At 32.5% G+C, this 72,089-nt stretch overlaps 3 protein-coding genes, 2 long non-coding RNA genes and 1 pseudogene across 9 annotated transcripts in view; 1 reads left to right on the top strand and 5 right to left on the bottom strand.

Moving 5' to 3' along the window:
• The window catches only part of LOC105326282 (zinc transporter ZIP3), a 3,045-nt gene extending 2,970 nt beyond the window's left edge, over nt 1-75 (bottom strand). For all 3 annotated transcript variants that reach the window (XR_010715032.1, XM_034467256.2, XM_011426222.4), the window contains exon 1: nt 1-75. This exon is cut by the window's left edge and continues 1,132 nt beyond it. The gene's annotated coding sequence lies outside the window, so the exon portion shown is untranslated.
• A 21,564-nt stretch (nt 76-21,639) lies between these two features.
• Nucleotides 21,640-24,860, bottom strand: LOC105326284 (zinc transporter ZIP1). 3 transcript variants are annotated; one of them, XM_034467259.2, is made up of 2 exons: nt 23,986-24,860; nt 21,640-23,292 (listed from the first exon to the last, which is right to left on the bottom strand). In XM_034467259.2, exon 2 carries the CDS (start codon nt 23,051-23,053, stop codon nt 21,866-21,868), a length of 1,188 nt encoding a protein of 395 aa, XP_034323150.2. In that variant the 5' UTR covers nt 23,054-23,292; nt 23,986-24,860; the 3' UTR covers nt 21,640-21,865. The 3 variants fall into 3 exon arrangements, with proteins under 3 accessions (XP_034323150.2, XP_034323151.2, XP_011424526.3); XM_034467260.2 differs by having other exon boundaries at nt 24,496-24,860; XM_011426224.4 differs by lacking the exon at nt 23,986-24,860 and adding an exon at nt 23,393-23,509.
• LOC136276297 (uncharacterized) lies at nt 23,572-58,167 on the top strand. The gene is made up of 4 exons (XR_010714783.1): nt 23,572-23,698; nt 23,781-23,884; nt 56,642-56,767; nt 57,712-58,167. It is a non-coding gene; the product is annotated as an uncharacterized lncRNA (long non-coding RNA).
• On the bottom strand, nt 34,109-36,116 carry LOC136276584 (zinc transporter ZIP1-like; annotated as a pseudogene).
• LOC105346440 (zinc transporter ZIP1) lies at nt 52,483-54,524 on the bottom strand. Its single transcript, XM_011454994.4, has 2 exons — nt 54,389-54,524; nt 52,483-53,651 (listed from the first exon to the last, which is right to left on the bottom strand). Exon 2 carries the CDS (start codon nt 53,620-53,622, stop codon nt 52,663-52,665), a length of 960 nt encoding a protein of 319 aa, XP_011453296.3. The 5' UTR covers nt 53,623-53,651; nt 54,389-54,524; the 3' UTR covers nt 52,483-52,662.
• A 3,433-nt stretch (nt 58,168-61,600) lies between the features above and the next one.
• Nucleotides 61,601-62,148, bottom strand: LOC136276665 (uncharacterized). The gene is made up of 2 exons (XR_010715227.1): nt 62,042-62,148; nt 61,601-61,757 (listed from the first exon to the last, which is right to left on the bottom strand). It is a non-coding gene; the product is annotated as an uncharacterized lncRNA (long non-coding RNA).
• Nucleotides 62,149-72,089: the final 9,941 nt, after the last annotated feature.

The raw sequence follows: 72,089 nt of genomic DNA, 5'->3' as shown, positions 1-72,089 counted from the left end.
ATACCCCTTGTTGCAGTTGTGTATGGTGGTGAATTCTCGTTATCTTTGACATGTCGATGGGTAAGTGCAACTAAGCGATAAGAACTGATATTTGTCACCGCAATAATAACACATGCATTCACTAAAGTGAAATAAAACTTCAATGCACGCTATCAGTTAACTTTTAACCTGGAGATTCAAATAAAAACCCAACGTTTGAGAGAGCTTTGCAGATTACCTGTCGTCCGTCATCCATTTAGTTATGGTGGATCTTGAACAATTTTCCCTAAACTTCTTTGAATGTGATTCCGAATATTCAAGTTAATTCAGTCTACAATATTACCGAAGGGTCAGTAGGAATCTTCAATCAAAATTCAAGGCTCATTAAAGAAATACATTTATTAGGGGAAAATAAAAAATAAAAAAATATAAAAAAAATTCTTTCAAAAGCTGGCAATATTATGGAAGTAAGCTTATTTGATGTGTGCCTCTTTTGACATGTTATACCATATGGGTCAGAAAAGAGACCTCATTTTAGAGAGGGGATTCATACTAAAAAATTATATATTGACTTCGACTCAAGAAAATGGCTGAATAGGAACAAGGAAGTGAAGAGCGTAGTAAGAGCAAAGAAAGTCAAATCTTCAGATATAATCACTTCTTGATAAAAATATGGATAACTTCATCTCTGCAATAACATTGAATTACCATGTATATTTCAATCAACAACAAAATTCCTCAAATCTACAAATGAATAACGAATACTAAATCATTCATAAAACCAGAAAGAATAGACCACGACACATCAAAGTAAAACAACAGTTTGAATCAAGCAAATGACGTAAACCCTTTTTTCCTGAAATATGTTTATTAATATTCAGACCAGATGTAAAATAATTGTATTTAAACCAGAATGGGTCCAAAATAGTTTAAGTAGGTCTACTGAAAGAGCCATACTACTGATGGCACTGCGGCTAGAGACTATCTAATATCACTTAAAATTTGAATGTTTTATCTTTGATCCTTTTTAGAAAAAATCATGGATAAGCAAAAGCATAAAATCTTAAATATCTCGGGTCGGAAGTGACGACCAAAAAAAGGTGATGTGTGATTTTCTTAAGGTACTTCACTACACTGAGACTTATACTTTTTAAGACACTACGTCACAAGATGGCGATTTAAATGTTTTGTTAAACTGTTTGTATCAATCGATTCAGATGTATATCGTCATAGCTCAGTGGTTAAAGTATCAGGCTTGTGAACCGCAGGTAATGAGTTCGAATCCACTTGGTGCTTTTGCTCATGTTTACTGAATGACATTTTTGAAAATATCATTTTTTATCTAAAATTGCACATTTTCTCGCCTCTTTGATATATATAATTCTTATCCATCATTCTTTCTTTTCTAATCAAGTAAATTTCTGCTGATTTGACAAACTATTTCAAGGTGTAGTGAGGTACCTTAAAACTTTCGTCTATAGTGAGATCTGAAAGTTTTATTGAAATTGCTTAAGCGTTTTTGCAAAAAGGGAAAGATGAAAAATTGATAATAGAGGGAAAGAAACAAAGCAATAACAATAAGTTTTCAAGAATACTTTAATATCAAAATCAAAAACTTTATTCTCTTTCTTATATATTTCAACATTTCTCGAATTTCTATACCCAGTTGTGATCCGTTTTACCCCTGAGAGTTATGGCATGGACTGACTTGAAACGTCCTCATGCTGGACAGCTTTTTAAAATTGTTTTCTATCTTGAACTTTGAACTCTATCTTGATCCTTTTCCTGTGCTATTAAGGGGATGGGGTCATGGTTTGAACATACATAAGTCTACTATCAACAAGAAAGCTTATGTCAGCGTTTTGATTACACTGACTTTCTTTCTTAACCTTTCTAAAACATTGTACAACTCGTACAGAAAGCCTGATAGATTTACTTTCAGCTCAAAGCATTTAAATGGAAATTCAAATTATATTCACTAAAATCATTTCTAGTTTTATATTATTTCTTGAATAAGGAGGAACGAATAAAAGTTTGATCAGTAACTTTATTTTTCAAAATCCGTTTATATAATAATCGATTTAAAAGTAGCACAGTTAAATATTGAACATTTTAAAATTCTTATTCTTCAATAAAAAAAATTTTAAAACAATTTTATATTAGTAAACATATTTACTCGGAAAACTCTAGGTGTTGTTTAAGGTGACACTCGATCGTTCCATTATCTTCCCGAACAGCGTGTAGCTACTAAAAATAGTAAGGACGTCTCCGTGCATGCATATGGGAGATAGCAAGGAGATAATGATAATTATATTGACATATGTGCATTTACATTTTCACAATGACCAAATGAAGAACGAAAGTTATCTAAATTGTAATATATACGAAATACTTAAGGACTTAAAAAGTTACATTTTTTGAGTTATTAGAAAACGAATAATCATATGCATATGTCCATGCAACAGGAATGGTTTCCTTACTACATGGGCCCCCTGAAATTAGAATGGAACACAAAATATTATTTTGAGGGAGAGAAAAAGATCATTGTAAATGCTTATGGAAAAATTTTTTAGTATATGCAGTGTGCAGATTAAAAGGAGTATATGCCATCAGCTATAGAGTACATATGTATGGCACGCCAAATTCACAAAAATGAGCTAAACATAGTTTCACAGTCGATAAACTAGGTTTATCAGCTGTTAACTATAGTTTACGGATCGTAAACTATAGTTACCGACGTTAATCTATATTTCACATCTGTGAAACCTAGTTGTAAAAAATACAATTCAAAACGCCAAAATATCTCATTTGCTTGTATTCCTTAATAAACCTAGTTTATCGACTGTGAGACTATGTTTAGCTCATTTTTGTGAATTTGGCGTGCCATACATATACTATATCAAATTACGACTACATCGTATTAAATTGGAAAAAATATGACAAAAAAAATAAATGGAATAAGGAAGTGGAATGGAAATAAGATTTAATTGTTTACAAGTTTCCGACCATGGTCAAGTTTTAGACATTATATATATATATATATATATATATATATATATATATATATATATATATATATATATATATATATATATATATATATATATATATATATATATATATATATATAAGGCAAATGCTGATTCCTCCTAACATGATAAACGCAGTCATAAAAAAGTAATGATATCAATCACTGCCAAACAGACCAATAAAATATCTTTGACCCAAATCCGTTTGGAAAAGCATAATATATTATATATACGTGAAAGCTTTGGCAGATGGAATGAACATTTTAATTTGTGAAATCAGGATAGAAATAAGATTAAAGTGTAGAGTTGCAACAAAAGAAAAAGAGAAATAGGATCACTTCTTCCAAATCAGAAAAAGAACTTCTCTATCAAAACATGGATAAATATAGTCTGTCCCAAGTTATTGCTTCCATCGCTTTTTGATGATTTTTAATAAAATTACACATACCTGTGGAAGAAGTACAGTTGAAATCGTTAAAAGGGAATATATCCAAGATATCTTCATTTAACAATTATCCCTTTCCACTCAGAAAAATCAACAGGAACGAAAACAGATTCCTTACGGAGATTTATAATGGGGAATGTTTACATCTTCTCTCCATTCGGAATACACTCGGAATACATCGCGCAATTATTTAACGTTATCATCCGGGCTTATTAATGGCTGTTGCAATGCAAAATCTCCGTAGACTTTCAATTTCGGGATGTGTATTGAAACCTGAGGCGGTAGAGGGGGCGTTTCAAAACAGATAATCTGGACATTTTTTATATTAGTGGATGAACGTAGTTTGAGCACAAAAGTATTTACTATTATTGAAATATCAAGCAAAAAGTGGTTGAAGCAAAAACTCGGAACAGAGTATAGTGTTTTATATATGTAACAACATTGAAATCCCATGACTGTATATTTTAACCAACAACTAAACAATCCCCAGATTTACAATTGGAAAACAATCATTTTTAAATAGTTAACCAAACACATCAACAGAACGAAAAAAAATTATTCATGCTCAATAATAAAAATAAATAGACGTCACACATTAACCGGAAATATTTTTGATAATTATGAGAAAATAAAAAAAAGTTTGAAATCAAGCAAATGATGAAATAGCTTCACAGTTTTGAATACGTTTATTGAAACTAAGACTAGATGTAAATTCTTTTTAATTAGACCAGAAAAGACAATGTGTCGATTTATGTCCACAGGATAGGAAAAAGCCCTTTGTTTACAGAGAAGAATATGTCCGCAAGAGGATATAAAGGATTGTACCCAAAGGAACAAGAGAAGTATCATATAATATGATCAGAAAGAGGAACATATCTAGAAGGACTGAACATTATTCATGTCAGTAGCCAGACCATTAAAGAGACTTGAACACGATTTGACTTAAAATTTTCAAATTTTAATTTTCCATTTTCAATGTTTATACTTATAAATTTTAAAGTTTTTAATGCTATGTCAAAATTTGAAAGTCGAATATCAAGTTATAAGCAAGATACAGAGTTCATAATTCTTTGTTTTGTAAACAAAGCTCGAATATTGTCATTTTTTACATACGTGTTGTATTGGTGTAAGTTTCAATCAAATGTATCTTTCTTTTGTTGATAATAGTATTTTTGAAGATATTGAATAAGTTTAAATTGTTTTTTACACGTCGTTTTGTCTAAGAAATTGTAATTCTCTACATTACAATTTTTGTAAACAACTATATCACACCTCACAGCCTACTCAATATTCAGGGTAATGAACCCTGGGGAGCATTCATTATTGACCCCAAGAGAGACAACTCTTGAAACGTGCATTGACTATAGTCTGTTTTTCTTAATCTTATCAAAATAAATAAATTGAGAAAAGTTTTCAAAGTATTTTAATTATAAATAATACATATCACATTGAGTAAAAGACATGAAAAATGCATGAAAGAAGTACATTTATTTATCAAATATAGTAGGATGGTACATGTATCTGGTGAATATTAAATGTATATACCCTTTCATCAGTTTAATTAGATCTTCAGTCTTTAATCTGTGCTGAAAATGTTTTATGAATATTTTAAAAACTGTTTAGCCTATTTTCTATATGTAAACCTCTTTTTATAGATTTATATGCCTATAATGACTCAATCAATTTTATTTGTGTATGCTCATTGTGTAGTTTTAAAGCGCTATAGAGTAATTTTATTATAATTATATTTAGCGCTATATAAATGTTATAATAATAATAATAATAATAATAATAATAATAATAATAATAATAATAATAATAATAATAATAATAATATTGCTTGTAGGTACATGTATAAATCTACACAACTACATTCAATTAATACACTGTATTATGTAAATTGATAAAAAAAAAAAAATAATACACAGGTTGTAAGAGATCTTTTTTAAAATGAATTTTCTTAAAATGAAAAATAAATTAATGAAATTGCATATATCATTATAATAATAATAATAATAATAATAATAATATTGCTTGTAGGTACATGTATAAATCTACACAACTACATTCAATTAATACACTGTATTATGTAAATTGATAAAAAAAATACACAGGTTGTAAGAGATCTTTTTTAAAATGAATTTTCTTAAAAGGAAAAATAAATTAATGAAATTGCATATATCATTCAAAAAAAAATCATAATACTAATAGACACGAAGTTCAACATAAATTACGTGATACATTAGATGAATATGATATAATGTACAGCAATTTAAGATTTTGATGTTATTTTTTCATATGAAAGGTAATTAAAACTCCATACCATTTAAGGAAAACCTATTTGTATCTAGTTGAATATAATGAAAATAAATTAATTGACCCTGTATACATCATTTTAAAGGGGCATGGTCACGATTTTGGTCAAATTTTATTTTTCTGTTTTTATTATTTGCAATGCTTTAGGAATGCATTTCTAATGATCAAATGGAATTTGGGTGCCAGTCGTTGAGTTTTAAGCAAGACACAAGGCTTACAATTCTTCGTCATGTAAACAAGACTCGTGCCCTGTTTTTGTTTACATAGATTCTATATACCATTAAAAATCTTTTAAAGCTGATTTGTCTACCTTATTATTCATTTTAAGCATAAATAAACAGTTCCTTACGATGAACACATTCATTTTAGGTCTAAAACTGGAATTTTCACTCCAACATTCAAAATGTAAACAAACGCTTTGTTTACATAGTGAAGAATTGTAATCTCTGTAACTCGTTTATAACTCATCAAATGACACTCAAATTTTGGTTGCCTATTAAAAATGCCTTACTGAAGCATTGTAAACATTAAAATCGAAAAAATGATTTTTGGCCAAAATTGTGACCATGACCCTTTAAGAAAAAAAAAGTAATTAACATGCTGTTCAAGAAACTAAAATGATATATTATAGGAATCAATAGGATATACTGTACAGCAATTTTAATTATATATTGGATTTGTTTCCAAACATTGGAATAAAGGGGGAAAAACTTTTATATCTTATTTAGATTAAATAATATTCTTAACAAATATTAATATTTGTATTTGATGGCTAAAACTGAATATTTTTCTGTCAATTTCTTTTGTTCATGAACAAGACCTATACATTTATCAGACACTTTTATAGATATTATGTCCATTTCCCATTGTAACTAAGTATTTTTGTTCTGTTTGTATAGAAAAGAGCATAATAAAAGAAAATTTGTATAAAATAGTAAGGCTAAATTTCAATTTAAAAAAATGGCTGTTTCCAAAAATGTTACATGTATATGAATATGTTATATAAAAACATATGTTAGATGGATGGGTAGGAAAAATACAAAATAAGTGCACTCGATAAAAAGTTTGCTGGTATTCATTATGTGAACACAAATAAGAATGTTATGAATGATGTGTATAGAACAAATTCTTCTGTGGTTGGCTCCATAAATCTTGAAAAGATGGGGTGAGTTGGTAAAAAGGCAGAATAAGGTTCCATCCTAATCCTCATGTATTCCATTCAAGAAATATTCATTAATGTCATGGTCTGGAAACTAAAATATAATAAGCTTAAAGTGTGAAGAGAATTACATGTAATTTTTGCAAACACTGTGCACTCATCAAATACTTACATGTATATATTCAATTTCAGTCCTACAAAACACTTTAAATTTATCAAATGGTTTTACAAATGAAATATGTACTAATATACCAGTAAGTCACAAGTGATATATACTTTTTAAAGCCTACAATGTATCACTTATATGACAAAATCAGGAAACCTGGCTCAATCAATTCTGCACACACATGATAAATGTAATGAATGTGTAACTTCAATAGTGTAACTTCAAAGATATTTAGATTTCCAGTGGACAGAAAGATATTAAATATATTGAACAAAGATCAAAGTCATAATCACTTATGTAACATATGAATGTCTGTATGAGTTTCAAAATCAACATTCTATGTACACCAAAATAAGATTGCGTCAAAAACTAATCTGATAAACATATTTCCAGCATAAGAAATTCATGGGATTTCTGCAAATCCCATTTTCTCAGAGAGTGCATGTAAAACACATCTCGTTAAGTTTATGATATTTTCAAACTCCTGGTATTCCTTTCAGAGGTTCCCACCACTTAAAATACAGATAATCATGCAGATTTGCAACAAGATGCCCATACAAACCTTTCCCTTTTACACAAGACATTGTAGCTATTTAGATGACCTTGCTTGGGTTTCAATCAGCTTAAACCAAATATGTATAAATATGGAGGACAAGTTGTAAGTTTATTACATGACAAAGAAGTACATTCTGGGCTTCAGCAGACTTGACTGGGTTATTAGCAATATCAAATTGACAATATTTTCTATATTCCTGATCTTCAGATCATCTGGAGGCCGCAGGTAAACCTGTATATTAGAAGAAAAAAGATACTCTAGCTATCATTACAAAGCTAAATGCTGTCATTATCAAAACAAAAGATGTGTCCTAGATTACACTTTTGTATGGGCACATGCAGTATCTGAGAGATGGTCAAAACATTACCATGATAACAGCTATAACAACTCATTAAGTGGGAAATGACATATAGCTATAAAATTTGTTATGGCTTTTCATACTCTTTCTCTCTCTCTCTCTCTCTCTCTCTCTCTCTCTCTCTCTCTCTCTCTCTCTCTCTCTCTCTCTCTCTCTGAGTCTATCTCTCTCTCATACTCTCAATCGTATAATGTTATATTTACATAACAAATGCAGACCCTTGATTCATAAACACTCTCATCGTTATTAGATAAATAAGACATAAAGTTAACAGTGAATGAGATACAGATATCAAAATCACATGTACAGTGTACATGTACATTGTACGTGTCGAGGAAATTCTGTATGGAAATGACTGAAAGCATGATTGACACAAACTCAATATTCTAGGAAAAACATAGAATATTTTTTAACGTATGCTAGGTAACAATATGTGTAAAAACTGACTATAATACACCTGCATACACATTTCATACTAAAACATGTCTTTCAAGTCACATTTCACAACGACCATTATTTATTAACTTTGGTAACACATGCAGTGGAATTATTGCATTGCAGGTTTATATAGTTTAACATTGTAAGTGAGTATGTTCTTACCGATACATGGGGTAGCCTAGCACGTTTCAGATTGTTGACAAAATCGAAAACTGCTGTTATGACGGTTTCATGCTGAACAGTATTTAACGAGATAAAGCTAATTCACATTAACAAACAATAATTGTTCTGCAACTTTAAATAACTTAAAAAGCTTGCTGATAGAATAAACTTAAACTTTTACTTACTTTTTTTTAAGTTTTCTTTTTCATCAATTCTTACTTACTCATCAAAAATTTCATCATTGAGATGTTTATTTCAATTTAAAATAATTTTCAGATCGGGATAGGGGGAGGGAATCTAATTAGTTCTGAATGACAGGGCAATTTTAAAACAGATTTGTACAGGATGAATGTTTTACACAAAAGAGATTAAACTTGAAATGGAAAGTACTCTAAAATTATGTAAATTTATGTAAATCTACGACATTTAGCCTTGGGTTAGCTGAGAGGAGAAAACTTATTCGCCATTTTTAACACTAGAGCAACACTCATCGTTTTATTCACTTTCATAGAGTCTAGCTCTTGCGCATGCACCAACATGACCCTAGAGTTACTTGAGTCAGTTCAATCAAACGCGCCCTAAAAGTAGGAGTAAACTTGTGTAACACGGGTTCAACACTAGTGTCGTGAAATACATGTTTTATTGTCAACTCTTGCAACCCGAGTTACTCGTGTCGTTCAATCAAACTCGCCCTTAGTGAGCGTTTTCTCCTGGAACTCGAGTTTTCACTCTAGATACCAACCTCTTGATGCGCACACACAAATTAAGACGAGCAGAAAAATAACTCTATGTACTCTCCAAAGTGGAGTATTTCTATAATATCATGCACCGTTATTTAAAAATTTGAAATTTCGAATGAAAATGAGATGCGTATGTACCTGTCCTTGAATTTTTCCTTAAAAACAAAAAATAAACGAATGCTTTACTTTATATTGCACTATTTGCAATGATTTTTTTCCTTTTTTACATTTTTAAATTAACAAAACACCCTGTGTCGGTAATAAACGTAACTTAAATAATTGAAATAAATATAGATAATAGGTTTAAATTTTGATTCCTTTTGATATAAAAAGTTTTCACAAACTTTTTTTTAAAAAAACAATGACTCAAATTAATCAGACATAAAACCATCATACATTACTCGATGTCTGTAGACTGTTTTCGAAAGATCTTTATACGAAATTCGTTGTAAAACAAACTAATAATAGAGTATAAAAGATGTGTTTCAATTCATTCTTTATTTTTATAATATCATATGTACTCGTCGAAATAATACGTAAATTTAAAATCTAGACGTCGTCTGATGCATCAATGTCCGCCATGTTGGAGAGTCCTGGCATGAGTTTTACTAAGCTTCTTAAGTTTAAGATTTCATCGTAACCGTAAGTTACGATGAATATCTGTTTTACCAAACTTCTTAACTTTAAGTTACGTCAAAAATATCGTCGTAACTTACGACAGCCTATGGGCTACTCTAAGTTAAGAATTTTTCGTATTTTTCTAAATAAATGAATAAAAATGGCCGCCTGCTTATTGTTTATTGAAGTTTTGAGAGAAAATGAAGACAAGGCTTTGCGTCGTGAACGCGTTTTCAGAGACAGGAGTCTAGTTCTTTTAAAATATGTTGACCGACAGCGAGCTAATTGGGCGATATAGGTTTCCAAGGCGAGTTATTCTGCAGCTGACAGACGATGTCAAAGACCACATACAACCACAACCTTTGAGGTCGCATGCCATTCCAGCTCACATCCAGATAATTTTATGGATATGACCTTTACAAAAAATAACAGAGGAAATTCTAAATGAAGCTGGACTTATAAAGCATCCTATCAATCAAATTCTTACAAAATATTAATATCATAAAACATCACACTCATGATATTGATAAAAAAAATACACTTACTATGTTGGTTGTGTTCAAAGAATGATTCCGAATGATATCCTTACAAACATTTCTATTTGTCCACTATTTTGAAAGAAGGATGAAGAGTAAACAAAAGGGCCACAACTGTATTATTACTTCATCGAGTTGTTCCCCTTTAACAAGATTGTGTGTGATGAACCATACAAATTTAAAATAAAATTTAAAATAAATATTGCCTAAAAGATATATAAATAATTTTTTGATTTATTGTGTAAAATTCATATCATTTCTTGTTGACAGTCAAGTATAGTTCGAATATATTTCCATACCCATACTAAGCAATTTTATGGTTCAAGTATTAATCATAATATAGCAAAATGGTGATCAAGGAAATTAATGAATACATGTACATTATTAAAGAATTAAAGAAATAAAAGAAGATAGGCTTTTTTGTCATGGACATTTTTTAACTAAATGAATAGACCTATAAAATTGTGTTAAGCCTAATGGGGTAGCCGATATAAATGTATATGACACTTTTCTCCGCTACTTGTGTTAATGTCTGGTTAAAAAATTCTGAACCTTTTCGCCCCCCCACCCTCCCCCTTATCAAATAATGTTTTTTATCTTTGAAAAGTCTTTATTTCATTTAATTATTAGTACATGTACATGTATTGTAACCGGGTCTTGATGCAGATGACATAATAACACCAAGTCGATTTTATAGGGTTCGATTCCTTTTTCAATAAATTGTAGGAATATGGTAATTGCAGGAAATCACAATAGAACAACACATACATAAAACAGATATAAGCACACAACAAAGACAATACAAACACAAACATCGCACAGACATTGACATAAATCATATATTTACTTAGATCACCTATTAATATTATCAGCAAAGAGCGATAATTTGATAATTTATATTTAAACTATAAATTCCAAATGATCAGAAATATTTACGGTAATAAATATCAATAAACCTATTTACAGCAATGACAGAAACATATAGTTACCAATTTATGGAACAGAGTGCATGTCCTGTTTACTGGATTTCATATCATGAATCGATCACCATATTAAGTATACAATGAATAACGCAAATTTACTTTACTCCATTTAATTATATTCCTTTTTTCACTATAACTTCTATCAACTTTGTAACTCATGTGCTGTATTTATTATTTGTGTTAAAATGTTATTCTTCATGCAATCTCCTATGGGAGGAAATAAAGATAATTAGAATGAATGAATGAACAGTCTGGGCAATTTAATGAATAAAACATTTACATGTAGCTTTTCATGATAATTCATTACAAAGTTACACACATATACTTTATTAAAAACATTCACTCTCCACACTCATATGGGTTAAACATATTTATTTATCATTTCTTTATATCGTAAACCTATTCTTTCTCCATTGTTCAAAACAGTTTCGCAGACGATAAAATGTAGATAGCCGCGAAAACGAAAGTGCCCTCTGCGCTTGCGCAGCGTTCACAACTACGAATATTCACACCTCCGTTATTAGAGAGTTCCATTACGGAAACTTGCGAACGTTTCGTAAGTTAAGGTTACGAATAAAACTTACGAACACGTTAGTAAAACAGAACATTCTTATCTTAAGTTAAAACTTACGAAGTTCTTAAGTAATAATATTTTTGCGTAAGATAAGAAGCTTAGTAAAACTCATGCCTGACCCTCCATAGATCGAGAGTCGAACTCGATGTAAACTCAGGTTTAAACTCTCGCTGTTTATCTCAAAAACTCGTGATTAGATACGGAGCTAGAATTTCAGAAGAAAACGCAGTGAGAGCACAAGGGTTTCAAGATGGCGGAAAACGATAAGCAATTGCGAGTTTGACATATGCAAATTTGAATTTTGGGGTGTATTATTATTTTTTATCACTCAAAGAGTAGCAATTAATAAACTTTTATATAACTGATATTTTTCAAGAACTCAAGTAGAGTTAGAGTTAAAGGGTGAAAAAATTATAGCATGTATTTAGCTGGAGCTGGATTGGTAGAAATGTTAAACTGTACAGGTAAAACGCAACAATGATTTTTCTAAGTTTTCTCTATAATTAATTCTTAGTTACTCATAAAAAATTTCATCATTGAGATGTTTATTTCAATTCAAAATAATTTTCAGATCGGGGTAGGAGGAGGGAATCTTATTAGTTCTGAATGACAGGGAAATTTTAAAACAGATGAATGTTTTAAACAAAAGAGATTAAACTTGTAACAAAACAAAAGAGATTAAACTTGTAATGGTAAGTACTCTAAAATTACGTAAATTTATAAACATCTAAGACAGTTAGCCTTGGGTCAGCTGAGAGGAGAAAATTTCTTCGCCATTTTTAACACTAGAGCAACACTCATCGTTTTATTCACATTCATAGAGTCTAGCTCTTGCGCATGCACCAACATAACCCTAGAGTTACTAGAGTCAGTTCAATCAAACGCGCACCAAGAGTCTCAAACTGGTCTCGTTAAAATCCCGTGAACGACGTATTTTGGCGTTCTCGGGGTTTTTTAGCTTTTCGTTAATATAAAAATCAGAAAGGCTCCGATTATGCTAATAAGGCTGTGGGGTGTGTATAAGACTCGAGCTTTGTTTACATTACAATCGCTGTATTTCACTTGTAACTGGATTTTAACATTCAATATTTTGGTCAATCATTTAAATGCATCAGTAAACCATTTTATACATAAAAAATAAAAATAGAATTTTTGATTGTGTCCAAGTCCCTTTATTGCTGCCATGTCAACTAGAACGGGGAAAAAAATGAAGTAAGATTTTATATTTTATCTTCCACTGTCTTCTATATTTCTTAATATTCTACTGAAATACCTAAATTATGATCCTCCCAACCTCATTGTATTGATCTAAGAAATTATGTATACATGTTGATCAAACTTACTACTGTCGTATCATTTAATTTCATGTGGCCAATTTTCGTGGATGGTTGGTTGGTTTTTGTTTGTTTGCTTATTCTTGGGGATGTCATTTCACGGATGCTTCGGTTGTTTGTTTCAGTAGCAAAACTAAAACTTTTATAATTCGTTTTCGTCGATGATGTATATTCATTGTTGGGGGATATCCGTGAAATTGAGAAAATTCTATATGTAACTGAGTATGTCTATGATACAAGGACGAAAATTGAAAAGGCTCTCAAATCAAACTTATCCGTTCTTTGAGAGAAAAGGACTATTTTTAAATCTTAATGCTAAAGACCAGGTACAGCGTACAGGTTATATTGAATATCAACTTACAAATTAAGATTAGAAAAACAGGTACAAAAAACCCAAGAATCATGATACCTCCCCCTTTCAAGATTCCAATATTATCGTTTAATTGTGTCAACAGCTATATCTGTTGGCAATGGTTTCATACATTTTGTAATATTCAAACTGCTAATACAGACACAAAGCAAAGACTTCGTACTTATTACAAACTTACAATCTTTAGATTGAGGTGTATACTGACACAAGTCAAATATACATGTAAACACATAAAGGTACATACGGCGATAAACTGACATAACCCAGATATACAGTAAGAGTAAAGTTTACATTCACAGATAGGGTAAGTTGGTATTCGACTGCACAAAAGTCAGTATAAGTCAATGTAGATTTACAGTTGTTTGAAGTATAGGTAGTTGTGACATGTGTGAAAACAATTATGGAACATGTTCTCACTTTTTATTGAAAATATTTTGTTAAACATATAGATTCCTTAAGACTGTCAAAACCTTTTTCATTTCAACTTATTTCTCTAATTGAGAAACATTGCAAATTCTTACTTCACACTAAGATTGCTTGTGACCTGAGGGTATTTCATGATTTTGTCCTAAGGTCATTTGTGAAAGTGCAAGGTCATCGGAAGAAAAAGTTCATAACTCGTGTCTGCTTTATATCTTTCTTATGCAGAACAATCGGAGGTTTCTACTTCACAAAAATATTGCTTATTACATGAAAATGTGTCATAAATCCAGGGTCAAGTATGCAAGTTCAAGGTCATTGTTTGAAATAATGCATGGTTCCTATTTAGGCCATATCCTATAACGGAAAAATGATTCAAAGCTAAACATTTGACACAAAGATTGCTTGTGGTCTATAAATGTGTCCTGACCTTGAGCTTTTATATTTGTGCAAATTCAAGGTCACTGTAAGAAAAAAGTGCATCCATTACTTACTTATACAGAAATATTTGCGTTAGGATAATTTCTTAGCGGGGTATCCTTTTTGATCTTGCTCAAAGTACCTATAGTGTTTGTTTTCTACTGAAGGGTCGCTCCTATCGCTGTTACGTGTATCTACCCTTCAACTTTAGTTAGTACACCATTATAAGACCACGTCTTTTCTTATATGATTTCCTTGATAAATTTAGTTCCCACATCATTATCGATTGTCGTTTGTATTTCCGTTTTTAACCGGGGTTGCCAAAGGAAAAATCCGGTTATTAAAATGATGAAAATGGCGGGCGGACGGCTGCCAAAAGGGTATCCATATTGTACGGATAACTCCTCCTGCAGTTTTCAAGGTAGAAGAAAAATGTTTTTTTCCAGATCAATTGCACTTTATCAGAGATGTGCATATTAGTAGGATTTTGATTTATGACAATTATTTCCAAAAATACCTGCTGTTGAACTTATTCATTTGCATATAGGGTACCCCTATTTTACGGATAATTCTCCTACAGTTTTCAAGATAGGAAGTTATGTAAAATTAATTGTACCTTTATCAGAGGTGTGCATATTGCTAGGATTTTGATTTCTAATAGTTTATTTTAAAACAACCAGCTGTTGAACTTAATTAATTTTTGGCAAAAATATTGCATGTAGAGTACCTCTTTTCTCTGGATAGGTAGTGTTCATCAATTCAGGGTTGACAAATGGATAAGGTTTATTGTTCACACAAAAGAAAACGTTGTTTGTTGTCACATTGACGCGCAGCTTTTCTTTTGTTTTTCCTGTAATCTTATTGTGACCTTTATTACTACTTAAGGGCCGCTCCTATCACCATTACGTATTATACAAATATTGACTGGGGTTGAGGGCAACATTGATTATATTAGCCCCCGAGGGACGAAATATTGCCCGACGCGAAGCGGAGGGCAATATTTTCGTCCCAAGGGGGCTAATATAATCAATGTTGCCCGAAAACACAGTCAACATTTGTTTTGTTATATGAAGAAACAAACTAAAATTAAAGAAAGTAATTGAAAACAGATCGCCGTAATTTTCTCAGCTCAACAAAGAATTCACGATTTCAATTTTGTGCAAAGTTCATTTCCAAACTATCCTCAGCATCAAACGGTCACTTGTGATATTCCACCGCCCGTAAGAATTAACATACAGATGTTCTACCTGATTTTACTTCACAGTAATTCGCAAATCCTTATATCCGTTATGATAGCAAACCGTCGCATTGCGCGTCCGTTGTTTACTTGCATTGACTGGCTGTCTATTATGACGTCACCTTGTTTTGGAGTCGCGAAGAATTATTTACGTCATCGTTTACGAATCAACAAATCAGAGCCGATTATTTGAAATAGAGGGAATGTTCTCTAGATATTATTCCTATAGTCTGTCCCAAGTTATTGCTTCCATCGCTTTTTGATGATTTTTAATAAAATTACACATACCTGTGAAAGAAATACAGTTGAAATCGTTAAAAGGGAATATATCCAAGATATCTTCATTGAACAATTATCCCATTCCACTCAGAAAAATTCACAGGAACGAAAACAGATTCCTTACGGAGATTTATAATGGGGAATGTTTACATCTTTTCTCCATTCGGAATACACTCGGAATACATCGCGCGATTTTTTAACGTTATCATCCGGGCTTATTAATGGTTGTTGCAATGCAAAATCTCCGTAGACTTTCAATTTCGGGATGTGTATTGAAACCTGAAGCAGTAGAGGGGGCGTTTCAAAACAGATAATCTGGGCATTTTTTATATTAGTGGATGAACGTAGTTTGAGCACAAAGGTATTTACTATTATTGAAATATCATGCAAAAAGTGGTGGAAGCAAAAACTCGGGACAGAGTTTAGTCGGTCAATATCAAAAAAATATTGACCGGTCAATATTTTTCGGACGAGCTAATATCACAGTTATTGACTATTCGTCTATATAGAGTTATATAGTGAGAATACACTACTGAATATAACAAATAATTTTATTATACTTTCGTATTAAATACTGAAATCTGATTGGTTTAGACGCAGTTGATAATCCGTTCTATTACCCTTAGCGTTAGCAACACACTTAGCAACGGGTAACACAACGAATTGTTACATGCGCGTAAATTATGCGCGTACGGTTCGCCGTGGAATTCACGTCATTTTTATATAAAATCAGTAAAAAAATCTCTAAAATTAAGACATTCAGTATAATAAAATAAATAGTGCCTGTTTGGGAGGATAACAGTTGAAATTGACACCCCTCTCAAAAACAATTGTCAACCCCCGCTTCGCGTCGGTTGACAATGGTTTCCTCGGGGTGTCAATTTCAACTGTTATCCTCCCAAACAGGCACTATTTATATAATGTTACATGAAAGTTTTGTAATTCAAAGAATTCAAAACTATCTATAACATGTTATAGATAGTTTTGAATTCTTTGAATTACAAAACTTTCATGTAACAATTATCTACCCTTCTACTTTGGTTAGTGAACAATTATTAAGATTGTGTATCATTTTGATTTTGATGTCTGTGGTTGAAATGTATGCAATAGACATTTACAAAGCTACCGTAAATGTGTTATTGTCTATCAGATCTACAGGTGTTTGGTCTAGAAATTAGTAGAGGTCGCTCATTTGAGATATATAATTTCAATGATTTTTACGAAGTTGTTTTTTGAAATACCATTAAATTCTTCATGCAGTTTACAACTGATATCGTCTCTTGGCTAGTATCTCTGAATTCTTAGCATGTATAATGATGATAATTTCTTCAACTAAATAATTTACTTTGTCAGGAGTAGTAATTGTTTAATTATTTTAAATGTATGTCGGCCACATTCTACATTTCGCTGTCTATTTGTCCAATACTAGTCAAAATGAATGATCAGTCATACCCATTTATTAATGCATATCATTTCAGCATCATATCTGTTATACTGTATGGCACAATATAATAACAACACATTTTCTATGTAGACAGGATACACTTTTCAAATGTTGTCTCCGTACATCTAGATGAAACCTGTCTTAAGTAAACCCTACCTTGAATAACCTCCTATTTTCAGTCACTAAAAAGAGATAATAAAAATTGCCGTACAAGCTATCGACCAATCAGTGGTCGGTACGGGAAGTTCCCACACAAGTTCCCGCACTGAACTTCTTTTACCACACAGGGCTACCATACAAAGCCAAATGATAAATAATTAACCATCTATGAATCACTCGTTTAGCGATGAACTTATTATATTATTACATAATTTAATTAATATCACATATCATAAAATCATTATAGATAGGTTTATTTGGTATCATGTCACCTTATAAAATTATACAATCATTTTAAAATCATTATAGATATAATTGATATATTTTGTGTCATGTCAATTTATACAATTATACAATCATTATAAAATCATATTAGATATGGGTTTTTTTTGTATCGTGTCGATTTACACAATTTTCATTTGTACAATTTTTATTCGTACATAAAATATTTGCGGATGAATATCGTAACTATATACGATAGTATATATAGACAAATATAGTTCGTAGAGTAAGACTGATTAAAAAAATTTATCAACAATTAGCACCAACTAACATTATTGAAACATCATTTAGTGCTAAATAAATATGTGTCTAGTTAAATTAAACAGTAAGTATATTCTTTAGGAAAAGATCGATAACCGGAAGTGACGAAGTTAGCACGAAAGATTGGAGCCAGAGAGGTGAAATGTAAATACATGTATAAACCAAGAATTCATTTTTACACTGAACATAGAGCCCTTTAATGAAGTTAAGCAAGGTAAATTAAGGGAATTAAGTGGTACACACTCATTAATTTTACTCTCGATAAATCCGATGTACATGTACATATATCATATCAACCTCTAATGATAAAACACCGCTTATTTTAATGGTGAAAATATCGTTAGCGTTGCAATGTGACCTTGGACTGTAGCTAAACGTTTAAGATATATTAACCATGAAATTTTGGTTTATCTGAGATGTTCCTACAAAATTTGATTATATGATTCATTAATTTTTTATCATTAATGAATTTTACACGGATTTGTTAATCCGCGCAATATATTATTATCCTTCAATTCATCTTCGAAGTCTGAATTTGATATATTTCTATCATCTTTCACACGAGAACAAGCTGACTACGTGACACACCTGTAGTATTTCTCTGAGGGCTACCTGCAGTTGACGGCGGACACTCACCGCTGTGTTAAAAGAGGTGAGTCACCAGACCGCCACGACAGACCCCGCCACCCCGGGGGTGCACATCGATCAGTGTAATGTCTTCATAATATATCATATGCATAGTCTTGTCTGTAAGAAATATTATAAATATTTGATCACTACTAATGAAGCAGCGATTTACAGAAGATACATGTAGTTTTATACTGTAACTGCCAAATATGAACGTTGGTGTTGGAATGTCGCCATAGATCAACATTTAAAAAGAAATTGAAAAGTCCTAAGTTTTTATTTGTTTTACTATTTTGTAAACGTTTAAATCATATATATTCATACCTATCCTGAATCTCTGTGATATGGCGTTAGAAATTAATTAGGCTACAATTGTAGAAACTGTCATGGGCGGATCCAGATTTTTTTTTTCGGGGGATGGGGTCAAACGGTTATTTAAGTTAGCCGGGAGAGGGGGGGGGGGGGCAAAAGCATATTTTGGTAATTCTATAATGTAATTTAAAGAAATTTGAATTTTGGCAGGGGTCTTGACTCCCATAACCCCCACCCTCTAGATCCGCGCATGACTGTGGTATCTTTTTTCCCGGACAAAAATTAAAACCGTTCGGTTAACATTAGCGGTGGTGCTGTAAAAAGAAAAATTGCTTTAAAGTGTTATTCTACGCATAATGTTGTAGAATTGTGGTTTGATGTCCTAGAAAAGAAAAGATACGTCTTGACCAACTTATTAACATAAATCATCCTTTAGCAGCATTGTTATGCAAATATAAGAAAAGCTAAAATTCCTAGTTCTGGTTGGCATTTGCAGCTCACGCCATCATGCCCACACCAAAAGAAAAAATATGGTCCCGAAAAATATTGTATTTCTGCTCTTGTTTAGTACTGTAATTTTTTTTCCTGGTGCATACCGCATTTACTTCTAAGTGCAGGAATTTATCATTTTATTTATATATGCGAAACGATCTCATTGTTACCATGGATATGTTTTATCTGAATACCTACAAAGTATCAAATATTAGTAATTGACTGTTTATTTAACTTACTTGATCATGCATTTATCTCAGTATTGATGGAGTATACGTCTTAACAACGAGCGCTTTAACAATAAAAGGCTTTATTTATTCTGTGGAATTTTAAAAGTATGTTTTTATTTGAGGGAATATGGTGTAAAATAACTGCAGATAAACCTCCTGCTTTAACTCTCCATAAATTCACCACCCCCCCCCCCCCTTGCTGTTTTATACTTTACAAGCATGTAAATATATCTAGCTTAGTTGCAGTCGTAAAATCGAAATTCTTTTCTTTTTTGCATATCCTACGCATTTATGATATCGTCAAATCTCCCAAGTTTTCATGACCGACATAATTCTAACGTCAAAACGTGACTCAAAATCATGATCTCAATTACCTGACATTGTGTGGATTTCACCCGGATATGTGTTTATAATATGTGTTTATGCTGAAAAAGCAGAATTTGACGACGAAAATTGAACCCGGTTTATTTAAAAGCCATTCCTAAACTTTGTCTCTTTTTATAAAATGAGTTAAGAAAGCATTTAAACGTTAACTTGATACGCATATAAATAAGTTTATTGACATGGGCAGTTTTACCACAAAATTACATGTCTTGAGGTGCGCAAAATGGGTTTATCTTAGATTGGATTTGAACTTTTAAGGAACATAATAATCGTTCAGCAAGCAAAATAATACCAAACGATACGCAAATTTTTGAGACTTTAATATTTCGTCTTTCATTTTTTTTTACAATCTAAAGGCAAACATCTATATATATTATGCACTTTAAAACAAAAACAAAGAACTAAAAATAAAAGCCAAATTATTTGAATAAAACGCAGTTTGTGAACAACGCAAGGCTCATGTGGGCACTCTCATGCATGTATTGTCTTGTTAGTGATTATTGTAATTTCCTACAGATAATTTAAGCGTGCAAGATGTATAACAGGTAAGCAATGTGTCTTCTTGTAATGATAGATCACTTGAGGATATCAGAGAGAGAGAGAGAGAGAGAGAGAGAGAGAGAGAGAGAGAGAGAGAGAGAGATTTAAATATCTGACCATAATCTAAAGAAAATCACATACATTTTGGTATTTATTTTTATCAGTTGGGAATAAAAACAGGCAATGTATAATAGTAAACATTGCGTCAGAAACTGCAGGTATATCGATGGTATATCCAATGTAAAATGGTTCATAGTTCTATGGTCACCTGATTATTGTTATTTACTCTTCTGTATACATATATTTTTTTAAAATTTGAATTTAAATTTTTAGTTAAACAATTACGTTTATAGAGTTTGAAACTCAAATGATTGTTAAAAAAACAAGAGAGGCAGAGAGCCAAACTATTTAACTTTCCATATGCAAACTATGTGATGTAAACAAATGATTAATGTATCGAGATATCAATTATAACGTTAAAAAGTTGGTTTCCGTGTTCGCGTCATTTGTAGGGAAGTGGATGCTCATTGCTAGCATTATTTGGGATGACCGGAAAAAGCTAAATAATCATATATGAAATCAAAGTGTGTCAACTAAAGATCCACTTAAATTGGCATCTTCCAATCTAGGATTTACGGTTTCTGATCTTTTTATCATTGTGAAAAAGTAGCAGGTCAGAAGCTCATGACTTTGAAAGGTGGTTGCTAAGGCAAACAAACATAGTTTTATACATGTAACGCCGATGTTTTAGTTTTTTTTTTTATTTTAAGTTTGATAGCAACAGCAAACATATACAATTTGTAAGTCTTGAAATACGATCAAACAATAAAACTGGACAATAATATCACATTAATACAACGTTTCATATTTTACATACATTTATATATACAGTATGTACAACCTATTCGTTTGAATAACACAAAAGTCTGGATAGAACGTGCTCTGCATATAAAACAAGTCCATATTGCACAAAGTTACTCTGACGACTGTCAGACTTGTTCACATCAGTTTACATTCACGTTTCTCCGTGGTGACCGTCCCTGATAAACAACAGCCCGACAACAACACCGAACCCGAGCATTGTCGACAACACTTTCCAAACGTTCCGACCTTTCTCGAGCTCTTTGTTCAGTATTTCAAAAAACGTCACGTAGATGAAAGAGCCAATAGAAAGTCCTTGCAGAACTCCGGCGGCAATGTTTTCACTTCGGCTATCTTCGCCTGTTTCCGTGACGATATAACCAATCATGACACCAATAGGGGCGACAATCGACAGTAGTACAAGGGAGGAGATTATGTTTCGAAGCCTCTTGAATCCCTCAGCCAACTGCAAACCGACACTGAACGCCACTATACATTTGTGTAGAGCAAGAACCCCCATGATTCTCCACGTATCGGGGTCTGTCTTCTGTAATCCAACCGATAGACCTTCAAAAATCATATGAAAAGACAGGGCGAACAACAAAACCACTGACCTAAACGCAAGGGATTCTGGGTTGTGGCTCTCGATGACCACTTGGGGCTGCTCCGCCTCGTTATGAGTAATGTTGAGTTCCTCTCTTTTAGCATCATTGTGCGAAATGGCTCCGTATCCAAGGTTTGTCGAACACTCGCCATTTTGTTCCAGTTTGATTTTCTCCGCCGATTTGGATTCGACGGTTCTCGACTGTCCATCGCCTTCAGTCTTATCTGGATCTTTATGAGATGGAGCTATCCCATTAATGCCATTTTGTTCTAACACTACATTCACGCAGGATTTTGAAGTGAATGAACTGGTCTCCTCATGTCCTTTGTCCTCAATACACGTTTGAGCTGGGTTCTCGTGTCCAGAATCATGCATGTGATGGGAGTGTCCGTGATGGGAATGTCCGTTATGGGAATGTCCGTATCCACACGCTCCGATCATGTTTTCAATAAACAATATCAGAAAGAATCCAACACCCGCCAACGCTTCAGCAATCGGGTAATCGAAAGAAAAAGACTCCTCAATCAGTTCAACTGTTTCTGGCAACAAATGCAAGAAGGACGTTCCAAAAAAAACGCCGCCAGAAAAGCAGTTGAGAAGTCCGATCCACTTCTTCAGATTACATTTCGAGGCGAGTTTCTTCTCAAATAGTTTAAGAACTACCAAGGGCAGTATCCCGAACAGAAATGTAACACCAAAAAGGATGAAAATGGCTGCTATCTTTGCTACTGATGCCATTTTGAGCAGCGACGGCAGGTTAATGGCATAAAACTGTTATCTTATTAGCAGCTTTTATAGGAACAGAAAATACTCCAATTCGTCATTCACGACAAACTGTGAACCGTGTGCAGTTCAGCAATTTATGTACACGCTTCGGTTATTTCAAAATCTTTTCCTTCCATTCATCACTATCAATTAGATTCTTTTCCTTGAGGTAATCAGAGTCGATTAGTGCATGCCATAAATCGTTCTCTGTCCTGTAAAGGTAAACATAAATAAAATTATATAACAATTAATCTCTCTCTCTCTCTCTCTCTCTCTCTCTCTCTCTCTCTCTCTCTCTCTCTCTCTCCATACCGCTTATGAACATTACTTCAGCAACGAAGCTCAGGTGTACATTGATGGCGAATATAAGCTATGTATCATGTTATTCACAGGTAAGTAATCCCTATCGATATTCATCGTTTACGTTTGATAACATCTTTCTCGCCCTTTATTTTACAGGCGCGTTCATTAGTATTCATTATCAACTCTGTCTTGCCTGATAAAACGATATACCTATCTATGTACATATATATTCACATGTATGTGTATTACATTCAGGACCAAGCTTAGAATAAAGAAAACACAGAGGAGGAAACGGACCGAAAATATCACGTAAAGGTCGTGGAAAACTTTTACCTGTAAATTTGCTATAGAGTCTATTCATCATAAATTCAACAATCCCTTTCTTTTTTTACTATAGGTGTTTTACACACGAGACCAATATCCGCACGTGGTAAATCGGTGACGAGACGTTAATAGTAGACCACCTAGCTATACAAAACTTAATTAACAGGTAATTAACAGGTAATTAACAGGACCTGACCAGGAAGATTGTGCAAGTATACTTTTTATCATTGAAAAAGTTGTCTACATTTGTCATAGATATATTAACTTGCTTTACTTACATGTTTATTACCTGTACTCCTCTGTATTGGACCTTGTATACATTCCTGTAAGTTTCCGTTCTATACCTTACGTACCATTGACATGTTTTGAGAAAAAACAAAGAAAGAGCAAGAATACAGATCATTTTTTCTTCCCCTATCATTAATGTTTATTTTTCCATCAGATTTCACATTGTGCTTACTTATTATTAATGCAGTAGCGATGCTTGTAAACTTGCGATCTGTGAACAAATTTGTTAAAAAAAAACCAAACGGAACTTTATTTATTTTACAACGATTGATAAGCAAGTTCTACAACTTTTATTTATATCTCTCGTTGGCACGGATGTTACCGCAAATTTGTTAATTCATTTATACATTATATCCCCTATAAAGAAATATGGTTACCTTCAAATGAAATACAATTACATATAACTTACATTAAATTGTAGTGTTCCGATAAATAAACGCACCAAGAGAAGGTGGTTCGGATATTTTTTGACAAGCACAAACAAAATATATTTACATTACCCTAATAAAGGCTCCATGGAAACTGAAAGGCTTTGACTCGGTCCTCGACTGGTTAGAAGTAGAAATATGATGTTTGGGAAATTTCCACAATGTTTCTCCCACAATGGAAAAGAAAAATCATTCTTGTATAGTTGACTGGTGCACAAGTGCGCGAAGAACCAACACTTGCACTACTTGCTGAATTTACCATATACGGGAATATAACGTATGTTCTTGGAAATTGATAAATGAGACCTCATTATCACTTTGGGATCGACAGAGTTGTATCAAAAACCAATATCTCAAAATGAAATACATGTACATGAATAACAATGCTGTTCAATGCGCCAACTTCGAAGAAGTAACAGTTGAAGTCTGTTAAATCGAGATCAAAGAAATCCACGGTTTACAAACGAAACCTACGGGGATTTAAAAACAAAACTACTTTATATCATACATGACATGCTTATTTCTACGTTCGTTTTCTGTATAAAGAGAACAAAAAACCATAAACATGTTAACATATCTTGAAAAGAATCTTGTACAAAGTACGTAAATGAAATCGACAGCAATTTTAGGTGTTACATGAATTGTAAATACAGAAAAATATATATGCACAAGTAAAAGGAAAGGAGGAATTAACATATAAAACATTGAAAACATATGGATGGACCGGGAATCGAACCCGGGACCCCAGCAACTCTAGTCAGAAACTTTACTGAGCTAATCAGTCGATATCCACGAGCGATATAGCCCCAAATACTACATTCCTCCCTCCCTAAAAACTCTTCGCCCTGGAAGATCACCCATGCTCTTTCCCCTGGCAGGTGTTCACCTGTTATTTCCAGGGGTTGGTCACAGCACCAAATGTAGTAGGAAAGAAGGAATGGGCATATAACACATTGAAAACATATGAATGGACCAGGAATCGAACCCAGGGCCCATGCAACTTTAGTCAGTTCCTCTAGCACTGAGCTACCCAGGCCTATATTCATGGACCATATAGCCCCAACTGCTACTCATGTATTCTACATTTTGACGTATAAAACCGTTGATATTTATTGAAGGTGTAGATTTTCACCGATAATGATTTAAAGGGTTTAGCTTACGTATAAATCCTTCCATCCCGGTTAATCATAATATTTGTATTTCGTGACGTTTATGACCGAGATTCTCGTTGTGATGAAAAAAAACCTGTACATCCGTAATGAAGTGTGTCGTGTCTTAAAGTCTGTAAACTAGTTTTGAATAAGATCACACCTGGAAATGCTCACATAACACACTTTGTCAGTTTTTGACAATAAAATAGTGAATAACTCTGTGCAAAGTAATGATAATACCATCTTTACACATATGGACATTGTCAGAAATTTAAAATTTCTTAGCGTTAGCTCCCTTGGGCTATATCATCTGCATTTGTGTTTTGAATAAGATGCAAATGTTCATAATTATTCCAATCTGTTGTTACCTGTTGTGGAGGAAATGTCTTAGGAATATAGGACAGAGTTTTGATTTACAATGTGATTTCATCGGTCACAAGCAACTTATCTTCTTTACCAGTATGTGAAGGAGACTAGGTTCTGTACCAATGTGTGAAGGGGATTCTGGTTTTGTACAAGTGTGTGGAGGATATTGGGTTCTGTACAAGTGTGCGGATGAGATTAGGTTTTGTACCAGTGTGTGAAGGATATTAGGTTCTGTACCAGTGTGTGGAGGATATTGGGTTCTTACAAATGAGTGGAGGAGACTGGGTTTTGTACAAGTATGTGGGTGGAGAAGATCAGGTTCTGTACCAGTGTGTGGAGGATTCTAAGTTATGTACCAGTGTGTGGAGGATACTAAGTTATGTACCAGTGTAAGAAGGAGAATGAGTTTTTCACCAGTGTGTGGAGGAGATTGGGTTTTGTATAAGTGTGTGGAGGAGATTGGTTTTTGCACCAGTTTGTGGGGGAGATTGAGTTCTGTAAAAGTGTTTGGAGGGGATTAGGATCATGTACTAGTGTGTGGGGAGATTGGGTACTGTACAAGTGTGTACGTGGAGGAGATTGGGTACTGTACAAGTATGGGAGGAGATTCGGGGTTTTTACAACTGTTTGGAGGGGATTAGGTTCTGTACCAGTGTTTGGAGGAGATTGGGTTCTGTACCAGTGTGTGGAGGAGATTGGGTTCTGTACATGTGTGTAGGAGGATATTTGGTTTCTAAAACTTCCAAGACTTGGTTCTGTACAAGTGTGTGAAGAAAGTAAGGTTCTGTATTAGTGTGTCGAGGAGACTGAGTTTTGTACCAGTGTGTGGAAGGAATTAGGTTCTGTACCAAAGTGTAGTGGAGGCTGGGTTCTTTACCAGTGTGTGGAGGGGATAAGGTTTTGTACCAGTGTGTGAAGGAGATTTGTTTTGTACCAGTGTGTTGAGGAGATTGGTTACTGTATCAGTGTGTGGAGATTGGGTTTTGTATCAGTGTGTGGGGGAGATTAGATTCTGTAGCAGTGTGAGCTCCTTATCGACGCTTTAATGCGATTGTCGATGTTCTCTCTTAAATGCAAGATACAGTAACATACTAATGTAAAAAGAAGCATGTAACAAGAAACAGCAACGTACTGATGTAACAATATATAACAACTTACTGATGTTACAAGAAACAACATTCTGATGTAACAAGAAACATAACCATGATATAGCAACATACTGATGTAACAAGATACAGCAACATACTGATGTAACAAGATACAGCAACATACTGATGTAACAAGATATAGTAACATACTGATGTAACAAGATACAGCACATTCTGATGTAACAAGATAAAGCAACATACTAATGTAACAAGATATAGCAACATACTGATGTAACAAGATACAGCAACATACTTATGTAACAAGATAAAGCAACATAACGATGTAATAAAATATAACAACATACTGATGTAACAAGATATAGCAACATACTGATGTAACAAGATATAACAACATACTGATGTAACAAGATATAGAAACTTACTGATGTAACAATAACATAACGATGATATAGCAACATACTGATGTAACAAGATACAGCAACATACTGATGTAAAAAGATACAGCAACATACTGATGTAACAAGATACAGCAACATACTGATGTAACAAGAAATAACAACATACTGATGTTACAAGATAAAGCAACATACTGATGTAACAAGATACAGCAACATACTGATGTAACAAGATATAGCAACATACTGATGTTACAAGATACAGCAACATACTGATGTAACAAGATACAGCAACGTACTGATGTAACAAGATATAGCAACATACTGATGTAACCAGATACAGCAACATACTGATGTAACCAGATACAGCAACATACTGATGTAACAAGATACAGCAACGTACTGATGTAACAAGATATAGCAACATACTGATGTAACAAGATACAGCAACATACTGATGTAACAAGATACAGCAACATACTGATGTAACAAGATACAGCAACGTACTGATGTAACAAGATATAGTAACATACTGATGTAACAAGAAACAGCAACATACTGATGTAACAAGATATAGCAACATACTGATGTAACAAGATACAGCAACGTACTGATGTAACAAGATATAGCAACATACTGATGTAACAAGATATTAAAACATACTGATGTAACAAGATATAGCAACATACTGATGTAACAAGATACAACACATACTGATGTAACAAGATATAGCAACATACTGATGTAACAAGATACAGCAACGTACTGATGTAACAAGATATAGTAACGTGCTGATGTAACAAGATATAGCAACATACTGATGTAACAAGATATAGTAACATGCTGATGTAACAAGATATAGCAACATGCTGATGTAACAAGATACGATACAGCAACATACTGATGTAACAAGAGATAGTAACATACCGATGTAACAAGATACAGCAACGTACTGATGTAACAAGATATTGCAACATACTGATGTAACAAGATAAAGCAACATACTGATGTAACAAGATACAACACATACTGATGTAACAAGATATAGTAACATGCTGATGTAACAAGATACAGCAACATACTGATGTAACATGATATAACAAAATACTGATGTAACAAGATATAGCAACATACTGATGTAACAAGATATAGCAACGTACTGATGTAACAAGATATAGTAACATACTGATGTAACAAGATATTAAAACATACTGATTTAACAAGATATAGCAACATACTGATGTAACAAGATACAACACATACTGATGTAACAAGATATAGCAACATACTGATGTAACAAGATACAGCAACGTACTGGTGTAACAAGATATAGTAACATACTGATGTAACAAGATACAGCAACATACTGATGTAACAAGATATAGCAACATACTGATGTAACAAGATACAACACATACTGATGTAACAAGATATAGCAACATACTGATGTAACAAGATACAGCAACATACTGATGTAACAAGATATAGCAACATACTGATGTAACAAGATACAACACATACTGATGTAACAAGATATAGCAACATACTGATGTAACAAGATACAGCAACGTACTGATGTAACAAGATATAGTAACATACTGATGTAACAAGATATAGTAACATGCTGATGTAACAAGATACAGCAACATACTAATGTAACAAGATATAGTAACGTGCTGATGTAACAAGATATAGCAACATACTGATGTAACAAGATATAGTAACATTCTGATGTAACAAGATAAAGCAACATACTGATGTAACAAGATAGATGTATAGCGACATACTGATGTAACAATAAATAGCAACATACTGATGTAACTAGATAAAGCATTATACTGATGTAACAAGATACATGTATAGCAACTTACTGATGTAACAAGATATAACAACATACTGATGTAACAAATTTGTTACATCAGTATGTTGCTATTTATTGTTACATCAGTATGTCGCTATACATCTATCTTGTTACATCAGTATGTTGCTTTATCTTGTTACATAAGAATGTGCTGTATCTTTTTACATCAGTATGTTGCTATATCTTGTTACATCAGTATGTTACTATATCTTGTTACATCAGTATGTAACAAGTTTTGAATTTCAGTTTGATTTAAAGATCTTTTTCTGAGATTTTAATGTTACTCTTGGCTGAGTGATCACTTTACTTTTCAGTGAAAATAATATCATTCAACCAGAAATAACATTGCATAAACATTTTAATGAAATTCAATATATTGATAAAAAAAAGAAGCACAAGTTCCAAACATTTTTGCTTAAATCTGCACTTTGAATATTATCTGCAAAAATATGGAATAAATTATATAAATTTAATAAATCCTCTCCGGATTTTCAAGTTCAAATGAAATCTCGAACTCTCTGGTAGAGAATTGAATAAAAGGCGGAATCTTGAAAAGGCGAGATCCGTATTTTGACCCAGGTGCAAATTATTAATTTCCCGCAACACTGCGGTAAAGGGAGATAGCCCCGTACCACAATTTCAAACATCAAAAAACTGTCTTTTTACACCTTATTCGTAACGCCGCCCTGAAACAATCATGAAGGTGAATATTTAAAGATTGACATTAATTTTATCATAATTTAATGCACCCTATTAGTATAGATTACTGACCTTTAAAACATTCATGCATGTACAGTAAAGTAAACATAATATTGTTTAAATTAAAACTAAAGTAAGCTTTTCCTGCCAAAGGATGGTCACAAAAACCTGCGGACCCTTTGCCTTTGCCTGGGAGTGTTTTTTTCTATGCGATAATGCTGTTTACTTGTTTAAGTTATACAATCGTAATGAAGACAAAAGTCCACATCTTCAAAATACCCTCTAAACATTGCTTTTTGAATGGATTGCGTAATAGTATTCAAAAATTGTTTAGCTTGTGCAATGTCTGTATAACTGGATTGTGATAGGATCATCTTACTACCCCGTAGAAACCGTGCTTCACCAACAAAATCTTTACAGCAATAGCGAAATCAATTATTGTTAATAAATCTTCCAGAGGCATAGTTTAGGACTCCAAAGGTCACCGATGGGAATGGGAGGACAGCTCCTGATACCAGAAATTACGTCATGCCAATGCGTATCATCTTTAAATTCTATTATTTTTCAAATTTGTCAAGAATTAAAATATCAGGAGATTTTCTTTATATATTTACAGTACACTAATTCTTTTTAGCGTTTGTAAGGAATAAGTCTATAGATGCGTTCTCATATTTATTTTCTAATCCTTAAAAGTAATGTTAAAAGATACTTTGTGCCTTATTTTTCTCAAGATAATTTTTGTCGGTCTAATTTTCTTTAACTATGTTTTGTTTTGTTTTTTTTTGCTGATATTTAAGCAAACAATGTCAACTCCTTTAAAGAGTGTTGTTCCTTTTACACTCAGAGTCTCTTTTCACCAGGATAGTACCAATCACTCATTTCCAGAAATTACGATTGTCCAATATCTATAACCTTTCGATGAAGTAATGTCATTTTGGATAAACCCACAGCAATAATCGAACATTATAACCCTTTTTTCACCTCGAAGTTTCCCACTACTTACAATTGTGATCAAAAACTAGAGCACACGTACAATTCAATTAGATTTTATAATGGTGTCAAATTTTATGGATCACCCTGTATCGTCAAAAAAAATCCACCCATTCTGAGCATAATAACTACAAATATGCAATATCTCTAGTCAGGCAGAAGTTCATTTGAATTCATTTTTTAAAAGAAAATCTCTACGACTAAACGTTCTGTCAACTCTTCCTGGTATGAATCTATACACTGCATTGTTTAGAACCCTGCATTCCTAGCAAGCGTGAACAATGTGAGGTCTAGCAGTTCAGTAATAACGAACCGATTCCATGGAATTGTTCTGTCAGTATTTTTTAAGCGGGAATGAAATGGGGAAATTAAAAAAAAATTAATGAATGAAATGTGCGAAGTAAAATACAGCTGTAATTTTCAGATGAATCTAATTTTTCATTTGTAAATTTATACGATAACTATTTGTTTTAAAGCTCGTAATCGTATATTAAAACACGCCGACGATTTACACCTTGAGATTACGAGATTATCTACGTTAATCTATCACATCCGGGTATTTTGAGTTCAGTTGAGAGCATCTTCCTATCATGTCGATATCAGTCTCGGGCATTTAGAAAATGTTTAAAAAATTGAACTTTTAGACAGGGTCATTCGGTGCAACAAAGGTAAGGTTTTGGATCCAGTCCTAGAATGTCTTATAAACGTAATTAATATGATTCTTTGTTTGTTACCCCCTTGTCCTGGTCAGTGTATGTACTAATAGTTGTTTAGCAGAGTAACTAAAAAAAGAACTTTGGGTCACATCGGTCACCTGAGCAACTGTGTCTAACTGACACAAGGAGCCAGAAGTCTATAGTCTTTCCCCTGGCCGCCTGATTACTAGTATATGGTTCTTCAAACTATCCTGCATTCGTTTCATTTAATACACGAAATGTTGTTGTTTTCCTTTAATACAGATGTGATGGCTCACATAAACTTAATATTCTTCTAAACTATCTTGCTTTGTGGCAACGCACTTTAAAAAATAAATGTTTGGCGTTTGGTCGAAATAGTTGATACTTTTATATACAATAAATAATTGGATTAATCTTGTTTAGCTCAATAGCTGCGATATATTTAAAAGAGAACCCAATGCATTCTCAGCTTACTTGATAAAAAGTTTTTTTCTTTTCTCATAAGTAGTAGTTTGACAATTTACACGTTAAGAACAACTCGGGAAATTTGAATTATCCAAACATGACAAACTGTATCGCTTAGCAACTGCCTTTTCCTATTTTTGTGTATGCAGCTAATTTACTTCTTTTCTGGATCATTGGGCTATGCCAGAAACGAAATTTACAATATAAGCATTTAGGTTTGGGTTTTTTCTCGCACTGATGTTCTAAGAGGTCATATTGTTTTTTGATAAACATAACTATTTAACGTATCCTTTTTTTACATCATGTTTGTTTACAAGCACATTACATGCAATTGAAGCCGGTTGAAATGTGTTATACATTGATCTCTATTATCAATTTATATAAATCATTTTCGTTCAAAAGCATATTTCTTTTATGATTTCTTTTCTTGTGGAAATCCACCGGAAATGATTTTACAAACATGAGTTCATGACATTTTTAATGCATTTAGTCATTTTTTATAATTTTTGGCAAAATAAGATTTTTTTCTAATTTGTGACGACCTGTTAAGACAGAAATTTGCTTTGTCATGTGTTTATGGCTAATAAATAGAATATTTTTTGTTCTACATTATTTTAGTTTTTAACTGAAGTTTTAGGGGAAAATATTTTTAAATATTTCGATAAATAATACAACATAGCGTGAAGGTGTCACATACCACATTACTTGTAAGTAATGAATTTCCCAATTAATTAATTTAACAAATTTTTCCAAAGAGCGGTCCCCATACAATTCGCCTCAGTTTAAATGAGCCAGTACCGGAATTGCATGTTTTTGCGTACCGCGTCATCAAAAAGTGGTGTATATAGCCATCTTACCACTCTAGTCAAGCTTACAAAAATTGAACGGATATGGACTTTACCCCTCGTGTCATGTTGACCGGTCTGTAAGCCAAGACACGACCACGCAACAAACCTTGGAGAACTAAGACTTGTGTCAATATTAGATACATAGATATGGATACATGTTGAATGTAAGGTGGAAATTCTCCCTTTAGCTACTATGTTCAAATTCTTTTATTATCCGAATTTTATTTTTAACTGAATCCAAAAAAAAACCCAACAAACAAACAAACGAAACAAACTGTGGCGACCACCGCACTGTGTATTTCAAGCGCTTTTCCTTATTTATTTTATTTACGTGAAACATATTTGTACGAAGTAATGGTTTTCAAAAAAAAGTCAACCAAATCACATTGCAATATCAGTCAAGTTGTTTCGAATGTTTTCTTTATTGAAGCTTCATTGTCACTCTTCATCATCGGAACTCGAGTTATGACCTTGATCGTAGAAAATTCAAGCCAAGAGCTGGTCGACTGAAAGTCAGCAATAAATGCACTGTGAATGAATGCGCTGGAATGAATGCACCTTAAAAAATAATGCTTTGCAAGCAATCAGATTTAAAAACTGCCGTTTATAAAGGAAGAAAACGTTAATATTACCTAACATTCAAAAGATCGGTGCAGACAGAATATATAGAAATTAACTGGGCTGACTATGTATTGATCCCTGGGTTCAGTATGTGCTCAAGAAGAAGGAAAAGGGGTTTTGAAAATTAATCACCTGACTTAAACGACAGGTCTATAAAGACCCTGCAATATTAGGAAACTTAAAAATATGTAGATGCTTTCCCCCAGGTTCTGTTAAGAGATTTATTTATGGGCATAGATACAACATATTGTGTTCAAATGTGAATATATATGTGCTGCTTTTTACTACAGATTTGATTGACAAAATGTCTTGAAGGCTCTCTCTCTCTCTCTCTCTCTCTCTCTCTCTCTCTCTATATATATATATATATATATATACACACACATACACATGTATACATTTCATATTGTAAAGTTGTGCTAACAGATTGTTAATGTTCCATAAAAACCATTCAACCAATAACCTACAAGACACAGCAAAATCCAAAAAAAATAAATCATAAAATGAATTCGATGCACTTCAGTGCACAACAATCCAACAATATTGTTTTTTATTCGTGTAATTCATTGATGAACTGTGATAACAATATGACAAAGGACAAAATAACGATAATCATAATGTGTAACACTAGATTAAACAAGCACGCAAAAATAGAGTGTCATAATTGGTCACTGGATTCACGAGACAATCTTTTAAATCTCTTATCGGATCGGCTAATGGTCGTGACCTTCGTGGTCGTGCTTCACAAACTGAATCCCAACAACAATAGCAAACCCGATTATTGTGAAAAAGACCTTCCAGTGACTCCTCTCTTTGGTTATGTGTATTTCATGGTTTAGGATTTCAAAAAATGTCATATATAGGAAACAACCGACGGAAAGACTCTGCAAGACACCGGAAGCTACGTCTTGCCCATGCGCGTCATCTCCAACTTCTGTTACTATGTAACCGATCACGACTCCTATTGGCGCGACAATAGACAACAAGAATAAAGATATTATTACGTATTTGAATTTTCTCAGATTTTCTTCTAGTTGGAAGCCCACGCTGAAAGCAACAGCGATTTTGTGAAGAGAGAGAACTCCAAGCAAAATCCAAGCGTCCTCCTCCTCTTTTTGCAAGCCAACGGCCAAACCCTCAAATATCATGTGAAAAGAGAGAGCTAAAAAGGAGCGGAAAACAAGGAATTTCAAATTAGGCTGCTCTATTATAACTTCTTCTGTCGATTTATCTGCGTTGCCCTTTTTATCCGTGTCCTCTGTTTTATTTGACCCAGCCATTTCTAGGTCCTTGGCGTCGTTTGGCTCAATTTTATTATCATGGCCATGATCGTGCATATGAAAATTTCCAAAGCCGTATTAACTGACAAGATGTTCTAAAGTAAGCGTTAGAAGAAACCCGCAACCCGCGATGGCCTCTGTCACAGGATACTCGAACGATATAGACTCTGTTAGCAGTTCTCGAGATTCAGGTAACAAATGCAAGATGGCTGTTGCTAGGAAAATCCCACCTGCAAAGCAGTTTAGGATCCCAATCCACTTCTTTATATTTTCTTTTTTTTCAAATATCCTCAACAAGGCAAACGGTATAAGGCCTATTAGGAACGTGATGAAAAACAGGATAAATATCCCCGTAATCCTCGCTGCCGACGCCATGATCAAATCTTACGGTGGGCAAAAGTTATCTGAAACCAAAAAAAGTAATTCAAATATTCCTACAGTGTAATCATGTTCATGCATTTGAAAGATTTTTTTTCAATTCTAAAATTATCCCTGAATTTAAATAACACATCTCATAAAAGGTTTTTCTTACAGGAGTTATTCATTGAAGTGTACAATAAAACAAGTTTTATTAAACATAAAAAAAAACTATAAAAACAACAACAAATCATGCTAACATATTTTAACATCTAATAAATAACACAAAACCTGTTTTTTTATAATTGTGTTTGTGCATAGGAAAATGTTTGTTCTTATTATCTTTTTAATTTGAAATTTAAAATTTGAAGACCAGCATAAATGATGGTTAGAATTTATGTTATGTCTATTTGTGTGAATTACTTTTTTAACCATTTTAAATCTTAATATTAATCTAACATATCAATTTCTATATCTTAAATCATCACATTTCACCAATTTAGAATATGACTTTAAATACTTTGACTTATAAACCCAAAAATTTCATATTTCTATAATAAGCAATAAAATTATGATATACTACTTAACAAGGATGGTGTAACCCTCCTGATAGCAACAGTATTAACAAACAAAATCAGTTATACAAAATCTCCATTTTTACAAAATTAACATGAAATGATACAATTAAAGTATGTATATTTAAAATTTTGCCTTTATATTCACGTTCAAATATTGAGCGATGAAGTTAATCAAAAACATATGCTGTAAAAGTTAAACAAACAAAGTTAGATTCCGAAAAGACACTTACTTGTATATTAGATTCACCTCCCACCATTAATGATCAGCTGGTCTTGAATGCCGCGCACTCAGCAAGTCTGGTATTTAAATAAATTACCTCAAAAAGAAATGCGCATTTCATCCAAACTACATGTACCTTCAAAATTTGCATATTTGACTACGATAACGTTAATACATAGAGTTATGTTATTCATTTTCCAAAATTTTTAATATCCGTGCAAACAAACACGAAACATGTCTGAAATTATAATAAGCTGAAACTTGAAACTATCAGTGCATTCGTAAAGGTTTTTTATTTCAAATTAGGAAATATTGCTGGAGAAGGAAAGGGTGAACAAAAATAAAGAGATATTTTAAAATACTTTATATATATTTTTAAAATACGCAATTATTAAATAATAAAACCATTACATTTCGTAAAAAGGGATCTATGGAAAAATACAATGTATATGAATATGAGGATTCTATGTGAAGAAAATTGTATAACAAAATGTGAAGTCCTTGCTATTAAGCTGTTTAAATAGTTTCAAACATGTGAATCCATGTTTTGTGTTGGCGCCCGCCTAAAATAAATTCCATAACAATCCAAAGCCGATCATCGGTGCAAACGTGAATATGATCTCGAACAATGTTGAATAATCCAACATATATGACCCCCTCTTAACCTACGTGATTGTAAAGCGAAACGACCATCTCAACCCAACACCTGCCCTTGCCAGAAATAAATTTGTACAAAAGTTACATCGAACGTTTGTCGTATGTTAATGACTGTGTATAGTGCAATTTTTACGCACACAGAGATCCTGATATTATTGCAAAAAAACTGGGCATTGTTCTGGAAAAGTGTTCTTTATGGTTAGTGGACAACAAATTGTCACTTCATCTTGGCAAAATGGAATCTATTTTATTTGGTCCATTTTTATCTTACTTATTGTTATAAAAAATTAAGGAAACATGTTATATTTCAAAGCATTATGCTATATTCCTTTTCAGTAGCCTGTCTTAATTCCATTATGTAATAGTATTATTATATATACCTATAGTAAATAATACTACATATTGTGTAGTGCACTTTTATTGTTATCAACTTAACTGTTATATTAAGGACCCCATTGGAAATAAGCTTTTAAACAAGGCTTTTATGGGCTATCCTAAGGTAATATTATCATTTGTAATCTATAATATAACAATATTGTAACCTTTACATTTCGTAAAAAGGGATCTGTGGAAAAATGTTACAATGTAACATTTACATGTAACCTTTACCTGTGGGAAAATACAATGAATATAGGCATTCTATGTGAAGAAAATTGTATAACAAAATGTGAAGTCCTTGATATTAAACTGTTTAAATAGTTTCAAACATGTGAATCCATGTTTTGTGTTGGCGCCCACCCAAAATTAAATCCCGGAACAATCCAAAGCAGATCATCGGTGCAATTATGATCCGATTATATTATGATAACAAGATTGAACAAATCGATTCCTATTGAGTTGCATAGTGCTGGAATAATATCTAGGGGGTTTCTTATTTGATATATTTTATATCTGTGATCATGGCATTCTGTGATATATTTACCTGAATAATAAAAGTGTGTTTAACAAAATAGACGAACTAGTTCTAGTGGCTTTCGATATTATACATAATGACTATTGGGTAGAGATATTAAACTAATGGCACATAGGGACTGATAATGGACATTAATCTAGAGGATAAAATGTTGCACTAACCCGGATGTCGTAGTTAAGTTAATTTAAATAAACCATCTGAATGGTCTTCTATTTGTGTCATTACAGTACTAATCTTATATATATATATATATATATATATATATATATATATATATATATATATATATATATATATATATATATATATATATATATATATATATATATATATATATATATATATATATATATATATATATATTTACATTCAACGTATATTTTGCATGTAAAGCTACGGCAGATATAGCACCATAACACAGACAGGGTACTAAAAGGTAAAATTACGAGTTTTAATTGTGACGTCACAAACGTTGAACGCTGATAAATACAACGTCACAAGTGAAAATCAAAGTTCACGCTTATGGCTGTTACAGTGGCTCTTCCATTAATTTAAACATACCCATAGGATAGTACAGTAATTTTGACGTATAATTTGCATTTGCGTACAAGGCAAGAAGGTAAAAAAAATGTAAATATAAGCATTAAATCCTTATTTTTTGAAAGATATAGTCTCATAACTGCAACGGTGTGTGCAAACAAATTTTCATAAAGCGCTAACGCGCGTTATTCAATTTGTATGCACACACCGTTGCAGTTATGAGACTATATCTTTCAAAAAATAAGGATTCAATACTTAAACATTGAATAACTTTAATCAAAGTAAACAATGTGGTGTCATCTGGTCAACAAAACTATTTGGGGTCAGACAAAGCATTGAATACTGTAAATTCCTAATTAAACGCGTGGAATTAATATCCGAGTAAAATCGCGAGAATCCCGTCTCTAGAATCTCGCTTTTAATTTTGGGACACATGTAAACTTCTTGAAACTAAGATAAAATTCCGGCATTCGCGATTTTATGTTCTCGCCATTTGATGGTTAATCGTTGAATCGCGTAAAATAAGGAATCTACAGTACTCATTCGTGTGAACATTACCGTGCAACATGTCCGTATAATAGAATTATATCAAACTTGTTTGCTAACATTCTATGGATAAAAATCCCAATTGCTTCCAAAAACATTTTTCTCCAATTGCTGCCGAAAAGAAAACAGAAAAGCTAAACTTTCCTTATTTCACAACGATTGATCAACAAGTTCTGACGACATTAACAAATAACTCTCAATGGCATGGGTCTTAGCGCAATGCCAATGGGGGTCATTTTAGTGTTCCCTGAGAAATCCACTTGACCAAGCGGGCGACCACTAAACTAAAAGTAAAATTCTCTTACTGTTCAAGGTTAAAGAATCGAAGGTAAAGTAACACGTGAACACAGGGTGGGTCAAGAAAATTGACCAACACTCGGTAGACAACACATAATTATTTTACAATTATCATTTATGGTAAAATGATAAAACAATATTCAGTAAATATCTCGAAAGGTGCTTTATCAAAACCGAAACTGAAATTCTATAAAGAAACTATAACTGAAATCTAAATAGCAATAAAAATGCATGTAAAAATACTAAATTTAAATTCACTAATTATGATTCTTTCTATTTCTTACGGAAATTGATAGTTTAGTACTTCACAGTTCTACGGGACCTGACAGGAGTAAAATCTACAGGATCCAATTTTAACCAGTTTATCGATCAGTCGACATCTTCAGCAACCTAAGAAAAATTACAGACTGCACAAAATACCGGTAATCAAGATAACTTCAGACTCAAAGTCCCATAAAAGAGGACTTGGACCCCCCCCCCCCCCCTTTTTTAACATGCTGTAAACATCACCAAAAATTCATAAACTTAACTCTTTACGACCAATTCATCATCTTTAAAAGGAAAAATATAAATATGAACAACAAAATGCTTTCTTTAATGATGCATGGGTGGTATAAGGGTAGCGATCATTGCTGAAAACAAATAATATAATCCGCTAACAAGGGTTATGTATTTTTTCCTGTAAGGTCGCTACTTTCAATCCCGCATGAACCACCAAAGAAAGCATTTCGTTGTTTAATTAATTCAATTCAGATAACATAAAAAGAATAGTTACACTGGTTCAGCACTTTGTAACAAAAGTTAGAGAAACACCATTATTGTACACAATAACATAACTGTGACCCCATGGTGTCGGGTTATGTCCGGTAATGAAAAAGTCAAAGTCTGTGTGATTTTGTAGCGCAAACAAAATCTAAAAGATAAAACTTATATCCGGATTGACTGTGTATCTAATCTTGTTCTGTTATGAGAAAAGGTCATATAACATCTAGTGGCAATATATGAACAGCTTTGATATGATTAACATATTTTTTTCTTTTCAAAAGAAACGTTAACGTATATTTTTGCAGTTAATACCAGGCTCCACCGTCACCAAAATTTTCAAATCCCTCTACTCCTTCCTCAACTTAAATCCTTTAAAGAAAAGTGCATAAACCTGAGGTAAAACCTCTGATTTGAGGCTGAGTATTGACTTGAGGAAAGTTGGTCACGTCGAAGCCAGGTCATCTAACATTTTATTGTCAAAACGTAAGACAAGTAAAGTGAATAACTGAAAATTCGCCAAAATTACAAGCGTAACATTTAATGTAAACTTAACACAATAGCTACACTTTAAACAATATTTAGAAGAAGACTACATAAGTTATTTATAACTTGTGTCTAATCCATTTGATTTAATCAATAAAATATGTTTAATTCAATTCAACAATACTCGTTTATAAATTTTCACCCGCTCACTTACTGATGTTCGCTGTGATATTGTAGGTATACATTCGAAGTAGTTCAAATGAAAAATGCTGCTGTATAAATTCACCCCTGCTTCGATCTTTGTTGGAAAATCACCTTGCGTGTACTTTTGATGGTCTGGAATTTTCAAAGGCAGCCACGGTCATATTTATCATGGGTGCATGATATGGTCCATAGCACAGGAGGATACAGCTTAAGTACAATTCAAAATGGGGGGTCACATCGGATGAATGTTTCCGATGATGAAAGTTAACTATTATAATTTTTGTAACTGATATACTGTATAAAAATGGCAGCTTGATCTTCTTTACATCTTTGTTTATGGCCATTCCCAAATTTGACCTTCGTTTAACAACCCTTTAAATACCTGAGACAAAGTTTAATCTTCAGCTTTTGATAGGTCACGAGGTCATTGCATTATTTTTGTAATATTAGTAAGTTAAGCGATGCTTAGGCAATAGTTTGTGTTCTATTTCAAATGGATTCGATGTGTAATGTATTGTTCATTTCGATTCCTTAACTTCGTTTAAAAGAATTTTTCATCAGTTAGGCACGGTATAGAATGCTAGTGGATTGTTTTATATGAATTCTATGTCTGAAATACAATGTTAAGTTCAGTGTTGTTAGTCAAACTTTTCAATTTACAACTAAAAATATACAATTTTGTTTTGTTAAGATTATATTCATGTTGGTAATATCAAGGTCGACACATAATTGATTACAGCTATTTACCTGTTTCGAAGACAAGGTCATTATAATTACTAAATTTAAGATCACAAGTTAAACTGCCTTTTGAAATCAAAGAACTGGGGCCAGTAAATAAATGTGTATGATCACGAGATGAGATTTATCAGATTTTTTTTTATCCATCAATGAGAAAGTGTTGATCATATTGAAATTATATGTTTTATTGGTAAACCGAGAACTAAAGTTATGAGAATATAGATTATGTAATATACATCACCAGTAGGATCAAAAGCTACAATCATCGGCACTATGGAAATTCTAAGAATCTTCCTCGAAAGGACCAGTTTTTAAAAAAATCAAGTCGAAGAAAAAAAGAGCTCTGCTTTATAAGAAGATATAAACAGCCTAAAACTAACAACAACAATGAAACCCTCTTAAAACCTTCGATAAGTATGTCAGGTCTAACAATTTTGGCTGACACAAGTTGTTTTCTAATAAAGCTTTTCATAAAATGTTGGTAGCTTTGATGTGACACAATGGCAAACTCCACGGTCTGTTTCCTCGACCATAAGGAGTCCTGATATGTGAATCCAAATCCACATTCTTTAATCAGTAAACCGTTTTTCACCGGGTCATTTTAAATTGAGCAAGGGCTGTTAAGCCCATGGTAAAAATAGAAAATTAGCACAGATTTAATTTCAGCATGTAAGATATTTTAGCATATTTAATCAATTCAACAAACCGTCAAGCAAGAATCATATACCAATGAAGCCAGAGTTGTTTATTTATTTACATCAAAATCAATTTTTTTTATAAATGTAAGGGATTTTTTTATTTTGTGCCTGATTTACTGAACATGCAAAGTGGGTAATTTTTTTTTGGGGGGGGGGGGGGGGGTGGGGGTGATGGTGGGGGTGATCAATGATATATTTGATTTCTGCAAAAACGTGCCTTATAAATACGAGAATCAAGCAAAGTAAATTTAACTATGCTACGACTATTAAATGTTTGATTTTTTTTTATTAATGATATTTATAAAGAATTGTGTATAAAAGTAATTCACATGCCCTGAAATTCATTTTTTTTAAATGGAATATAAAATTATAATGTGATGTGGTTAAGTTTCTCTCCGTTTCAATGGGATATGGATATTTGAAAAGCGTTTTTTGTAATAAATTGTTACTTATCGAATCTTTACAGAGAAAATATTTAAACTGGATTTTAGTCTCTCAGTCGGAAAAATAATGTTTTGGTGATGCTATTAGATTCACAATTCAAAATTGTATGAAAATTCATTTTACAAAAAAAAATTTAGCAAAAAAATTGTTCTTTTGAAGTAAGTACAATTGTGTATTACGTTTTTTTTTTCAGAAACTCTCACATGAAATAAAATAAAAAGGGGGAATGTCTATTCTAGCTCAACCGATTGGAATTTTCAGAAGAACTTTATCTGTCACGTGTTTTTTCTTCAAGCGTCGTCCCATTATTTTACTTTTTAGGCACCTGTTTGTTTCCAACGTCATCTATGTGTTGATAAGGTAAAGAAAATTTGGTACCAACTTGAAATTATCTATATAGTAAAAGAACTTTAAAAAATCGTAGCATGCTCTTGGTATGATAATAGAAATGCATTTTTGTGTTATACATTATATTTCAAAGTGAATAAGGGATCAGGCCCCAATAAGATAACATAAACAAGCAATGTAAATTTTTACAATGCTCAATTTGTAATATGTAGGCTAGTGATCTCATAATCTCTAAAAAAAAAAAGTTACAACGTCAATATATATCTTATTTATACTATATCATTATATTAAAGGAACAGTTTTGCTAAATATGATCTATGTATGGAATAGCATAAAAGTTAACTTAAAAAAATACAATTCAAAACGCCAAAATATCTCATTTGCTTATATTCCTTAATATACATATAGATTATAGCAAATGCCAACAGTTTTCTATCAAAAATAGGTTCGTACCACAGAGAGTATTTCAATTGGTGTAAGATGTATTGCTAGAGAGTAAATATATACAATATAAAAAAATGAATCGAACAAATACTACAAAGGTTTAATTGAGTTCATAAGTAACTTGCAAATTAAAAGTATAGAATTATTTTGATTTGTTATATGTTGAATATGTAAAAAAGCTAAATCAAATAATGGAATTCTGAAATATATATGTGATAGGGCTACATTGTTCAGACTACCTTGTTCAACTATCATCTTCAATGAGACGAATGAGGTTGAACAAATCTCGCCAAATTGCTATAAACGAAGTAAAGGAAATGGACGAGTCTTCCGAACTACTGATCAAATAACATATCTTTTTATTAGTCTACAATTCCCTGATACTTGACATGTCTGTTTGGGAGGGTAACAGTTGAAATGACATCCCCGAGAAAACCACTGTCAACCGACACGAAGCGGTTTCGAGCGGTGTCAGTTTCAACTGTTGCCCTTCCAAACAGGCACTATTTATTTTATTATACTGAATGTCTTAATTTTGAAGAAAACTGCTTTTAAATTTTGACGTGAATTCTACGGCGAATCGTACGCACATAATTTACGCGCTTGTAATTCCTTGTGATACCCGTTTCCAAGAGTGTTGCTAACGCTGAGCATAATAGAACGGATTATATACCGCGTCTAAACCAATCAGAATTCGGTATTTAACATGAAAGAATATTAAAAAAAAATTGTCGTACGGATGTGCCTTATAAATTGGACTTTTAGAAATCCCTAATAAATATGTTTCATAGATGTTTCTTATAAAATATTTGTTTTATTTTAGAAATTCCTTTTAGATAGGCCTTATAAAAATGTCTTACAAATTAGTCATATAGCTTAATGTGTGTCTAATAGATTTTCTGCAAAGATGTGACACAAATATGTCTTGTAACTATAGATTTTTCGAACAAATGTACTAGACTGTCTTTTGGATATTTGGAAATGTGTCTTAGTAGTTGTCACATAGATGTGCAATATAGATGAATCATATAGATGCGTTAAATAGATATGTGTTGTTGGTGTGCCAACTTGTATGTCTTATAAATGTGCATTATTTGTCTATAGTCTGTCCCAAGATATTTATGCTGCACATTTGGACAATTTTTAATACAAATACACAGACCTGTGAAAAAAGTGCAATTGAAATCGATGAACGGGAAAATTTCCAAGATACCTTCATTCACACATTGTCATTTTTCCCTCTTAAAAATTCAAAGGAACGAAAACAAACGTTTCAAAGGAGAAATCTTGGGATTTTTTCATTCTAATGAATGATCATCGTCTAAACCTATAGATATTTACAAATATCGAATAATATAAGAAAATATGCGGCAAAAATATCTTGGAACAGACTATAATATATGGATTCTGTACCAGTGTGTGGAATATACTAGGATTTGTACCAGTGTGTGGAGGAGATTGGGTACAGTACAAGTGTGTAGAAGAGATTGGGTTCTGAACCAATGCGTGGAGGAGATTGGTTACTGAATCAGAGTGTGGATGAGATTTGCTTTTGTACCAGTGCGTGGAGGAGATTGAGTTCTGTACAAGTGTGTGTGGGAAATTAGATTCTGTAGCAGTGTGAGTGAGAGATTGGGTACTGTACAAGTGTGTAGAGGAGATTTGGGTTCTTTACTAGTGTGTGGAGGAGATTGGGTTTTGTACCAGTGTGTGGAGGATATTGGGTACTGTACCAGTGTGTAGAGGAGATTGGGTTCTGAACCAGTGTGTAGAGGGGATTGGATTTTGAACTAATGTGTCGAGATGATTAAGTTTAGTACAGGTGTGTAGGGGAGATTAGGTTTGTACTTGTGTGCCGAGATGATTGGGTTTTGTACAAGTGTGTAGAGGGAATAAGGTTCTGTACCAATGTTTTGTGTAGACTGGGTTATTTACCAGTGTGTGGAGGAGACTGGGTTTTGTACAAGTGTGTGGATGAGATTAGGTTCTGTACAAGTGTGTGGGAGAGATTAGGTTCTGTATCAGTGTGTGGAAGAAACTAGGTTATGTACCAGTGTGTGGAGGAGATTGGGTACTGAACCAATATGTGGAGGAGATTGGTTACTGAATCAGAGTGTGGATGAGATTTGCTTTTGTAGCAGTGCGTGGAGGAGATTGAGTTCTGTACAAGAGTGTGTGGGAAATTAGATTCTGTAGCAGTGTGAGTGAGAGATTGGGTACTGTACAAGTGTGTAGAGGAGATTTGGGTTTTTTACTAGTGTGTGGAGGAGATTGGGTTAAGTACAAGTGTGTGGAGTAAGTTGGGTTTTGTACCAGTGCGTGGGGGAGATTAGGTTTTGTACCAATATGTGGAGGGGACTAGGTTCTGTACCAGTGTGTGGAGGATACTAAGTTATGTTCCAATGTGTGGAGGAGATTTGGGTTCTTTGATAGTGTGTGGAGGAGATTCGGTTTTGCACAAGTGTGTGGAGGAGACTGGGTTTTTTACAAGTGTGTGGATGAGATTTGCTTTTGTACCAGTATGTGAAGGAGACTGGGCTCTGTACAAATGTGTGGAGAAAATAAGGTTTTGTATCAGTGTGTGGAGGGGATAAGGTTCTGTACCAAAGTGTGGTGGAGACTGGCTTCTTAACAAGTGTGTGGAGGAGATTGGGTTTTGTACCAGTGCGTGGAGGAGATTACGTTCTGTACCATTGTGTGGAGGAGATTTAGGTTTGTTTTAGTGTGTGGGTGGAGAAGATTTAGTTCTGTATCAGTGCGTGGAGGAGATTGGGTTCTGTACCAGTGTGTGTAGGAGATTGGGTTATGTACCAGTGTGTGGAGGAGATTAGGTACTGTACCAGTGTTTGGAGGAGATTGGGTTCTGTACAAGTGTGTGGAGGAGATTCTGGTTCTTTACCAGTGTGGAGGATATTGCGTTCTGTACCAGTGTGTGGAGGATATTTGGTTTCTAAAACTCGATCTCAGGGAGGAGCAGTCCGGATGACTGGAATAGTTACATTTATCAGTGTCTTTGCCTGTGATATTACCCATAACTTCAAATGATGCCAAATTCAGGCGCCAGTGGGGTTTGCTTATTTATATTACAGTACAGAGTGTAGAGGAGATTTAGGTTCTTTACTAGTGTGTGGAGGAGATTGAATTTTGTACAAGTATGTGGAGGAGACTGGGTTCTGTATAAGTGTGTGGAGGAGATTGGGTTCTGAACCAGTGTGTGGAGGGGATTAGGTTCTGTACCAGTGTAGGGAGGAGATTGGGTACTGTACCAGTGTGTGGATGAGATTGGGTTTTGTACCAGTGTGTGGAGGAGATTGGATACTGTACCAGTGTGGAGGAGATTGGGTACTGTACCAGTGTGGAGGAGATTGGGTTTTGTACCAGTGTGTGGAGGAGATTGGGTACTGTACCAGTGTGTGGAGGAGATTGGGTTCTGTACCAGTGTGTGGAGAAAATAAGGTTTTGTATCAGTGTGTCGAGGAGACTAGGTTTTGTACTAGTGTGTGGAGGGGATAAGGTTCCGTCTAAAGTATGGTGGAGACTGGGTTCTTAACCAGTGTGTGGAGGAGACTGGGTTTTGTACCAGTGCGTGGAGGAGATTACGTTCTGTACCATTGTGTGGAGGAGATTTGGGTTTGTTTTAGTGTGTGGGTGGAGAAGATTTAGTTCTGTATCAGTGTGGAGGAGATTAGGTTCTGTAACAGTGTGTGGAGGAGATTTGGTACTGAACCAGTGTGTGGAGGAGATTAGGTTCTGTACAAAACTAAACGGGCGGGATTGATACTGGCCGCTCATGGCGAGTGGCCGCTGATTAATGATGGCCGTAACAGCAGGTGTGACTGTATTTAATCGCACGATGGCTTGAAATTATATGAGTATAAGTAATAAGGAATCATTCTTATCTAAATCGAAATTTATCATACAGCCCTTCGGGCTTTATTGGATTTGATCACGCCCCGACCGAAATTATCACCTCATGCTCAAAGAATGATTCCGTATCCCTTAATTTTTTTCTCATATTTAAGTTTATGTTATATGGATATTATCCTAGTTTAGAAGCCGACAATAAGAAAAGAATACATAACGAAAATGTTTAAAGAAATAGTATAGCAATTTTTAGGATATCAAAGACTCGTGTAATATATTTTGTAATGCAAAAAGGTGAGAGTTTCAATATCACTACTTTATACAGATATTTGGTATACTTATCAATGCATTCAAATTCATTATAAGGGAGGGGCGAGATCTCCTTATCGACGCTTTAATGCAATTGTAGATGTTCTCTCTTGAATGCAAGATACAACAACATACTGATGTAACAAGATATAGAAACATTCTGATGTAACAAGATATAACAACATACTGATGTAACAAGATATAACTACATACTGATGTAACAAGATACAGCAACATACTGACGTAACAAGATATACACCTGTAACAACATACTGATGTAGCAATAGCAACATACTGATGTAAAAAGATACAGCACGTTCTGATGTAACAAGATATAACATCATACTGATGTAACAAGATATTGCAACATACTGATGTCACAAGAAATATAACCATGATTTGTTTAACTTTTTAAGAAATGGGGATAGACTAATATTATTATTATAGTATAAAAGTTTAGGTGTTATTAGAGATCATTTCCCTGTGATTTTATTTCAACTATCTATAAATGTTATTTTTGTGAACAAATAAACACGAGTTAATGATGTTGCGGCGATAAATTTCTACAAAACAGCATTTAGTTAGGAGTTTTGGATTTCAGTTTGATTTAAAGATCATTTTTCTGAGATTTTATTGTTACTCTTGGATGAGTGATCACTTTACTTTCCAATGAAAATAATATCATTCAACCAGAAATAGCATTGCATAAACATTTTAATGAACGTCAATATATTGATAAAAAAGCACAAGTTCCAAACGTTTTGCTTAAATCTGCACTTTGAATATTATCTGCAAAAATATGGAATAAATTATATAAATTTAGTTTTCCTCTCCGGATTTTCAAGTTCAACTGAAATCTCGTACTCTCTGGTAGAGAATTGAATTAAAGGCGTGATCTTGAAAAGGAGATATCCGTATTTTGACCCAGGTGTAAATTATGAATTTCCCGCAACACTGCGGTAAAGGGAGATAGCGCCGTACCCCAATTTCAAACATCAAAAAACTGTCTTTTTACACCTTATTCGTAACGCCGCCCTGCAACAATTATGAAGGTGAATATGTTAAGATTTACATTAATTTTATCATAATTTAACGCACCCTATTAGTATAGATTACTGACCTTTAAAACATTCATGCATGTACAGTAAAGTAAACATAATATTGTTTAAATTAAAACTAAAGTAAGCTTTTCCTGCCAAAGGATGGTCACAAAAACCTGCGGACCCTTTGCCTTTGCCTGGGAGTGTTTTTTTCTATGCGATAATGCTGTTTACTTGTTTAAGTTATACAATCGTAATGAAGACAAAAGTCCACATCTTCAAAATACCCTCTAAACATTGCTTTTTGAATGGATTGCGTAATAGTATTCATAAATTGTTTAGCTTGTGCAATGTTTGTATAACTGGATTATGATAGGATCATCTTACAACCTCGTAGAAACCGTGCTTCACCAACAAAATCTTTACAGCAATAGCGAAATCAATTATTGTTAATTAAATCTTCCAGAGGCATAGTTTAGGACTCCAAAGGTCACCGATGGGAATGGATAGACAGCTCCTGATACCAGAAATTACGTCATGCCAATGCGTATCATCTTTAAATTCTATTATTTTTCAAATTTGTCAAGAATTAAAATATCAGGAGATTTTCTTTATATATTTACTGTACACTAATTCTTTTTAGCGTTTGTAAGGAATAAGTCTATAGATGCGTTCTCATATTTATTTTCTAATCCTTAAAAGTAATGTAAAAAGATACTGATTTGAGCCTTATTTTTCCCAAGATAATTTTTGTCGGTCTAATTTCTTTAACTATGTTTTGTTTTGATTTTTTGCTGATATAAGCAAACAATGTCAACTCCTTTAAAGAGTGTTGTTCCTTTTACACTCTTTTCACCAGGATAGTACCAATCACTCATTTCCAGAAATTACGATTGTCCAATATCTATAACCTTTCGATGAAGTAATGTCATTTTGGATAAACCCACAGCAATAATCGAACATTATAACCCTTTTTTCATCTCGAAGGTTCCCACTACTTACAATTGTGATCAAAAACTAGAGCAAACGTACAATTTAATTATATTCTATAATGGTGTCAAATTTTATGGATCACCCTGTATCGTCAAAAAAAATCCACCCATTCTGAGCATAATAACGACAAATATGCAATATCTTTAGTGAGGCAGAAGTACATTTGAATTCATTTTTTAAAAGAAAATCTCTACGACTAAACGTTCTGTCAACTCTTCCTGGTATGAATCTATACACCGCATTGTTAGAACCCTGCATTCCTAGCAAGCGTGTACAATGTGAAGTCTAGCAGTTCAGTAATAACGAACCGAATCCATGGAATTGTTCTGTCAGTATTTTTTAAACGGGAATGAAATGGGGAAATAAAAAAAAAATAATGAATGAAATGTGCGAAGTAAAATACAGCTGTAATTTTCAGATGTATCTAATTTTTCATTTGTAAATTTATACGATAACTATTTGTTTTAAAGCTCGTAATCATATATTAAAACACGCCGACAAATTACACCTTGAGATTACGAGATTATCTACGTTAATCTATCACATCCGGGTACTTTGAGTTCAGCTGAGGGCATCTTCCTATCATATCGATATCAGTCTCGGGCATTTAGAAAATGTTTAATAAATTGAACTTTTAGACAGGGTCATTCGGTGCAACAAAGGTAAGGTTTTGGATCCAGTCCTAGAATGTCTTATAAACGTAATAAATATGATTCTTTGTTTGTGACCCCTTTGTCCTGGTCAGTGTATGTGCTAATAGTTGTTTTAGCAGAGTAACTAAAAAAAAAGAACTTTGGGTCACATCTGTCACCTGAGCAAATGTGTCTAACTGACACAAGGAGCCAGAAGTATATAATCTTTCCCCTGGCCGCGGAATTACTAGTATATGGTTCTTCAAACTATCCTGCATTCGTTTCACTTAATACACAAAGTGTCGTTGTTTTCCTTTAATACAGATGTGATGGCTCACATAAACTGAATATTCTACTAAACTATCTTGCTTTGTGGCAACGCACTTTGAAAAAAAATGTTCGGTGTTTGGTCGAAATAGTTGATACTTTTATATACAATAAATAATTGGATTAATCTTGTTTAGCTCAATAGCTGCGATATATTTAAAAAAGAACCCAATGCATTCTCAGCTTACTTGATAATAAGGTTTTTTTTTTCTTTTCTCATAAGTAGTAGTTTGACAATTTACACATTAAGAACAACTCGGGAAATTTGAATTATCCAAACATGACATAAACTGTATCGCTTAGCAACTGCCTTTTCCTATTTTTGTGTATGCAGCTAATTTACTTCTTTTCTGGAACATTGGGCTATGCAGAAACGAAATTTACAATATAAGCATTAAGGTTTGGGTTTTTTCTCGCACTGATGTTCTTAGAGGTCATATTGTTTTTTGATAAACATAACTATTTAACGTATCCTTTTTTTACATCATGTTTGTTTACAAGCACATTACATGCAATTGAAGCCGGTTGAAATGTGTTATACATTGATCTCCATTATCAATTTATATAAATCATTTTCGTTCAAAAGCATATTTCTTTTATGATTTCTTTTCTTGTGGAAATCCACCGTAAATGATTTTACAAACATGAGTTCATGACATTTTTAATGCATTTAGTCATTTTTTATAATTTTTGGCAAAATAAGATTTTTTTCTAATTTGTGACGACCTGTTAAGACAGAAATTTGCTTTGTCATGTGTTTATGGCTAATAAATAGAATATTTTTTGTTCTACATTATTTTAGTTTTTAACTGAAGTTTTAGGAGAAAATATTTTTAAATATTTCGATAAATAATACAACATAGCGTGAAGGTGTCACATACCACATTACTTGTAAGTAATGAATTTTCCAATTAATTCATTTAACAAATTTTTCCAAAGAGCGGTCCCCGTACAATTCGCCTCAGTTTAAATGAGCCAGTACCGGAATTGCATGTTTTTGCGTACTGCGTCATCAAAAAGTGGTGTATAGAGCCACCTTACCACTCTAGTCAAGCTTACAAAAATTGAACGGATATGGACTTTACCCCTCGTGTCACGTTGACCGGTCTGTAAGCTAAGACACGACCACGCAACAAACCTTGGAGAACTAAGACTTTTGTCAACATTAGATACATAGATATGGATACATGTTGAATATAAGGTGGAAATTCTCCCTTTAGCTACTATGTTCAAATTCTTTTATTATCCGAATTTTATTTTTAACCGAATCCAAAAAAAAAAAAAAACAAACAAACAAACGAAACAAACTGTGGCGACCACCGCACTGTGTATTTCAAGCGCTTTTCCTTATTTATTTTATTTACGTGAAACATATTTGTACGAAGTAATGGTTTTCAAAAAAAAAAGTCAACCAAATCACATTGCAATATCAGTCAAGTTGTTTCGAATGTTTTCTTTATTGAAGCTTCATTGTCACTCTTCTTCATCGGAACTCTACTTATGACCTTGATCGTAGAAAATTCAAGCCAAGAGCTGGTCGACTGAAAGCCAGCAATAAATGCACCGCTGGAATGAATGCACCTTAAAAAATAATGCTTTGCAAGCAATCAGATTTAAAAACTGCCGTTTATAAAGGAAGAAAACGTTAATATTACCTAACATTCAAAAGATCGGTGCAGACAGAATATATAGAAATTAATTGGGCTGACTATGTATTGATCCCTGGGTTCAGTATGTACTCAAGAAGAAGGAAAAGTGGTTTTGAAAATTAATAACCTGACTAAAAACGACTGGTCTATAGAGACCCTGCAATATTAGGAAACTTAAAAATCTGTAGATGCTTTCCTCCAGGTTCTGTTTAGAGATTTATTTATGGACATAGATACAACATATTGTGTTCAAATGTGAATATATATGTGCTGCTTTTTACTACAGATTTGATTGACAAAATGTCTTGAAGGCTCTCTCTCTCTCTCTCTCTCTCTCTCTCTCTCTCTCTCTCTCTCTCTCTCTCTCTCTCTCTCTCTCTATATATATATATATATACACACACACACACATGTATACATTTCATATTGTAAAGTCGGCTAACATATTGTTAATGTTCCATAAAAATCAGTCAGCCAGTAACCTACAAGACACAGCAAAATCCAAAAAAAAAAATCATAAAATGAATTCGATGCACCTCAGTGCATAACAATCCAACAATATTGTTTTTTATTCGTGTAATTCATTGATGAACTGTGATAACAATATGACAAAGGACAAAATAACGATAATCATAATGTGTAACACTAGATTAAACAAGCACGCAAAAATAGAGTGTCATAATTGGTCACTGGATTCACGAGACAATCTTTTAAATCTCTGATCGGATCGGCTAATGGTCGTGACCTTCGTGGTCGTGCTTCACAAATTGAATCCCAACAACAATAGCAAACCCGATTATTGTGAAAAAGACCTTCCAGTGACTCCTCTCTTTGGTTATGTGTATTTCATGGTTTAGGATTTCAAAAAATGTCACATATAGGAAACAACCGACGGAAAGACTCTGCAAGACACCGGAAGCTACGTCTTGCCCATGCGCGTCATCTCCAACTTCTGTTACTATGTAACCGATCACGACTCCTATTGGCGCGACAATAGACAACAAGAATAAAGATAATATTACGTATTTGAATTTTCTCAGATTTTCTTCTAGTTGGAAGCCCACGCTGAAAGCAACAGCGATTTTGTGAAGAGAGAGAACTCCAAGCAAAATCCAAGCGTCCTCCTCCTCTTTTTGCAAGCCAACGGCCAAACCCTCAAATATCATGTGAAAAGAGAGAGCTAGTAACAGCAGAAAGGAGCGGAAAACAAGGAATTTCAAATTAGGCTGCTCTATTATAACTTCTTCTGTCGATTTATCTGCGTTGCCCTTTTTATCCGTGTCCTCTGTTTTATTTGACCCAGCCATTTCTAGGTCCTTGGCGTCGTTTGGCTCAATTTTATTATCATGGCCATGATCGTGCATATGAAAATTTCCAAAGCCGTAGTAACTGACAAGATGTTCTAAAGTAAGCGTTAGAAGAAACCCGCAACCCGCGATGGCCTCTGTCACAGGATACTCGAACGATATAGACTCTGTTAGCAGTTCTCGAGATTCAGGTAACAAATGCAAGATGGCTGTTGCTAGGAAAACCCCACCTGTAAAGCAGTTCAGGATCCCAATCCACTTCTTAATATTTTCTTTCGACAATTTCTTCTCAAATATCCTCAACAAGGCAAACGGTATAAGGCCTATTAGGAAAGTGATGAAAAACAGGATAAATATCCCCGTAATCCTCGCCGCCGACGCCATGATCAAACCTTACAGTGGGCAAAAGTTATCTGAAACAAAAAAAAGTAATTCTGATATTCCTACAGTGTAATCATGTTCATGCATTTGAAAGATTTTTTTTCAATTCTAAAATTATCCCTGAATTTAAATAACACATCTCACAAAAGGTTTTTCTTACAGGAGTTATTCATTGAAGTGTACAATAAAACACGTTTAAGAAAATAAAAAAAAAACTATAAAAACAACAAGTCATGCTAACATATTTTAACATCTTATTTTTATTATTGTGTTTGTGCATACGAAAATGTTTGTTCTTATTATTTTTTTAATTTGAAATTTAAAAATTGAAGACCAGCATAAATGATGGTTATAATTTCTGTTATGTCTATTTGTGTGAATTACTTTTTTTACCATTTTAAATCTTAATATTAATCTAACATATCAATTTCTATATTTTAAATCATCACATTTCACCAATTTAGAATATGACTTTTAATACTTTGACTTATAAACCCACAAATTTCATATTTATATAATAAGCAATAAAATTATGATATACTACTTAACAAGGATGGTGTAACCCTCCTGATAGCAACAGTATTAACAAACAAAATCTGTTATACAAAATCTCCATTTTTACAAAATTAACATGAAATGATACAATTAAAGTATGTATATTTAAAATTTTGCTTTTATATTCACGTTCAAATATTGAGCGATGAAGTTAATCAAAAACATATGCTGTAAAAGTTAAACCAACAAAGTTAGATTCCGAAAAGACACTTACTTGTATATAAGATTCACCTCCCACCATTAATGATCAGCTGGTCTTGAATGCCGCGCACTCAGCAAGTCTGGTATTTAAATAAATTACCTCAAAAAGACATGCGCATTTCATCCAAACTACATGTACCTTCAAAATTTGCATATTTAACTACGATGACGTTAATACATAGAGTTGTGTTTTTCATTTTCCAAAATTTTTAATATCCGTGCAAACAAACACTAAACATGTCTGAAATTATAATAAGCTGAAACTTGAAACTATCAGTGCATTCGTAAAGGGTTTTTATTTCAAATTAGGAAATATTGCTGGAGAAGGAAAGGGTGAACAAAAATAAAGAGATATTTTAAAATACTTTATATATTTTAAAATACGCAATTATTAAATAATAAAACCTTTACATTTCGTAAAAAGGGATCTATGGAAAAATACAATGTATATGAATATAAGCATTCTATGTGAAGAAATTTGTATAACAAAATGTGAAGTCCTTGCTATTAAGCTGTTTAAATAGTTTCAAACATGTGAATCCATGTTTTGTGTTGGCGCCCGCCTAAAATTAAATCCCATAACAATCCAAAGCCGATCATCGGTGCAAACGTGAATATGATCTCGAACAATGTTGAATAATCCAAATTATATGACCCCCTCTTAACCTACGTGATTGTAAAGCGAAACGACCATCTCAATCCAACACATGCCTTTGCCAGAAATAAATTTGTACAAAAGTTACATCGAACGTTTGCCGTTTGATATAATATTATTGCACAAAAACTGGGCATTGTTCTGGAAAAGTGTTCTTCATGGTTAGTGGACAACAAATTGTCACTTCATCTTGGCAAGACAGAATCTATTTTATTTGGTCCATTTTTATCTTATTTATTGTTATAAAAAATTAAGGAAACATGTTATATTTCAAAGCATTATGCTATATTCCTTTTCAGTATCCTGTCTTAATTCCATTATGTAATAGTACTATTATATATACCAATAGTAAATAATACTACATATTGTGTTGTGCACTTTTATTGTTATTGACTTAACTGTTATATTAAGGACCCCATTTTAAATAGGCTTTTAAACAAGGCTTTTATGGGCTATCCTTAGGTAATATTATCATTTGTAATCTATATAATAACAAGATTGAACAAATTGATTCCTATTGAGTTGCATAGTGCTGGAATAATGTCTAGGGGGTTTCTTATTTGATATATTTTATATCTGTGATCATGGCATTCTGTGATATATTTACCTGAATAATAAAAGTGTTTGACAAAATAGACGAACTAGTTCTAGTGGCTTTCGATATTGTACATAATGACTATTGGGTAGAGATATTGAACTAATGGCACATAAGGACTGATAATGGACATTAATCTAGAGGATAAAATGTTGCACTAACCCGGATGTAGTAGTTAAGTTAACTTAAATAAACCATCTGAATGGTCTTCTATTTGTGTCAATACAGTACTAATCTTATATATATCTATATCTATATCTATATCTATATATATATATATATATATATATATATATATATATATATATATATATATATATATATATATATTACCATTAATAACTTTAATCAAAGTAAACAATGTGGTGTCATCTGGCCAACAAAACTATTTGGGGTCAGACAAAGCATTGAATACTCATTCGTGTGAACATTAGCGTGCAACATGTCCGTATAATAGAATTATATCAAACATGTTTGCTAACATTGTATGGATAAAAATCCCAATTGCTTCCAAAAACATATTTTTCCAATTGTTGCCGAAAACAAAACAGAAAACCTAAACTTTCCTTATTTCACAACGATTGATCAACAAGTTCTGACGACATTAACAAATAACTCTCGTTGGCATGGGTCTTAGCGCAATGCCAATGGGGGTCATTTTAGTGTTCCCTGAGAAAATCCACTTGACCAAGCGGGCGACCACTAAACTAAAAGTAAAATTCTCTTACTGTTCAAGGTTAAAGAATCGAAGGTAAAGTAACACGTGAACACAGGGTGGGTCAAGAATATTGACCAACACTCGGTAAACAACACATAATTATTTTACAATTATCATTTATGGTAAAATGATAAAACAATATTCAGTAAAGATCTCGAAAGGTGCTTTATCAAAACCGAAACTGAAATTCTATAAAGAAGCAATAACTGAAATCTAAATAACAATAAAAATGCATGTAAAAATACTAAATTTAAATTCACTAATTATAATTCTTTCTATTTCTTACGGAAATTGATAGTTCAGTACTTCACAGTTCTACGGGACCTGACAGGAGTAAAATCTACACCATCCAATTCTAACCAGTTTATCGATCAGTCGACATCTTCAGCAACCTAAGAAAAATTACAGACTGCACAAAATACCGGTAATCAAGATAACTTCAGACTCAAATTCCCATAAAAGAGGACTTGCCCCCCCCCCTTTTTTTTAACATGCTCTAGACACCCCTTTTTTTTCACATGCTCTAGACATCACCAAAAATTCATTAACTTAACTCTTTACGATCAAATCATCATCTTTAAAAGGAAAAATATAAATATGAACAACAAAATGCTTTCTTTAATGAGTCATGGGTGGTATAAGGGTAGCGATCATTGCTGATAACAAATAATATAATCCGCTAACAAGGGTTATGTATTTTTTTCCTGTAAGGTCGCTACTTTCAATCCCGCATGAACCACCAAAGAAAGCATTTCGTTGTTTAATTCATTCAATTCAGATAACATAAAAAGAATTGTTACACTGGTTCAGCACTTTGTAACAAAAGTTAGAGAAACACCATTATTGTACCCAATAACATTACTGTGACCCCATGGTGTCGGGTTATGTCCGGTTAAGAAAAAGTCAAAGTCTGTGTGATTTTGTAGCGCAAACAAAATCTAAAAGATAAAACTTATATCCGGATTGACTGTTTATCTAATCTTGTTCTGTTATGAGAAAAGGTCATATAACATCTAGTGGCAATATATGAACAGCTTCGAAATGATTAACATATTGTTGTCTTTTCAAAAGAAACGTTTACGTATATTTTTGCAGTTAATAACAGGTCATCTAACATTTTAGTGTCAAAACGTAAGACAAGTAAAGTGAATAACTGAAAATTCGCCAAAATTACAAGCGTAACATTTAATGTAAACTTAACACAATACCTATACTTTAAACAATATTTAGAAGAAGACTACCTAAGTTATTTAAAACTTGTGTCTAATCCATTTGAATTAATCAATAAAATATGTTTAATTCAATTCAACAATACTCGTTTATAAATTTTCACCCGCTCGCTTACTGATGTTCGCTGTGATATTGTAGGTATACATTCGAAGTAGTTCAAATGAAAAATGCTGCTGTATAAATTCACCCCTGCTTCGATCTTTGTTGGAAAATCACCTTGCGTGTACTTTTGATGGCCTAGAAATATCAAAGGCAGCCACGGTCATATTTATCATGGGTGCATGATGTGGTCCATAGCACAGGAGGATACAGCTTAAGTACAATTCAAAATGGGGGATCACATCGGATGAATGTTTCCGATGATGAAAGTTAACTATTATAATTTTTGTAACTGATATACTGTATAAAAATGTCAGCTTGATCTTCTTTACATCTTTGTTTATGACCACTCCCAATTTTGACCTTCGTTTAACAACTCTTTAAATAACTGTGACAAAGGTTAATCTTCAGCTTTTGATAGAACGATGTCATTGTTTATTGTAATATTAGTAAGTTAAACGATGCTTAGGCAATAGTTTGTGTTCTATTTCAAATGTATTCGATTTGTAATGTACTAGTATTGTTCCTTTCGATCCCTTAACCCCGTTTAAAAGAATTTTTCATCAGTTAGGCACGGTATAAAATGCTAGTGGATTGTTTTATATGAATTCTATGTCTGAAATACAATGTTAAGTTCAGTCTTGTTGGTCAAACTTTTCAATTTACAGCTGAATATATAAATTGTTTTGTTAAAAATTATATTCATGTTGGTAATGTCAAGGTCAACACATAATGGACAATGGCTATTTACCTGTTTCGAAGACAAGGTCATTATAATTACTAAATTTAAGATTACAAGTTAAACTGCGTTTTGAAATCAAAGAACTGGGATCAGGGTGTAAATGTGTATGATCACGAGATGGGATTTATCAGATTTTTTTAACCTTTTTTATCCATCAATGAGAAAGTGTTGATGATAATGAAATTATATGTTTTATTGGTGAACCGAGAACTAACGCTATGATAATATAGATTATGTAATATACATCACCTATAGGATCAAAAGCTACAATCATAGGCTTTACGGAAATTCTCAGAATCTCCCTCGAAAGGATCGGTTTTTTAAAAAAATCAAGCCATGAAAAAAAAGAGTTCTTCTTTATAAGAAGATAAAAACAGCCTAAAACTACCAACAACCATGAAACCCTCTTAAAACCTTCGATAGGTATGTCAGGTCTAACAATCTTGGCTGACACAAGTTGTTTTCCAATAAAGCTTTGTCATAAAATGTCGGTAGCTATGACGTGACACAATGGCGAACTCCACGGTCTGTTTCCCCGACCTTAAGGAGTCCTGATATGTGAATCCAAATCCACATTCTTTAATCAGTAAACCGTTTTACACCGGGTCATTTTAAATTGAGCAAGGGCTGTTGAGCCCAAGGTATAAATAGAAAATTAGCACAGATTTAATTTCAGCATGTAAGATATTTTAGCAAATTGAATCAATTCAACAAACCGTCAAGCAAGAATCATATGCATATGAAGTAAGAGGGTTTTTTAAACATCAAAACCAATTATTAAAATGTAAGGGTATTTTTTTAATTTCGTAAGCTATTTACATAACATGCAAAGTGGGGGGGGGGGGGGAGGGGGTATATCAATGAGGTATTTAATTTGTTGCAAAAACGTGCCTTATAAATATGAGAATCTAGTAGATGTACAATTAACTATGCTACGACTATCAAATGTTTGATGTTTTTTTTAATTAAGGATATGTATAAAGAATTATGAGTAAAATAAGATCACACGCCGTGAAATTCATCTTTTTTAACAAAAAGTATTAATGATGAAATCCCTAATGAATTATTGACTTATTTCTTAATAACAGCTATGGTAGACTATGTGGATCAGCAAACTTTAAAAAAGATTGAAATAATTCCTTTCCTTTCCACCAGGAAAAAATCCATGTATTTGAATTAAAACAGGCAATGTACAATTAATATAGTCTAATGTGAAACCGCTTATATGGGGTATTTTACTTTAATCCCTGCTGTTAAATCTTGAAACTCAAAAGCTTTAAATGATGAAACACGTTTGTCATTTGTCACTAAACAAATTTTAAATATCTTCAAACGTGTAGTTGACGATTTACTTGAGTTAACGGCGAAAGAAAATAAATCCATATAAACTTTTATAGTCGTAATTAAATTCAGAGGGAATATAAAATTATAATGAGATGTGGTTAAGTTTCTCTCCGTTTCAAAGGGATATCGATATTTGATACTTATCGAATCTTTACAGAGAAAATATTTAAACTGGATTTTATTCTCTCAGTCGGAAAAATAATGTCTTGGTGATGCTGTTAGATTCGCAATTCAACATTGTTTGAAAATTCACTACACACAAAAAACCAATTTGAACATTTTAGCATAAAATTTGTTCTATTGAAGAAAGTACAATTGTGTATAACGTTTTTTTCTTCAGAAACTCTCACAAAAAGATAAAACGAAAAGGGGGGATGTCTATTCTAGCTGAACCGATTGGAATTTTCAAAAGAACTTTCTCTGTCACGTGTTTTTTCTTCAAGCGTCTTCCCATTATCTTACTTTTTTTAGGCACCTTTATGTTTCTAACGTCATCTATGTGTTGATAGGGTCAAGAAGATTTGGTACCAAATTGAAATCATCTTCTATATAGTGAAAATCCGCCGTCAGTAGTTGATATCAAATTAGAAATGTACTCTAAAAAATCGTAGCATGCTCTTGGCATGATAATAGAAATGCATTCATGTGTTATACATTATATTTCAACGTGAATAAGGGATCAGGCCCCAATAAGATAACATAAACTAAAAATGCAAATTTTGACAAAGCTCAGTTTGTGATCTGTAGGCTTGGGATATCATGATCTCTAAAAGTGTTACAACTTCAGTATCTTATTTACAATCTCATTATATTAAAGGAACAGTTTTGATAAATATTTTCTATATATGGAATAGCATAAAAGTTAACTTAAAAAATACACTTCAAAACGCCAAAATATCTCATTTGCTTATATTCCTTAATATACATATAGATTATAGCAAATGCCAAAAGTTTTCTATCAAAAATAGGTTTGTACCACAGAGAGTATTTCAGTTGGTGTAAGATGTATTGCTAGAGAGTAAATATATACAATATAAAAAAATGAATCGATCACATACTATAAAGGTTTAATTGAGTTCATAAGTAACTTGCAAATTAAAAGTATAAAATTATTTTGATTTGTTGAATATGTAAAAAAGCTAAGAATGGAATTCTAAATATATATATGATAGGACTACATTGTTCAGACTACCTTGTTCAACTATTATCTTCATGAGACGAATGAGGTTGAAAAAAGCTCGCCAAATTGCTATAAACGAAGTGATGGAAATGGACGAGTCTTCCGAACTACTGATCAAATAATACATCTTTTTATTAATCTACAATTCCCTGTTATTTTACATGTCTGTTTGGGAGGGCAACAGTTGAAATGACATCCCCGAAAAAACCATTGACAACCGACGCAAAGCGGAGTTTGACAATGGTTTTCGAGCGGTGTCAATTTCAACTGTTGCCTTTCCAACCAGGCTCTATTTATTTTATTACACTGAATGTCTTATTTTGAAGATTACTGCTTTATATATATATATATATATATATATATATATATATATATATATATATATATATATATATATATATATATATATATATATATATATATATATATATATATATATATATATACACACTTAAAACAAAGTAAACAATGTGGTGTCATCTGGCCAACAAAACTATTTGGGGTCAGACAAAGCATTGAATACTCATTCGTGTGAACATTACCGTGCAACATGTCCGTTTAATAAAATTACATCAAACTTGTTTGTTAACATTGTATGGATAAAAATCCCAATTGTTTCCAAAAATATTTTTTTCCAATTGCTGCCGAAAAGAAAACAGAAAAGCTTAACTTTATTTATTTCACAACGATTGATCAACAAGTTCTGACGACTTTAACAAATATCTCTCGTTGGCATGGGTCTTAGCGCAATGCCAATGGAGGTCATTAGTGTTCGGGTGTCCGGAAAAAATCCACTTGACAAAGCGGGCGACCACTAAACTAAAAGTAAAAATTCTCTTACTGTTATAGGTTATAAAAGAATCGTGAACACAGGGTGGGTCAAGAATATTGACCAACACTCGGTAGACAAAACAAAATTATTTTACAAAAATCATTTATGGTAAAATGATAAAACAATATTCAGTAAAGATCTCGAAAGGTGCTTTATCAAAACCGAAACTGAATTCTATAAAGAAACTATAACTGAAATCTAAATAGCAATAAAAATGCATGTAAAAATACTAAATTTAAATCCACTAATTATGATTCTTTCTATTTCTTACGGAAATTGATAGTTCAGTACTTCACCGCTCTACGGGACCTGACAGGAGTAAAATCTACACCATCCAATTCTAACCAGTTTATCGATCAGTCGACATCTTCAGCAACTTAAGGAAAATTACAGACTGCACAAAATACCGGTAATCAAGATAACTTCAGACTCAAATTCCCATAAAAGAGGACTTGGACCACCCCCCCCCCCCCCTTTTTTTTAAGATACTGTAGACTTCACCAAAAATTCATTAACTTAACTCTTTACGATCATTTTATCCTCTTTAAAAGGAAAAATATAAATATGAACAACAAAATGCTTTCTTTGATGATTCATGGGTGGTATAAGGGTAGCATTGCTGAAAAAAATAACAAAATCTGCTAACGAGGGTTGTGTATGTTTTCCTGTAAGGTAGCTACTTTCAATCCCGGATGAACCACCAAAGAAAGCATTTCGTTGTTTAATTCATTCAATTCAGACAACATAAAAAGAATTATTACACTGGTTCAGCACGTTGTAACAAAAGTTAGAGAAACACCATTATTGTACCCATTAACATAACTGTGACCCCATGGTGTCGGGTTATGTCCGGTAATGAAAAAGTCAAAGTCTGTGTGATTTTGTAGCGCAAACAAAATCTAAAAGATAAAACTTATATCCGGATTGACTGTGTATCTAATCTTGTTCTGTTATGAGAAAAGGTCATATAACATCTAGTGGCAATATATGAACAGCAACATATTGTTGTCTTTTCAAAAGAAACGTTTACGTATATTTTTGCAGTTAATACCAGGTCATCATAACATTTAAGTGTCAAAAGGTAATACAAGTAAAGTGAATAACTGAAAATTCGCCAAAATTACAAGCGTAACATTTAAGAAATAAACAACGTTATTTAGTGAACATGGCGTTATGAATAGCAATTGCTCTGTTGGCATATTCCATGATGCGCGCTAGCGCATCATGGAAAATATGCCAGCAGAGCAGTTGCTATTCATAACGCCATGTTCACTAAATAATCGTTGTTTATTACTTATATTTGCATTTTACCACTCGCAAATACCCTGTATTAGCCTTGACCTTGCCATTTAGCTATTACATCAAAAGTAAACATTCAGACTGTAATGTATCTTTTTAATTCACATAGATTTGTTAACAGAAAAAATGATATGTTATAACAGTAATTCCTTTAAAATGTTATCAAATACATGTTTTAATATTACATGTTAATACGTCAATTTTAATGAAGTTGGAGAAAAACACATGATGTATCGTATAGTGGTTTAAATCTATAACGTCATGGAAAAGTATATATAACGTTACACCTTTATGACGTCATAGTATACTGACTGAGCAATTGCGATTATAGAGATATAATTGCAGCTCCTCCGTATGGGCTTACAGTGGGAAAGAACAATGGAAATGCAAATATTTAAATGTAAACTTAACACAATAACTACACTTTGAACAATATTTAGGAGAAGACTACCTAAGTTATTTAGAACTTGTGTCTAATCCATTTGATTTAATCAATAAAATATGTTCAATTCAATTCAATTCAATTTAACATTATTTAAATTTTCACCCGCTTGCTTACTGATGTTCGCTGTGATATTGTAGGTATACATTCGAAGTAGTTCAAATGAAAAATGCTGCTGTATAAATTCACCCCTGCTTCGATCTTTGTTGGAAAATCACCTTGCGTGTACTTTTGATGGCCTAGAAATATCAAAGGCAGCCACGGTCATATTTATCATGGGTGCATGATGTGGTCCATAGCACAGGAGGATACAGCTTAAGTACAATTCAAAATGGGGGATCACATCGGATGAATGCCTCCCTGTCATGTTTCCGATGATGAAAGTTAACTATTATAATTTTTGTAACTGATATACTGTATAAAAATGTCAGCTTGATCTTCTTTACATCTTTGTTTATGGCCATTCCCAAATTTGACCTTCGTTTAACAACCCTTTAAATACCTGAGACAAAGTTTAATCTTCAGTTTTTGATAGGTCACGAGGTCAATTGCATGTTTATTTTGTAATATTAGTAAGTTAAACGATGCTTAGACAATAGTTTGTGTTCTATTTCAAATGGATTCGATGTGTAATGTATTGTTCATTTCGATTCCTTAACTCCGTTTAAAAGAATTTTTCATCAGTTAGGCACGGTATAAAATTCTAGTGGATTGTTTTATATGAATTCTATGTCTGAAATACAATGTTAAGTTCAGTGTTGTTGGTCAAACTTTTCAATTTACAACTAAAAATATAAAATTTTGTTTTGTTAAGATTATATTCATGTTGGTAATGTCAAGGTCAACACATAATTGATAATAGCTATTTACCTGTTTCGAAGACAAGGTCATTATAATTACTGAATTTAAGATTACAAGTTAAACTGCCTTTTGAAATCAAAGAACTGGCGCTAGTAAATAAATGTGTATAATCACGAGATGAGATTTATCAGATTTTTTTTTATCCATCAATGAGAAAGTGTTGATCATATTGAAATTATATGTTTTATTGGTAAACCGAGAACTAAAGCTATGATAATATAGATTATGTAATATACATCATCTGTAGGATCAAAAGCTACAATCATCGGCACTATGGAAATTCTCAGAATCTCCCTCGAAAGGACCAGTTTTTAAAAAAATCAAGTCGAAGAAAAAAAGAGCTCTTCTTTATAAGAAGATATAAACAGCCTAAAACTACCAACAACCATGAAACCCTCTTAAAACCTTCGATAAGTATGTCAGGTCTAGCAATCTTGGCTGACACAAGTTGTTTTCTAATAAAGCTTTTCATAAAATGTTGGTATCTTTGATGTGACACAATGGCGAACTCCACGGTCTGTTTCCTCGACCATAAGGAGTCCTGATATGTGAATCCAAATCCACATTCTTTAATCAGTAAACCGTTTTACACCGGGTCATTTTAAATTGAGCAAGGGCTGTTGAGCCCATGGTAAAAATAGAAAATTAGCACAGATTTAATTTCAGCATGTAAGATATTTTAGCATATTTAATCAATTCAACAAACCGTCAAGCAAGAATCATATGCCAATGAAGCCAGAGTTGTTTTTTTTATTTACATCAAAATCAATTTTTTTTATAAATGTAAGGGATTTTTTTATTTTGTGCCTTATTTACATATCATGCAAAGTAGGTATTTTGGGGGGGGGGGTGATCAACGATATATTTGATTTCTGCAAAAACGCGCCTTACAAATACGAGAATCAAGCAAAGTAAATTTAACTATGCTACAACTATCAAATGTTTGATTTTTTTTAATTAATGATATTTATAAAGAATTGTGTATAAAAGTAGTTCATACGCCGTGAAATTCATTTTTTTTTACAAAAAGTTTTATGATGAAATGATAAAATCCCTAATTAAATATTGACTTATTTCTTAATAACAGCTATGGTAGACTATGTGGATCAGCAAACTTTAAAAAGGATTGAAATACTCCCTTTCCTTTCCACCAGGAAAAATCCATGTATTTGAATTTAAACAGGCAATGTACAATTAATGTACAGTTAATAATGTAAAACCACTTACATGGGGTATTCTACTTTGTTCCTTGCTGTTAAATCTTGAAACACAAAAGCTTTAAATGATGAAACACGTTTGTCACTCAACAACTTTTAAATATCTTCAAACGTGTAGTTGACGATTTACTTAAGTTAGCGGCGAAAGAAAATAAATTCAAATAAACTTTTATAGTTGTAATTAAATTCAGATGGAATATAAAATTATAATGTGATGTGGTTAAGTTTCTCTCCGTTTCAAAGGGATATGGATATTTGAATAGCGTTTTTTATAATAAATTGTTACTTATCGAATCTTTACAGAGAAAATACTTAAACTCGATTTTAGTCTCTCAGTCGGAAAAATAATGTCTTGGTGATGCTATTAGATTCACAATTCAAAATTGTATGAAAATTCATTTTACAAAAAAAAAATTAAAAATTTAAAAAATTTGTTCTTTTGAAGTAAGTACAGTACAATTGTGTATTACAGGGTTTTTTTTTCAGAAACTCTCACATAAAATAAAACGAATGCGGGAATGTCTATTCTAGCTCAACCGATTTGAATTTTCAAAAGAACTTTATCTGTCACGTGTTTTTTCTTCAAGCGTCGTCCCATTATTTTACTTTTTAGGCACCTTTATGTTTCCAACGTCATCTATCTGTTAATATGGTAAGGAAAATTTGGTACCACCTTGAAATTATCTATATAGTAAAAGAACTTTAAAAAATCGTAGCATGCTCTTGGTATGATAATAGAAATGCATTTTTGTGTTATACATTATATTACAAAGTGAATAAGGTATTAGGCCCCAATAAGATAACATAAACAAGCAATGTAAATTTTGACAATGCTCAATTTGTAATATGTAGGCTAGTGATCTCATGATCTCTAAAAACAGTTACAACGTCAATATATATCTTATTTATACTATCTCATTATATTAAAGGAACAGTTTTGCTAAATATTTTCTATGTATGGAATAGCATAAAAGTAAACTTAAAAAATACAATTCAAAACGCCAAAATATCTCATTTGCTTATATTCCTTAATAAACATATAGATTATAGCAAATGTCACAAGTTTTCTATCAAAAATAGGTTTGTACCACAGGGAGTATTTTGGTGTAAGATGTATTGCTAGAAAGTAAATAAATACAATATAAAAAAAAATGAATCTAACAAATACTATAAAGGTTTAATCGAGTTCATAAGTAACTTGCAAATTAAAAGTATAAAAAATTTTTTGATTTGCTATATATTGAATACATGTATGTAAAAAAGCTAATAATGGAATTCTGAAATATATATGTGATAGGACTACATTGTTCAGACTACCTTGTTCAACTATCATCTTCATGAGACGAATGAGGTTGAACAAATCTCGCCAAATTGCTATAAACGAAGTGAGAGGAAATGAACGAGTCTTCCGAACTACAGATCAAATACATCTTTTTATTGATCTGCAATTCCCTGTTACTTGACATGTCTGTTTGGGAGGGTAACAGTTGAAATGACATCCCCGAGAAAACCATTGTCAACCGACGCGAAGCGGTTTCGAGCGGTGTCAGTTTCAACTGTTGCCCTTCCAAACAGGCACTATTTATTTTATTATACTGAATGTCTTAATTTTGAAGAAAACAGCTGCTTTTAAATTTTGACGTGAATTCTACGGCGACCCGTACGCACATAATTTACGCGCTTGTAATTCGTTGTGATACCCGTTTCCAAGAGTGTTGCTAACGCTGAGGATAATAGAACGGATTATATTATATATATATATATATTATATATAATATTATTATATATTATATTATATTATATTATATTATATATATATTATATATATTATATTACATTCCAAATAGATAAGATCATAGCCGGTTGTTTTGATTTGCAGAAAATTGTCTTTGATGACTTCAATTCAATGACTTTGATGATATCGAGTTTTTCAGACGAAACAAACATGCAGGTTTTAATTGTTTTACCTTGGATCAAATATTAACAAATTTTTCAATAATGCATTACAAAGTTTTCAATAATGTACTAAGTCTTAGATATATATAGATTACTTATGTACATTCACCTGAAGAAGGATGTAAATCCAGAAAGCGCTAGTGAATAGAAACTTTGGAACTGTTCATTTTCTTTTTCTTTTTTGATTATCTATACTGTGTGATATCACCTTTCACTTATTTTGGATTATATATATATATATATATATATATATATATATATATATATATATATATATATATATATATATATATATATATAATCTGCAGAGTTATCCAATAAATGCGTCAGTACATTAGGTTTATAGATATGTCTTGTAGATATGCCTTTTATTTTTGCCTAAAGAATATATCATATGAAAGTGTCTAACATATCTGTCCTATTCGTGTGTTCAGATATGTCTGTGATTTACAAAAGTGTCGCACTGTTGTGTTTCCCATATACATGCACATGTCTTAGAGATTTGCAATGAACTTTACCCTTCTTTTGAGACTTTATAATGTGTGTAACATTAATCTTTTAAATCTAATACAATGGACGTCTTCTTTCCAAATAGATAAGATCATAGCCGGTTGTTTTGATTTGCAGAAAATTGTCTTTGATGACTTCAATTCAATGACTTTGATGATATCGAGTTTTTCAGACGAAACAAACATGCAGGTTTTAATTGTTTTACCTTGGATCAAATATTAACAAATTTTTCAAATTTGTTTACGTAATATGCAAGTACTTTTGTTTTGAAAAGCAAACTGCGCATATTTTATAATTTACATTCTTAGAAAAGTCTCTGCATGACAAGCATGAACTTCTTTTGTCTCTTTTGTGAAACTGTTGATGGAACACGAGACATTCTTTTATGAGCATAAAATAAACGCCGCGTCCTACAAATATGACCTTCACAAATACAATGATTAAAATAATTAAGTCTAAAACGTATTTGATGAAAAACATTTTTTTTTAAACATGCAATGATGTCCGTGTTAGTGGCGACTTTAACAAATTCTGCCGCATGGACCAGTACATACATGTAGTACAAAGGCGTGTTTTTCTCATTCCTGTTTCAAAGCTATTAAATGGAGTCGTTCAACATAAAAATATTTGGGTATTTATGTGTCCTTTTACTTAAAATAGATTTCAAGGGCATACCCCTTATATATATATATATATATATATATATATATATATATATATATATATATATATATATATATGCTCTACTAATTAGCGTTTCGTAACCAATTTTCTACGTATAAATATAAAATTTTCCAGGAAATATCCTTGATAAAAAGAACATAGAACGTAGTAGTTCGTTTTATCAATGTCATGGTGTTATTTAATTTTCAAAATAGAAAATAACTTTTTAAAATCGGCCGATAAAATATTCTTGTCTCAATTCCGATGGATTTGAAGCAAAATCATTCAGTATTTAGAATTCAATAGTAAAAAACTGATTACCAGTAGGTAACTCCTCATCTACTTTAAAGGGGCATGGTCACGATTTTGGTCAAATTTTATTTTTCTGTTTTTATTATTTGAAATGCTTTAGGAAGGAATGCATGTCTAATGATCAAATGAAATTTTGGTGCCAGTCGTTGAGTTTTAAGCAAGATACAGGGCTCACAATTCTTCGTCATGTAAACAAGGCTCGTGCCCTGTTTTCGTTTACATAGGTTCAATATACCAGTAAAAAATCTTTTTAAAGCTGGTTTGTCTGTCTTATTATTCATTTAAAGCATAAATAAACAGTTCCTAACGATTAACACATTTATTTTAGGTCTAAAACTGGAATTTTTACTTCAACATTCGAAATGTAAACAAACACTTTGTTTACATAGCGAAGAATTGTAAGCTCTGTAACTTGCTTATAACTCATCAAATGACACTCAAAGTTTGGTTGCCTATTGAAATATCTTACTAAAGCTTTGTAAACATCAAAATCGAAAAAATGTGATTTTTGACCAAAATCGTGACCATGCCCCTTTAAAGTTCTGAAAGGAAAACCTTTAGTTCCAATAGAAATAATATTCCTTTTATACGCATGTTATTAATTTAGTATTATTATATAACATTAATTTGATATATCCCAGTGAACTTGAAATAAAAGATACCACAGATTCTGAGTCATCTGTTTCATATTTTACTAGAAAAAGACATTAATGGTAACCTAACAACAAAACTTGATGATAAACATCTATGAATTTTTCTATTGTAAACCTTCCTTACTTATGTAGCAATATCATTTATCACCTGCATATTGAGTTTTTGTCTCTTTGTTGATTCGTTACGCTAGGGCATGCTCTACGAATGAACAATTTCTAAAACAGTCGGTATATGGACAAGTAAATAAAACAAGATTATCAACAGTCTCGACTGAAGACATCATTTTGTAAGTTCTATGGATGATACAACGAACTTGTCAGAAAATTCAATCTTCCGCTAGGTCGTATGCTGACTGACATTTGTCATACTTATTGTTAGGCCGTTGATAATTACCGATTTGTCTACGGATTTTCCCGTTATCCCGACTACGACAAAGAGCACACGGCGGGTGTGACCGGTCAGCAGAGGGTGCTTACTCCTTCATGGCACCTGATCCTACCTCTAATATTTGTAGTGGTCCGTGTTCGCTCTGCTCCTGTTTTGTATTTTTCCTTTTGGACTTTTGATTTAGAACACTGTTCGTTATCGCCAAATTTCATACACTTCGCCGTCCTTTGTTCTCCTATTACCCAGGAAACAATCTGACAAACTAAAACAAAAACAAGCATTATTTTAAACAAAGAAATAGTTTTACCGATTGTTGTAAAGGAGACAAACAATGACTACTAGTAAATGAAGCCAATAATGTAGAAAATTTTATAACGTGAAACGTTTTATTTAAAGAAAAAAAAGTTTTCAAAACTCAAATATCTACAATAAAGAGAAAAAGATTATTTGGATTGAATTTGTTTTCTTGTGATTTAAAATGAATTTGTATGGATTTTATTTTTTAATTTGTGATGTTAACTGGTAATAATATGATTTTTGTTTTAAAAAATAATTACATTTCACAAACACAGCTTTCATAAAATTTGAAAGGAGATTTGATTTTATTTGGAAATGTAAGCAAATACTTATCTATAAGTGAATGTTTTATAATGACATAATAAAAAAAAACACTTAGACGGGGCCTGGTCTGTTTGATTTCAAACAAAGCAACTCTCTTCATTGTATATAAGATTTCGTTATTTTCTTTTTTGGACATATCAAATAGATTTGTCAAAAATGAACCATATATGTCAATATAATATTCTATGTTAATTAATCTTGTCAGTCAAAGATCGAATAATTTTTGTGCAATAATGATAAATATTTTTATCTATAACGTACTCTCGTCAAATTGTTTATATTTTCTAATACCTTTTTTCAGTTCCTTTTTAGATTGTTTACAATAATTTTATAAAAATAGGTAGTGTATGGTGAGAGATAACTGCCGTCTACTACAACGACAAAATGAAAAGGGTTTAATAAACTAATTATTTTTTAAGAAAACCTGACAAAATTAAGACAAGTTTTTGATTTGGACATATTTTTATTGTACAAAATTACAATTGGGATTGGGCACAAGTTCTAAAACTTCGACAGCTCTCTCCCAATACAAGTATAATACAATACTTTTCGTTTGTTTAGGTGATTATTCTTAACTTCTTGCTTTTTCTAATATAAGTAAAATAAATAAACACAATTTTTAAGACTTGCCAATATTTTTCTAGATATTTTATCAACCGCAGGATACATGTCCCTAATGAAAAGATTTTATTTTTCACAAACAACATTTTAAAAATTAAAATAAACCGCTGATTTTCGTTAATTTTTATTTTATGTTTCATTTTTAACAATTTCCTTTTTATATAAAATTAGTCTCGGTCCAAATTATTACCAAAAAAAATAATTTAAAATTTACTGCCATCAAGAAAATATTTTGTAAAAACTATATTACAAAGTATCAAACTAATAATATTCTTGTGATATCATTATACATTTTCAAGTCTGGTTGGAAGCTGAAAAATTCTACTTTATAGTACATTTTTCAATTCCATTTTACTGCCAAAAAAAACTGCGTTTAAAATAAGTCTGCAGGTAACTAAGTTAAACTTGTATATTAATAATAAGATTAATTTTTTTTTAATTCTCCACTACGAAAATGTTGCAACAGTTTTGTACAGGACAACAATTATAAAGTTTTGCTTGAATCAGGGCCTCTAAATCGTTTTCCCCACAACATTTTGACCTACATGAGCTTATAAATCATAATAATTTTGTGATTCAAGTAGTAAATCACAAATTAACAATAACAATTGTTGACAAGAAAAAATGCATCTGATATTGCTTTAAAAAAACCATCCACAGTTTATAACTGAATATAAACAATAAAATTATACATTACATATACTTCAGATTTCATTTACAAAATTGTTGTAGCAATCTGTCTAACAATGATCGCATCACTGCCAAAACTACTAGTA

The sequence above is a fragment of the Magallana gigas genome, chromosome 6 (assembly GCF_963853765.1).
Source record: "Magallana gigas chromosome 6, xbMagGiga1.1, whole genome shotgun sequence".
NCBI lineage: Eukaryota > Metazoa > Mollusca > Bivalvia > Ostreida > Ostreidae > Magallana > Magallana gigas.
Note: the sequence above shows the minus strand (reverse complement) of the source record. Positions and strands in the feature narration are given on the sequence as shown.

Bases quoted from the DNA above. Each gene is read 5' to 3' on its own strand.
- LOC105326284 (XM_034467259.2), bottom strand. From the start codon at position 23,053: ATGGCATCAGTAGCAAAGATAGCAGCCATTTTCATCCTTTTTGGTGTT.
- LOC105346440 (XM_011454994.4), bottom strand. From the start codon at position 53,622: ATGGCGTCGGCGGCGAGGATTACGGGGATATTTATCCTGTTTTTCATC.